Raw genomic sequence first — 72,089 nt, forward strand, 5'->3', positions numbered from 1 at the left:
CAAATGTCATTTCTTGCTGACTGTGAACCAGCAGGCATTTTACAGAAGTGAAGGCAGTGCCTTTTGTACCTCTGTACCGAATGATGCACTGCTGACTGTTGAGGCAGCATCAACAGTGTGGAAAGTTGAAAAGTGGATGAGGAGCAAGTATTGCTTCGCGTGGTTGCTTTGATTGGTAGCATTTCAAAAGCTCCAGAATGCACTGTTCCCTGACTGGGAATCGAACCCAGGCCATGGCGATAAACGCGCTGAACCCTAACCACTAGGGATACTGCAGGAAGCTTCCTGCCAGGAAGCACCGCAACACAATCTTTCCTCCTTGAAGCTTTGAAATTCAGATCACTTTCACACCAGGCAAACCTTTCGTACATGATGACATTTTTCAGGCGAGATCACAAAGGACATGTTCGCAAAAGCACAGCACCAAGTGCAGGTAGGCAGCCACTTGACATCTATCTCCTTCTGTGCTTTTCTCAGAGACAGAGACATACAGTCAGAGAGAAGCCGTCGGGGTATTGAATACTCACCACGATAATATCAAGGACAATGCAGAGGAAATGGTTCTGCAGTGCTTGAGACAAAGACTCAAACACACACAAAATACCCGTGTGTGCTCTCCTTGTGTGAGTATGTCTCAGATATCCATCTGTGTGTCATAGATTCATGGCGGCCTGCAACACAGCGGGAGGCCATTCGGCCAATCGTGCCAGTGCTGTCTCTTTGAAAGAGCAGTTGTGCATGGTCCCGCACCCCCGCTTTTTCTGCGTATACCTGTTATTTCATTTTCTCTGTCCTCTCTCCCTCCTCAGTGCCCCACATAAAAGGGAAAGAGAAGGAGAACTCTATACTAACGAGGAATTGGTGCAGCGAGTTGTTATTTAGTTCTTCATATGTCAGTACGTCTTTTATAATTATTTTAGTTTATATTTTTATGTTCAACTTTTCCAAGGAGCATTTTAAGGAGCTGCCCACAGGTTTAAAATTGAGGATGTTAAAAGTCCTCGTCATCGGGTAATTGAACCCTGGCCACCCGCGGGGATACTCACCACTATACTAATGAGGAATTGAGAGATACAGATGCTGGCAGAGCAAGAATCGACATGTGAGCAGAGGGACAAAGAGGCAGAGGGGACAGTAATACGAATAAGAGCAGAAGATGTAGGAGCAGGAGTAGGCCATCCGCCCCTCGAGCCTTCCCCGCCATTGAATATGGTCGTAGCTGATCAGATCTTCGAATCAACGCCACCTTCCCGCCCGCTCCCTGTAACTTTTGACTCCACTGCAGCTCAAATTTACGTCTATCTCCACATTGAATATAATCAATAACTCCGCCTCCAGAGCTCTCCGGGGTAGAGGATTCCAAAGCTTCACGACCCTCTGAGAGGAGAAATTCCTCCTCATCTCCGTTTTGAATGGGCGACCCCTTATCCTGAAGTTTTGCCCCCTTGTTCTAGATTCCCCCAGGAGGGGAAACATCCTCCCTGCGTCTACCCTGTGAAGCCCCTTCAGAATCATATACAGAGACAATGAGGGAGACAGAGACAAAGATAGACATAGAGAGCAAGGGCCTCAGTTTGACGCCTTACAGACTGGTCCGAGGGATAAGGTACTTCTGTTATGTTGAGAGTCTGGAGAAGTCGGGATTGTTTTGCTCAGAAGGTTAAGAGGACATTTAATAGTGGGTTTCAAATTTACAAGGGGTTTTGATAGAGGAAATATGGAGAAATGCTTTCCAGTGGCAGGAGGGATGGTAACTGTCTTGTTTTGCACACTTTGTAGAAAAATAATAAATTGCAGGACAACGGAGTACTTCAGTTTAAACTCTTTTAATGAAGCATCAGGTCTGTCTGACTCACAACAGTACAGCACCGTGTGGACAAGTTGGTGTCAGGACACTGGGACTTCCCATACAATAGCAGTCCTTACAGATGCCTGCAGGCCAACGACAACTCAGCATGTGATCACATGTGAATATAATAGGAATTCCTTACAGATGCCTGCGGGCCAATGATAAATCAATATGCAAATGTTTCATCCCCTTTCTTTCAAAAGAAAACTGTGATGCATTACTTTTGAACTTTTCTTCTACATAATGTTCTCAGTAGCATCAACATATAAGTAAACTCAACATTTAACTAACACTGAAAACATCTCAACGTGTCATAACGATGTACAAATTTTTTTTTCGGGCAGCTATCCGCCAACACGATTTGACAGTTCACAAGTCAAGGATAACTCTAGGCTTGACCTCTCGTCCCGACCTTGTGTGGTATGCAACTGAGCATGCTCCTGAATCGGTCAACAATTATGGTTCAGGTTTAGGTTCAGGTAAGTATAATGTGTTTTTATATTGCTCTGTTCATCACACTCTGTTGAACTGACCCTCTCATCGGAATGACGGTGTTGTTCCTTGGTGTCCAGGAGGTGCCTGCAATTGCAGCGGTACACCTGTCCTTCTGGGTTGCAGATATGATACGGTCGCTCAGTGTCAGCTGACTGGATGACGACTGCTGGCATCCAATAGTCATGCTCTTGGATTCTGATGGATTCTCCATTGTGCATTGGCGGCAGTAGTCTAGCTGACATGTCATAGTTCTCTTTTGGTGTTGCTGTATCTGTACACGTTTTGCATGCACTTGCTTGCAGCTAACAACCTGCCAGGGCCTGTCTGGGATACGGTGAGCTATCATGGGCTCTTTGACATTTGATGGGCGGCGTTCAAGACAAATGGAACATTTTCCGACAATGTCCTCAATGTGTTTGCACATTCCGGGCCAAAACATAATGTAACGTGCTCTTTGTTTGCATTTTTCCATGCCCATATGTCCAACATGAATTTTTGTCAACATCTCTTCTCTGAGACTGGTAGGGATGATGGTTTTCTCCCCTTTGAAAACGACTCCATTGATTTGTGACAGTTCATCTCTGTGGTTCCAGAATTCAGATATGCCCTGAGGTCATTTCCTCCTTTCCTCAGGCCATCCTTCATGTATGACTTTGCTCAGCAGTGTGAGTTGTGCATCTTTCTCTGTTGCTGCTCGGATCTCCTTCAGTTTTGAGTCACTCACAGTTAAGCTGTTGTAAACCATGTGCACCTGCACATCCATGCCTTCACTGAGGCTGCTTTCCTGGTAGCTAACAGACTTTCTGGAGAGCGTGTCTGCGACAGGAATGTCTTTGCCTTGACGGTGAATGATTGTGAAGTCATACTTCTGTAGCTGAAGGATCATTTTCTGTAGCCTTGGTGGGGCTGCGGCTCGTGGTTTCCTCATGATTGACTCGAGGGGCTTGTGGTCGGATTCCACAAGGACTTGTCGGCCATAGACATACTGATGGAAACGCTTACATCCGAACAGAATTGCATATAGCTCTTTCTCGAATTGAGCATTTCACTGTCTGTGAGGGATCTGGAAGCATAGCCGATGGGCTTTCCTTCTTGCAGTAATACTGTGCCTAGTCCGTACTTTGATGTGTCCACTTGTAGTCTGATCTCTTTGTTGCGGTCGAAGTAGGCAAGAACAGATCCTGGTTCTCTGGTGATTAGGTCTTTCATTTTCTGAAATGCTGTGTCATGCTGTTTGTCCCGCAGGAACTCAAAGGGTTGATTGAGCAACTGACGCATGGGTGCTTTGATTTCGGAGAGGCTCGGAGCAAACTTGGCTAAGTAGTTAATCGTGCCTAGTACTGTCTCTAGCTCTGCGCGGTGCTTTGGCGGCTTCATCTTCTTGATGGCAGAGATTTTCTCTGGATCCGACTTAAAGCTGATGTCGGAAATAACTGATCTTGGTGGATCCGATTATGCTTTTCTCCGGGTTGAGCCGGATGACTTTCTCCCATGATCTTTGTAGCATCGCACGGAGGTTCCTGTCATGTTCCTCTCTATTCCTGCCATAGATGAGGATGTAATCTAAAATTGTGACTACTCCATCGAGGCCTTCATAGGTTTCGTCGATCTTCCGGTGGAATTCATCCTGAGCTGAGATAAGACCAAATGGTAAACGCAGAAATCGGTAGCGTCCAAATGGTGTGTTGAACATTGTTAGCTTAGATGACTCTTCCATGAGCTTGATAGTCCAGTATCCTGATTGTGCGTCCATTATACTGAAGTAACGTGCTCCCACTAGCTTGGGTGTGATGTCATCTAGCGTTGGTAGAGGGTAGTGAGGGCGTTTGATAGCTTTGTTCGAATCTCTGGGGTCGAGGCAGACTCTGAGCTTTCCTATGCGTGGTTTGTCAACCATTACTTCCGCGTTGACCCACTCTGTCGGTTCTGTTTCCCGGACGATGATTTCTGTAATCTCCATGCTCTGCAGCTCCTCCTTCAGGCGACTACGTAGAGCAAGGCGTATCCTTCTCGTTGGGCAAACCACAGGGGTTGCGGCTGGGTCAAGGTGAATAGTGTATTCAGCAGGGAATAGTCCGATTCCTTTGAAAACGTCAGAAAACTCCTCCACGACTGTCTTCTTCTCAACTGGTGCTGTCAATGATAGCACTAGCTTGACGAGATCCATGTCTAAACATATCTTTAGACCTAGCACTGGAGGTGCTTATGTGTCATAAATGTAAATGTTCAACATCATGTCGCTTTCTTTGTACTTGCATTTCATCATGCATGTGCCTTTTACATTGAGCTGCTCACCCCGCTAGCCGGTCAGTTGCGTGAGGTGGGCTGTAGCTCAAAATCATCTTTCAAGCTGTGATACTCACTCAGAGGAACTACATTAACCTGAGATGTAGTGTCTAGTTTAAAAGTACACTCATTGCCCTGTTTTCCTATCTCAATATCGGCAAAAGCTTGCTCAGTCTATGAAATCTGTTTTTTCTGTGACACAAAATCAATAAACAGATCGTCTGCATTTGGCTCTCTATCTGGCATTTGGCTGTCACTCACTGTGTCTACCATTTTTCCAAAAACCGTCCTGCAAACTTTGGCAAAGTGATTCCGTTTACCACATTTAGTACATTGTCTTCCTTTGGCAGGGCAGTACTCCTTTTCTCCATGGCAGTTATTCCCACAATATCCACAGTTTTTGAAGCGTTTTATGTCTGTGTCGCTCATTTTTAGAACTCTCGCTGTTCTTTTAAAGAAGCATCAGGTCTGTCTGACTCACAACAGCACAGCACCGTGTGGACAAGATGGAGTCAGGACACTAGGTGTTCCCAAACAATAGCATTCCTTACAGATGCCTGCAGGCTAAAGACAACTCAGCATGTAATCACATGTGAATATAATAGGTATTCCTTACAGATGCCTGCGGGCCAATGATACATCAAGATGCAAGTTTTACAGTAACCAGAGGAAACCGAGTGAAGATAACCAGCAAAAGAAACAGAGGGGAGATGAGGTTAATTGTCTTACGCAGCAAGGGCTCAGGCCTAATGAATATCTTAATGCTCAGGATAAGTTATCACTGCCCACGGCCCAGGCACTCTCTCATTCCAGTCAAGGACACTTAGATAAGATTCAAGGGTTGCATTTTTCTCACTGGCAATGGATTGTTTGAAAGCCATGCTGTGAGATGCTAAGGCTGTTAGGGAGATGCAGTTCAAGAAGATGCCTGGAAGACTAATGATATGCTGACTGTTCTGTCATTGTGAGCTGGAGTTAAATGCGGGCATGTAAACATTTAGATTGTCTAGTTCCAAATGTAATTTCCTGCTGACTGCAGGCATTTTACAGAAGTGTATATTGTACCTCTGGACCGAATGATGTGCTTCTGGTTGTTGAGGCAGTCGCAGCGAAGTGGAAAGTTGAAAGTTTTCTCAGGAGCGAGCATTGCTTCACGGGGGTCTGCAGAAGGTGACCATTCAGCACAGCATTTCCGTAGTGGATTGGTCAGCACGGTCGCCAAACATGTGAAAATTTCCCGGTTCGAGACCGAGTGGAAACATTTTGAAATCATATTCAATTAAATAGTAGAAAAATGGAAAATTTCTCATTCTTGGTTCAATGTTTAAAGCCCTGTTACATTTGTTGTTTCTCTGTGCAGTCTTCTACACATTCAAAGTCTACAGTGTCTCTCAATCCCTCCCCTTTCCAGCCCTGATCTTGCAGAAAGCCCCTTTCAATGCTGCATATTCCGGCTGCTTTCAGTTGATTTGTGAGAGATTATTAAAGGATCCTGCAGCATTGCCTCGGTTCACAACAGCAGATCTAAGCCGCGTTTCTGCAAACTACTGGCCATGTTCTCCAGAATTCCAAGGTGTATAAGGAAATCAAGCATCAAAATCCCTTTCATTAGCCACAGGTGTTCAGACAATATTCTGAACGCAAAGCGTGTTAGTCCTTACCAATATTTCTTGTCCATTTCCCAGTGTTTCCCAATTCTGCCTGTCTCTCTGTTTCTGTTTATTCTGTGTGTGGCCACTTGTGCGTTGATTTTGAACGAATACCTGCGTTTTTGTCTGCTTGCTGCTTTAAACAAATGAGGGCATCAGGCGCTTCTGTGCGTGATTCTGGGGAATGATTGAAACAGGCCTTAGAGCAATGTCTGGTTCCTCTATCGCCATTCTCAATGTTAATGGAGCTGAGCACTTGAGTGCAAATGCCAAGGTTGAAGCGCATAAAGCCACCTTTAGCCAGAAGTGCAGAGGATGATCCATCTCGGCCTCTTCCTGAGGTCCCCACCATCACAGAAGCCATTCTCAAGCTAATTCGATTCACTCCATGTGATAGCAAGTAACGACGGAGCACACTGGAAAAAGCAAACACTAATGGGACCCTACATCATCCTGGCTGTGATGCTGAAGACTTGTGCTCCAGAATAAGCCACGTCTCTAGCCAAGCTGATCCAGTACAGCTACAGCACTGGCATCTGTCTGACAATGTGGAAAACAGCTCAGGTATGTCCTGTCCACAAAAAGCAGGATAAATCCAATCCGGTCAATTACTGCCCATTTAATCTACTGTCAATCATCAGCAAAGTGATGGAAGGTATCATCAACATTGCTATCAAGCAGTACTTATTCGGCAATAACCTGCTTACCAATGCTCAGCTTTGGTTCTGCCAGGACGACACAGCTCCAGACCTCATTACGGCCTTGGTCCAAACATGGAAAAAAGAGCTGAAATCCAGAGATCAATTTAGAATGACTTCCCTTGACATCAAGTCCGCACTTAACCGAGTGTGGCATCATGGAGCCCTCGTAAAATTGCAGTCAATGGGAGACGTGGGGGTTGTGGGGCTGTCGGGGGGAAACGCTCCACTGGCTGGAGCCATAACTAGCACTAGGGAAGATGGTTGTCGTTGATGGAGGTCAATCATCTCAGCCCCTGGATATCACTGCACGAGTTTCTCAGGGGAGTGTCCTCGGCCAAAGCATCTTCAGCTGCTTCATCAATGACATTCCCTCCTTCATAAGGTCAGAAGTGGGGATGTTCGCTGATGATTGCACAGAGTTCAGTTCCATTCGCAACTCCTCATATAATGAAAAATTCCATGCCCGCATTCAACAAGACATGTATGACATTCAGGCTTAGGCTGTTAGGTGGCAAGTTACATTTGTGCCACACAAGTGCCAGGCAATGACTGTCTCCAACAAGCGAGAGTCTAACCATCGCCCTTTGACATTCAATGGAACAAGCATCACTGAATCTCTGGCCATCAGCATTGCAACAATGCGATGCACCTTGATTATATCCAGCTACTTCAGTCGGTAGTGCGGTGCGATTTTTAATTTCAGTCACGTGGTTCGAGACCCACGTGAGACTTATGATTGATTTAAACTTTTAGGTTGCTTACACGGGAAAGCAACATTAATTAACTGATAACCTTCTTTTGCAGGACGAAGGTAATGCTAACTGAGGGAGAGTCATTGCTTCAATAATCTGTTAACTGTTAAACCGTATCCCATGTTAGACACTGAATTTAGAATCATTGAATCACAGCAATGGTTACAGCACAGTGGAGGCCATCCGGCTCATCGAGTCCATGCCGCCTCTCTGCAAGAACACTTCCGCTAGTCCCACTCCCCCGCCCTTTCCCCGTAGCCCTGCAATCTTTTATCCTTCAGTTAATTATCCAATTCCAATTTGGAAAGGCACGATTGAATCTGCGTTCACCATGCTTTCAGGCAGTGCATTCCAGATCCTAACCAATCGCTGCATAACTTTTTTTCCTCAAATACGCCTGTGGACCTTCTGCGAATCAGCTTAAATCTGTGTCCTCTGGTTCTCGACCCTTCCACAAATAGCATCAGCTTCTCTCTATCTACTCTGCCTAGAGCCCCCACGATTTTGAACACCTCTATCAACTCTCCTCACAATCTTCTCTGCTCCAAGGAGAACAAATCCAGCTTCTCCAGTCTATCCACGAAACTGAAGTCTGTCATCCCTAGAACCATTCTTGTAAATCTCTCCAGCACACTCTCTAACGCCTTCACATTCTTCCTAAAATGTTCTGCCCAGAATCCTCCCTCTGAGGCCTAACCAGGGATTTATAAAGGCTTTGCATTACCTCCTCGGTGGTGTACTCTATATCTCTATTAATAAAGCCAAGGATCCCGTATCATTTTTCACAGCCTTCTCAACTTGTCCTGCCATCGTCAAAGATAGATAAATACACCCGAGGTCTCTCTGTTCCTGCATCCCAATTAAAATTATTGCATTTAGTTTATATTTCCTCTCCTCATTCTTCCTCTCAAAATGGATCACTTCACACATCTCCGTGTTAAATTACACCTGCTATGTGTCTGACCATTTCACCACTCTATATATGTCCTCATGAGGTCTGTTACTTTCCGTTCTTCAGCAGTGTTTGAAATTATGCCTAGTATACCTAAGCCCAGGTCATTAATATATATCAAAATGAGCAGTGGTCCTAATACCGACCCCTGGGTGATACCACTGTACACTTCCCTCCAGTCTGAAAAACAGCCGTTCACCACTAGTTACAACTGACACCCACATTGTTATAAGCACCACACACATATACGCAACGACAAACAACTTGCATTTATATAGCGTCTTAAAAGTAGTAAAACATCACAACACGCTTCACAGGAGCGACTTTCAGACAGAGCTTGACACCGAGCCACATAAGGAGATATTAGAACAGATGACCAAAAGCTTCTTCAAAGTGGTAGAATTTAAGCAGCATTTTAAAGGTGGAAAGAGAGGCGGAGCCTTTTTGGGAGGTAATTCCAGAGGTTAGGGCTTGGCTCACAAACCCACGGCTTATATTTTTACACAGCCTTGATTTTAGATCTGAATATAGAAACATAGAGTCATAGAAACATAGAAGATAGGAGCAGGAGTAGGCCATTCTGCCCTTCAAGACTGCTCCGCCATTCAATGAGATCATGGCTGATCATCAAAATTCAGTACCGTGTCCCTGCTTTCTCCCCATATCCCTTGACCCCTTTAGCCTTAAGAAATATATCTAACGATTTCTTGAATATATTTAATTATTTGGTTGGAACTGCTTCCTCTGGTAGAGAATTCCACAGGTTCACCACTCTCCAGGTGAAGAGGTTCCTCCTAATCTCAGTCCTAAATGGCTTAAACCTCATTCTTAGAGTGTGACCTCTGGTTCTGGACTCCCCCGCCATCGAGAACAGCCTTCCTGCATCTAGTCTGTCTAGTCCTGTTAGAACTTTATAAGTTTCAATGTGATCCCCCCTCATTCTTCCAAACTCTAGCGAATATAATCCTAATCGACCCAATCACTCTTCATCCGTCATTCCTGCCATCCCAGGTATCAGCCTGGTGAATCTTTGCTGAACTCCTTCCATGGCAAGAACATACTTCCTCAGATAAGGCGACCAAAACTGCACACAATACTCAAGGTGTGGTCTCACGAAGGCCCTGTACAAGTGCAGCAAGACATCCTTGCTCCTGTACTCGAATTTTCTCGCTATGAAGGCCAGGATACCATTTGCCTTCTTAACCACCTGCTGTACCTACATGCTTACCTTCAGCGACTGGTGCACAAGGACACCCAGGTCTCGTTGCAATTACCCTTTTCCCAATCTATTGCCGTTCAGATAATAATCTGCTTTCCTGTTTTTGCCACCAAAGTGGATTAACTCGCATTTATCCACATTATACTGCATCTGCCATGATTCTGCCCAATCACCCAACCTTTCCAAATCATACTGGAGTTTCCCTGCATCCTCCTCACAGCACACATGCCCACCCAGCTTTGTGACGTCTGCAAACTTGGAGATATTATATCTAGTTCCCTCGTCTAGATCATTTATATATTTTGTGAATGGCTGGTTTCCTAGGACCGATCGCTGCAGTACCCCACTAGTCACTGCCTGCCACTCGGAAAAAGACACGTTTATTCGAACTCTTTGCTTCCTGTCTGTTAAACAGTTCTCTATCCAATCAATACCTTGCCCCCAATCCAATGTGCTTTAACGTTACATGCTACTCTCTTAGGCGAGACCTTATCGAAAGCCTTCCAAAAGTCCAAATGCACCATATCCACTGGTTCTCCCTTATATATTCTACCAGTTCCATCCTCAAAAATATCCTGTAAATTTGTCAAGCATGATTTACCTTTAGTAAATCCATGTTGACTTTGTCCGATCCTGTGACTGTTTTCCAAGTGCTCTGCTATTACATATTTTATAATTGCCTGTAGCACTTTCCCCACTACCGATGTCAGGCTAACTGGTCTATATTGCCCTGTTTTCTCTCAAATACCTTTATTAAAGAGTGGGGTAACATTAGCTACTCTCCAATCCATGGGAACTGTTCCAGAATCTATAGAATTTTGGAAGATGACCGGCAATGCGTCTACTATTTCTAAGACCACTTCTTTAAATGCAATGGGATGTAGATTATCAGGCCCTGGGGATTTATCGGCCCTCAATTCTGGCTATTTCCCTAACACCACTTCACTACAAATACTGATTTCATTCAGTTCCTCCCTCTCATTAGACCCTATCTTCCCCGACCTCTCTGGGAGGTTATTTGTGTCCTCCTTTGTGAAGACCTAATCAACGTATGTATTTCATTGGTCAGCCATTTCTTTGTTCCCCGTTAAAAATTCCCCTGATTCTGAATGCAAGGGACCTACGCACCACTTCACTAATCTTGTTGTCTTCACATATCTATAGATGCTTTTACAGTCAGCTTTTACCTTCCCTGCAAGCTTACTCTCATACTTTACTTTCCCCCACTTAATTAACCCCTTGGTCATCCTTTACTGACTCCAAAACTGCTCACAATCCTCTGGTTTTCTGCTTTATCTGGCCAATGTATATGTCAGCTCCTTGGATCTTATGCTATGCCTAATTCCCCTTGTTAGCCCCGGTTGAGCCATCTTTCCTGTTTGATTTTTATGCCAGAAAGGGATGAACAAATTCTGTAGTTCATCCATGTGATCTTTAAATGTTTGCCATTGCCAAACCACCATCAACCATTTAAGTAATGTTCCCCAATCCATCCTAGCCAACTCATGCCTCATACCATCGTAGATTCCTTTATTTAATTTCAGGACCTAGTGTCTGCGTCAACTACGTCATTCTCCATCTTATTAAATAATTCTATCATGTTATGATCGCTCTTCCCCAAGGGAATTCACACAACGAGATTGCTAATGAATCATTTCTCACTACATAATAACCATTAAAAGATGGCCTGATCTACATTTGGTTCTTCGACATATTGGTCCAGGAAACCATCCTGTATACACTCTAGGAATTCCTCCTGCACAGTATTCTTACTAATTTGGTTAGCCCAATCTATATGCAGATAAAAGTCACCCATGATAACTGTTGTGCCCTTATTGCACGATTCTCTAATTTCCTTTTTAATGCCATCCCCAACCTCACCACTATTGTTTTGGTGTCTGTATACCACTCCCACTAACGTTTTCTACCCCTTGGAATTTCGCAACTCTACCCATACAGATTCCACATCATCAGATGTAATATCCTTCCTTACTATTGTGTTAATCTCCTCTTTAACCAGCAACAATACCATATTTCCTTTTCCTTTTTGACTGTCATTTCTGAATATTGAATACCCCTGGATGTTGAGTTCCCAGCCTTGATCACCCTGGAGCCATGTCTCCGTAATCCCAATCATATCATACCTGTTTACATCTACTTGCACAGCTAATTCATGCACCTTATTATGAATGCTCCTCGCATTAAGACACAAAGCCTTAAGGCTTGTTTTTTTAACACTCTAATTCCTTTTAGAATTGTTTTTTACTGTAGCCCTGTTTGCTTTAAACCCTTGATTTCTCTGTCTGCCTCTTTTGCTTTTCTCCTTCCTCTCTGTTGCTTCTATCCGTGCTTTCCTTTCCTCTGTCTCCCAGCACTTGTTCCCAAACCCCTGCCATTATAGTTTAAACCCTCCCCCAGAGCATTAGCAAAAACTCCCCCTAGGACATCGGTCCCGATCCTGCCCAGATGCAATACCGTCCAGACTGTACTGGTCCTAGCTCCCCCAGAACCGGTTTCATTGTCTCAGGAATTTGAATCTCTCCCCCAAGCCCCATTCTTCTAGCCACATTCTCACCTGAAATATCCTTCTATTTCTACACTGACTAACTCGTGGCACTTGTAGCAATCTTACCCTTTAATTAACTTAAATTAAATTACATCAAATCAAAGACCACTAACTACGCTACAATTAAATGGTATTAGTTACTCAAGGGCCATTGTTTACTGGTATTCCCCGCTATACAACAGAGACGTTAGAAACTATAAACCACAAAATAAAGACTTTCTAAACCTTATACACTATTAAACGTAACTGTCAAACTATAGAGTAGTATAAATACTCACCTGGCCATACTCACCCAATCAGCTGCTTCTTCTTGACTGCATCACTTTTTGAATCATGACGTGGCTCTGGAACGCCACCGCTCGTCTGTGAGATTGGTTCACCTCTGAAAAAACCTGCGAAACTGAGTATAAATACTCACTGGCTGCAACAGAAACTGTGCCTCTGAAAAAACCCGCAAAACTGAGTATAAATACTCGCAATCTTTGTTTCCATCCCACAATTTGGGGGCCTATAGTAAAGACCCACAAATGTAACAGCTCATTTTCTGTTCCTTAACGCTACCAAAATAGATTCAGTCTTCGAATCTTTAGCATATCTTCCCTCTGTAAAATGTTATATTATTCTTGATAAATACTGCCAACAACTACGCCCCCTCCATCTTTTGCCCGAACCCATCCCTCCAGAATGCATTATAGCCAGGAATGTTTGGTCACGATTCCAGCACATGTTTTAGTCAGGTCTGTTCTACAGCCGCTATACCTTAAACCCATGTGGCAACGAGCGCCTGCAATTAAATGTACCTTACATAAGAACGTAAGAAGTAGGAGCAGGAGTAGGCCATCCGGCCCCTCGGGCCTGCTCCGCCATTCAATAGGATCATGGCTGATCCGAACCTAGGTACTATTATTTATCAGGCCTCTCTGCTGCTGCGTCCTGTGGGTGATTTTTGACAGCTTACTTTGTTCTTCTGTTTTGTTTGTCACTCTTTCTTGCCCCCTTTGACTTTGTGAAGCAGCAGGAGAAGGTGCTATCAATTACATCTCCAGCTTTTTTCAGTTCTGATGAAGGGTCTCAGACCTGAAACTTTAACTCTGTTTCTCTCTCCACGGATGCTGCCTGGCCTGATGAGTGATTCCAGTGTCTTATAGTGAATGATAGCAAAATACTGCAGATGTTGGAAATCCGAAATAACAACAGAAAATGCTGGAAAAACTCAGCAGGTCAGGCAACATCCGTGGACAGAAATTTGAGTTGACGTTTCGAATTGGACCCTTCTTCAAAACTGGAAAGAAAATAAACTAGATCGAAGGCAGGGCTGCGATCGGACAAAAGAATAAAAGAAACAAAAGAAGTAAAAGAGATTAGAAGCAGACGACATGGTAATGGGCTGGGATTAGGTGTAAAGTGTACTGGCAGGGCAAAAGATAGCTGCCAGGTGTGAGAGAGAAACAAAAGGAAAGGTGGGGGGCGAAAGGAGTGGAACAAATACAAGAGAAAATGAAATGGGGGCCGAGCTTATGATCTGAAATTGTTCAACTCGATATTAAGTCCGGAAGGCTGCAGACTGCCTAATCGGAAGATGAGGTGCTGAAACTCTAGTTTACGTTGAGCTTCCGTGGAACAATACAAGAGACCAAGGACGGTGAGGTCTGAGTGGGAATGGAGCGGTGAATTAAATTGACAGGCGACCGGAAGCTCGGGGTCACCCTTACGGACTGAACGGAGGTGTTCCGCAAAGCGGTCACCCAATCTGCGTTTGGTCTCCCCAATGTAGAGGAGACCGCATCGTGAATGATTGTCAATACCCAGAGATGGAGATAGAGAAGTCGAGGAAGAGAAAGGAAGAGTTATAGATGGACCATGTGAAGGTAAGGGAAGATTGGAAATTGGAAGCAAAGTGAATGAAATGTTCTAGTTCAGGGCGGGAGCAGAAAACGGCAATGATACTGCCAAAATAACAACAGAAAATGCTGGAAAATCTCAGCAGGTCAGGCAACATCCGTGGAGAGAAATGTGAATTGACGTTTCGGGTCGAACCCTTCTTCACAACTGGAGAGAAAAGAAAATAGATCGAAGCCAGGGCTGTGATCAGACAAAAGAAGTGAAAGAAACAAAAGATCTAGACGAGATGGTAATAGGCTGAGATTGGGAATGGAGCGGTGAATTAAAGTGACAGGCGACCGGAAGCTCGCGTCACCCTTATGGACTGAACGGAGGTGTTCTGCAAAGCGATCACACAATCTGCGTTTGGTCTCCCCAATGTAGAGGAAACCGCATCATGAGCAGCGAATACAGTATACTAGATTGCGGGAAGTAGAAGTAAATCGCTGTTTCACCTGGAAGAGGTGTTTGGGGCCCTGGACATTGGGACAGGTGTTACATCTCATCGGCTTGCATGGGAAGGTGCCAGGCGAAGGGGAAGGGCTGTTTGGGGTGATAGAGGAGTGGACTGGGGTGTCTCGGAGGGAGCGGTCCCTACAGAATGCTGAAAGGGGAGAGGAGGGATGATACGTTTGGTGGTGGGATCACTTTGGAGGTAGCGGAAATGCCAGAGGATGATCCGTTGAATGTGGAGGCTGGTGGGGTGAAAGGTGAGGACAAGGTGAACCATATCATGGTTCCGGGAGGGAGAGGCAGGGGTGAGGGCAGAATTGTGGGAGATAGAACTGACACGGTCGAGGATAGTGTCAACCATCGTAGAGGGGAATCCTCGGTTGTGGAAAAAGGAAGACAGGTCTGAAGCATTGGTGTGGAAGGTGGCATCGTCGGAGCAGATACGGCGGAGACAGAGAGACTGGGAGAATGGAATAGAGTCCTTACAGGAAGCAGGGTGGGAGGAAGTGTAGTCCAGGTAGCTGTGGGAGTCAGTGGGCTTGTTGTGAATATTGGTCGATAACCTATCCCCGGAGATGGGGATGGAGAAGTCGAGGAAGGGAAGGGAAGAGTCAGAGATGGAAATTGGAGGCACAGTAAATGAAATTGTCAAGTTCGGGGCGAGAGCAGGAAACGGCACCGCTACAGTCATCAATGTATCGGAAAAAGAGTTGAGGGAGGGGATACGAGTAGGACTGGAACAAAGATTGTTCCACATAGCCCACGAAAAGGCAGGCATAGCTAGGACCCATGCGGGTACCCATGGCAACATCTTTGATTTGGAGGAAATGAGTCGAGTTAAAGGAGAAGTTGTTCAATGTGAGAACTAGTTCAGCCAGGTGGAGGAGGGTGGTGGTGGATGGGGACTGGTCGAGCCTCTGTTCAAGGAAGAAGCGGAGCGCCCTCAGGCCATCCGGGTGGGGGATGGATGTGTAGAGGGATTGTACGTCCATGGTGAAAAGGAAGCGGTTGGGGCCAGGAAACTGGAAACTGTTAAAGTGGCGGAGGGCATCCGAAGAGTCACGGATGTAGGTGGGAAGAGACTGGATAAGGGGACAAAAGATAGAGTCAAGATAGGAAGAGATAATTTCTGTGGGGCAAGAACAGGATGAAACGATGGGTCTACCAGGGCTGTCCTGTTTGTGAATCTTGGGAAGGAGGTTGAAGCGGGCTGTGCGGGGTTGGGGAAATGTGAGGTTGGTGGCAGCGGGGGTAGATCTCCAGAGGACATGAGGTCAGTGACAGTCTTGGAAAAGGTGGTTTGATGTTTGGTAGTGGGGTCATGGTCCAGGTGGACGTAGGAGGATGTGTCAGAGAGTTGGCATTCAGCTTCCGCTAGGTAGAGGTCAGTACGCCAAACAAGAACAGCATCACCATTGTCAGCGGGTTTAATGACAATGTCAGGGTTGGATCTAAGAGAATGGAGTGATGCAAGTTCAGAGGGAGGTAGGTTGGAGTGAGTGAAGGGAGCAGAGAAATGGAGACGGCCGATGTCACGGCGGCAGTTAGCGATGAAAAGATCTAGAGAGGGTAAGAGGCCAGGGGGAGTGGTCCAGGTAGAACAGGAATTCTGCAAGCGGGAGAAAGGGATATTTTTGCGGGGGGAAAACTCCTCGCCAGAGAAGTGGGCAAGGAGATGAAGGCAGCAGAAAAAGAGCTCAACATCGTGCCGAGCTCGAAATTCATTGAGGTGGGAGCGTAAGCGAATGTAGCTCAGCCCTTTGCTGAGGACTAATCTGTTCCTTTTTACATACGTAAAGAAGATTTAACAGTCTGTTTTTATTTCGCTCACGAATTTACACTCATATTCTACTTTCGCTTTCTTTATCAATTCCTAGGTCCTCCTTTGCTGACTTCTAAAATCCTCCCAATCCGCAGGCTCACTGCTCTTTTTGACAGCATTATAAGCCTCTTCCTCTGATCTAATACTATTTTTAACTTCTCTGGTTATCCACGGTTCGACCACATTTCCTGTGGGTTTTATGTGCCTCAAAGGAATGTATATTTGTTGTAAACTATGTATTAATTCTTTAAAAGCTAGCCATTGCTAGTCTATCGTCATCACTTTAAAATTTACATCCCCAATCTAACATAAAATCGCACCTCCCATACCTGAGACCTGGTCCGGGGGGAGCAGCTCACCACAATATCAGGCACAGGGATCCCAGTTTAGACAATGTGTGAGTGAGTGTGTGAATGTCCCCGAGCACCGGCCCCACGACCCGGGGTAGAGTGACTCACCATAATATCAGGCCCAGGGAGCACAGTGTAGAGAGTGTGCGAGTGTGTGTAAATGTCCCCGATTATTGGCCCTGCGGCCAGGGGGAGAGTGGCTCACCATAATATCAGGCCCAGTGAGCACAGTGCAGACAGCGTGTGAGTGAGTGAGTGAATGTCCCCGATCTCCAGCCCCGTGGCCCGGGGGAGAGTGGCTCACCTCAATATCAGGCCCAGGGAACCCAGTGTAGAGAGTGTGTGAGTGAGTGTGTGAATGTCCCCGATCACAGGCCCCGTGGATCGGGGGAGAGCGGCTCACCACAATATCAGGCCCAGGGAGCCCAGTGCAGTCAGTGTGTGAGGGAGTGTGTGAATGACCCCGATCACCGGCCCCGCGGACCGGGGGAGAGCGGCTCACCACAATATCAGGCCCAGGGAGCACGGTGTAGAGAGTGTGTGAGTGAGTGTGTGAATCACCCCGATCACCGGCCCTGCGGACCGGGGGAGAACGGCTCACCACAACATCAGGCCCAGGGAGCCCAGTGCAGACAGTGTGTGAGTGAATGTGTGAATGACCCCGATCACCGGCCCTGCGGCCCGGGGGAGAGTGGCTCACCACAACATCAGGTCTAGGGAGCCCAGTGTAGACAGTGTGTGAGTGAGTGTGTGAATGTCCCCGATCACCGGCCCCGCGGACCGGGGAGAGTGGCTCACCACAATATCAGGCCCAGGGAGCCCAGTGCAGACAGTTTGTGAGTGAGTGTGTGAATCTCCCCAATCACTAGCCCCGCGGCCCTGGGGAGAGCGGCTCACCACAACATCAGGTCCAGGGAGCCCAGTGTAGACAGTGTGTGAGTGAGTGTGTGAATCACCCTGGTAACCAACATGACTGCACAGGGGAGAGCGGCTCTTCAGAACATCAGGCACAGGGAGCCGAGTGTAAACAGCGTGTGAGTGAATGAGGGAATGTCACTGATCACCGGTCCTGCAGCCCAGGGGAGCGTGGCTCACCACAGTATCAGGCCCAGGGAGCCAAGTGTAGAGAGTGTGTGAGTGAGTGTGTGAATGTCCCCGATCACCAGCCAGTCGGACGGCCCAGGGGAGAGCGGCTCACCAGAATATCAGGCCCAGTGAGCCCAGTGTATACAGTGTGTGAGTCAGTGTGTGAATGTCCCCGATCACCGGCCCTGCGGACCGGGGGAGAGCGGCTCACCACAATATCAGGCCCAGGGAGCTGGGTGCAGTCAGTGTGTGAGTGAGTGTGTGAATGACCCCGATCACCGGCCCTGCGGACCGGGGGAGAACGGCTCACCAGAATATCAGACCCAGTGAGCCCAGTGTATACAGTGTGTGAGTCAGTGTGTGAATGTCCCCGATCTCCAGCCACGCGGGTGGTCCAGGCGAGACCGGCTTGCCACAATATCAGGCCTAGGGCCCCCAGAGTAGGCAGTGTGTGAGTGAGTGCGTGAATGTCCCCGATCACCAGCCCAGTGGCCAGGGAACAGCGGCTCACCACAATATCAGACCCAGGGAACCCAGTGTAGACAGTGTGTGAGTGAGTGTGTGAATGTCCCCGATCACCAGCCCGGCCCGGGAGAGAGCGGCTCACCACAATATCAGGCCCAGGGAGCCCAGTGTAGAGAATGCGTGAGTGAGTGTGTGAATGTCCCCGATCAGCGGCCCACGGCCCGGGGGAGAGCGACTCGAAACAATATCAGGCCCAGGGAGCCCAGTGTAGAGAATGCGTGGGTGAGTGTGTGAATGTCCCCGATCAGCGGCCCACGGCCCGGGGGAGAGCGACTCGAAACAATATCAGACCCAGGGAGCCCAGTGTAGAGAGTGTGTGAGTGAGTGAGTGAATATCTGCGAACAGCGTCCCGGCCCGGGGGAGAGCGGCTCTCCACAATATCAGACCCAGGGAGCCCAGTGTAGAGAGTGTGTGACTGTGTGTGTGAATGTCCGCGAACACCGTCCCAGCCCGGGGGAGAGCGGCTCTCCACAATATCAGACCCAGGGAGCCCAGTGTAGAGAGTGTGTGACTGTGTGTGTGAATGTCCGCGAACACCGTCCCGGCCCGGGGGAGAGCGGCTCTCCACAATATCAGACCCAGGGAGCCCAGTGTAGAGATTGTGTGACTGTGTGTGTGAATGTCCGCGAACACCGTCCCAGCCCGGGGGAGAGCGGCTCTCCACAATATCAGACACAGGGAGCCCAGTTTAGACAGTGTGTGAGTGTGCATGTGAATGTCCCCGATCACCAGCCCCGTGGTCCGGGGGAGAGCGGCTCACCACAATCTCAGGCCCAGGAAGCCCAGTGCTGACAGTGTGTGAGTGAGTGTGTGAATGTCCCCGATCACCAGCCCCTCGGACAGGGGGAGAGCGTCTCACCACAATATCAGGCCCAGGGAGCCCACTGTAGAGAATGTGTGAGAGAGTGTGTGAATGCCCCCGATCACCAGCCCGGGGGAGCGCGGCTCACCACAATATCACGCCCAGGGAGTCCAGTGTAGACACTGTGTGAGTGGGTGTGTGAATGATGAGTGTGTGAATGTCCCTGATCACAGGCCCCACGACTCGAGGAATAGCGGCTCACCACAATATCAGGCCCAGTGAGCCCAGTGTAGAGAGTGTGTGAGTGAGTGTGTGAATGTCCCCGATCACCAGCCCCACTGCCCGGGGGAGAGCGGCTCTCCACAATATCAGGCCCAGGGAGCCCAGTGTACACAATGTGTGAGTGAGTGTGTGAATGTCCCCGATCACCAGCCACTCGGACGGCCCAGGGAAAGGCGGCTCACCAGAATATCAGACCCAGTGAGCCCAGTGTATACAGTATGTGAGTCAGTGTGTGAATGTCCCCGATCTCCAGCCCCGCGGGCGGTCCAGGGGAGACCGGCTCGCCAGAATATCAGGCCTAGGGACCCCAGAGTGGGCAGTGTGTGAGTGTGTGTGTGAATGTCCCCGATCACCGGCCCCGTGGCCAGGGAACAGCGGCTCACCACAATATCAGTCCCAGGGAACCCAGTGTCGACAGTGTGTGAGTGAGTTTGTGAATGTCCCCGAACACCAGCCCGGCCCGGGAGAGAGCGGCTCACCACAATATCAGGCCCAGGGAGCCCAGTGTAGATAGTGTGTGAGTGAGGGTGTGAATGTCCCCGATCACCGGCACCGTAACCGGGGTAGAGAGGCTCACCAGAATATCAGACCCAGGGAGCCCAGTGTAGAGAGTGTGTGAGTGAGTGAGTGAATATCTGCGAACACTGTCCCGGCCCAGGGGAGAGCGGCTCTCCACAATATCAGACCCAGGGAGCCCAGTGTAGAGATTGTGTGATTGTGTGTGTGAAGGTCCGCAAACACCATCCCAGCCCGGGGGAGAGCGGCTCTCCACAATATCAGACACAGGGAGCTCAGTTTAGATAGTGTGTGAGTGTGCATGTGAATGTCCCCGATCACCAGCCCCGTGGCCGGGGGAGAGCGGCTCACCACAATATCAGGCCCAGGGAGCCCAGCATAGACAGTGTGTGAGTGAGTGTGTGAATGTCCCCGATCACCGGCCCCTCGGCCAGGGGGAGAGCGTCTCACCACAATATCAGGCCCAGGGAGCCCACTGCAGAGAATGTGTGAGAGAGTGTGTGAATGTCCCCGATCACCAGCCCGGGGGAGAGCGGCTCACCACAATATCACGCCCAGGGAGCCCAGTGTAGACACTGTGTGAGTGGGTGTGTGAATGTCTGAGTGTGTGAATGTCCCTGATCACAGGCCCCACGACTCGAGGAATAGCGGATCACCACAATATCAGACCCAGTGAGCCCAGTGTAGAGAGTGTGTGAGTGAGTGTGTGAATGTCCCCGATCACCAGCCCCACTGCCCGGGGGAGAGCGGCTCACCACAATATCAGGCCCAGGGAGCCCAGTGTATACAGTGTGTGAGTGTGTGAATGTCCCCGAACACCAGCCCCGCGGGCGGTCCAGGGGAGACCGGCTCACCACAATATGAGACCCAGGGAGCCCAGTTTAGACAGTGTGTGAGTGAGTGTATGAATGTCCCCGATCACCAGCCCCGCGGCCCGGGGGAGTGCAGCTCACCACAATATCAGGCCCAGGGAGCCCAGTGTAGACAGTGTGTAAGTGAGTGTGTGAATGTACCCGATCGCCGGTCCCACGGCCCGGGGGAGAGCGGCTCACCACAGTTACAGACCCAGGCAGCCCAGTGTAGACAGTGTGTCAGTGAGTGTGTCAATGTCCCCGATCACTGGCCCCACGGCCCGGAGGTGGTCGGTTTACCAAAATATCAGGCCCAGGGAGCCCAGTGTAGACATTGTTTGAGTGAGTGTGTGAATGTCCCCGATCGCCGGTCCCGCTGGTGGCCCGATGGATAGCGGCTCACCACAATATCAGACCCAGTGATCCCAGTGTAGGCAGTGTGTGAGTGATCATGTGAATGTTCCCGATCACCGGTCCAGCGGGTGGCCCGGGGGATAGTGGCTCACCACAATATCAGACCCAGTGATCCCAGTGTAGACAGTGTGTGAGTGATCGTGTGAATGTTCCCGATCACCGGTCCAGCGGGTGGCCCGGGGGATAGTGGCTCACCACAATATCAGACCCAGTGATCCCAGTGTAGACAGTGTGTGAGTGATCATGTGAATGTTCCCGATCACCGGTCCAGCGGGTGGCCCGGGGGATAGTGGCTCACCACAATATCAGACCCAGTGATCCCAGTGTAGACAGTGTGTGAGTGATCATGTGAATGTTCCCGATCACCGGTCCAGCGGGTGGCCCGGGGGATAGTGGCTCACCACAATATCAGACCCATGGAACCCTGTGGAGACATTATGTGATTGAATGTCCCCGATCACCGGCCCCACGGGCGGGCCGGGGGAGAGCGGCTCGCCACAATATCCGACCCAGTGAGCCCAGTGTAGACAGTATGTGAGTGAGTGTGTGAATGTCCCCGATCACTGGCCCCGCGGGCGGGCCGGGGGAGAGCGGCTCACCACAATATCAAGCACAGTGAGCCCAATTAGTCAGTTTGTGAGTGAGTGTGTGAATGTCCCCAATCACCAGCCCTGCGACCCGGGGGAGAGCGGCTCACCACAATATCAGACCCAGTGAGCCCAGTGTAGAAAGTGTGTGAGTGAGTGAGTGAATGCCCCCGATCACCGGCCCCGGGGCCCGTGGGAGAGTGGCTCCCCACAATATCAGACACAGTGAGCCCAGTGTAGACAGTGTGTGAGTGAGTGTGTGACTGTCCCTGATCACCGGCCCCACGGGCGGCCCGGGGAAGAGTGGCTCACCACAATATCAGACACAGTGAGCCCAGTGTAGTCAGTTTGTGAGTGAGTGTGTGAATGTCCCTGATCACCGGTCCCACGGGCGGCCCGGGGAAGAGTGGCTCACCACAATATCAGACACAGTGAGCCCAGTGTAGTCAGTTTGTGAGTGAGTGTGTGTATCTCCCAAATCACCAGCCCTGCGACTCGGGGGAGAGCGGCTCACCACAATATCGCGCCCAGGGAGCCCAGTGTTGACATTGTGTCTGTGAGTGTGTGATTGTCCCCGATCACCAGCCCCGCGGCCCGGGGGAGTGCAGCTCACCACAATATCAGGCCCAGGGAGCCCAGTGTAGACAGTGTGTAAGTGAGTGTGTGACTGTCCCTGATCACCGGCCCCACGGGCGGCCCGGGGAAGAGTGGCTCACCACAATATCAGACACAGTGAGCCCAGTGTAGTCAGTTTGTGAGTGAGTGTGTGAATGTCCCTGATCACCGGTCCCACGGGCGGCCCGGGGAAGAGTGGCTCACCACAATATCAGACACAGTGAGCCCAGTGTAGTCAGTTTGTGAGTGAGTGTGTGTATCTCCCAAATCACCAGCCCTGCGACTCGGGGGAGAGCGGCTCACCACAATATCGCGCCCAGGGAGCCCAGTGTAGACTGTGTGAGTGAGTTTGTGAATGTTGCTGATCACTAGCCCGGCCCGGTCCAGCCCTAGGTGAGCAGCTCGCTCACAATAACAGGCCCAGGGAGCTCTCAGGCTGCAAATTCACCATTTATTCTCATCCTTTAATGAATTTTACAATCAGTGTAAAGGGATATTTCCCCACATTCTTCAACTGCTCTCTGAACTTAGTCTGGGTCACTGCATAAATCCCAGTGTTTGTGCAGCAACTCAGCAGCTGCAGCATCAAACCCATTTCGAGAACATAATATGATAGAAATACAGACCATAACCCCAAATCATACATCCGGTTCAATATACAAAACACCGTAAATGCTGCCCATAACAGGATGAAGTTGCCGGAGATAACAAGCAGTGAAATGATGGATTTTCTGCGACTCTCCATCTCTGGATCCCTGGGACTCCCCCCACTGCTGGGACCCCGGAGTCTCCTGCGGGCTCTGCTGGCCAGTAAAATGTGCCTGATAGTGACAGCGTTGAGCAGCAGAATCAGAACAAATGGGACCCCCGGGGTGAGAATATAATGAAGGAACTCGATTGCTCCCCAGACACGTGAAAACAAAACATCGGGTGGTACACCACAAAACCAGGGGTTGTTCCGAAGCCAATACTGATCTGTGAACATAAAATACCAGAAAATGTTCTTTGAACCGCTCAGCACAGTCACTGTTCCCAGAACCACAGCCGCCGTTTTCTCGGTGCAATATTTAGTTTTCAGCTTCTGGCTACAAATGGCCACAAATCGATCAAAGGTGAAAGTGACGGTGAACCAGACAGAACAGTCTGTGGCTGCATAAATCAGAACGGCGTGGATATTACACATGCGGAAGAACAGCACGAAATGAAACTTGTCCTTATAAACAATGGGAATCTGCCTCAATATCAGATCGAGGATAACGACCAGTAGATCCGCTGTGGCCATGGCCACCAGGTAGCGAGTGACACATTTGGAGAGACCGCACTTTCCCCGGGAAAGGATCACAATTGTCACCAAATTCACTGTGAGGAAGGGAAATAAACAGGAACATTATATATCAGGAAGGGAGCAAAAGCAGCAATTTGATGGTATTGGGGTGAAATCTGCAACTCACTAGCGCCACTCAAAGACATATTCTAATTATTTTACCTGTGGAGCTGACTACAAGGTATATTGCAATAATAATCGGGAATAATTGCGGAATAATAAATGAAATTGTGGTAAATACAAAATTAAAGTAACAGATTCTTAATCAATGAGAGATTAAGTGTTGGATCTACCTTTAACCATGCAGACAAGAGCACCATCCGAGGTACCAGGGGCACAAAGGACCAGAACCTCTCAGGAAGCCTTCGTGTCCTAGGATCAGTCAGCATTTGGAGCGATGCAATCCGCTTCTGTGCCCCTGTGTTATGGAAGTGGTAAGTCCTGCTTGGATTCCTGCTCCTTGTTAGAATATCCATTTTGCAGCAAAATACAGGAACTGCTACCTTGGCGTACAATAATTACAGGCAATTGTATTGAAAATGTATGGATGTAATATGACAATAATGTAATAAATATAATTGCACTGCAGTTATTAAGATAACTGGGTTGTAAGAAGTGTTAAAGATTGAGTTTTCTACACTTTTTTGAAATGCACAAATCGCAGCTCATTGAAAGGAAGATGTTCCAAATAACATTGCAAAGAATAGACACTGAATTAAAATAAATCGTTATCATTGGCCAGGTCATTTATATCGAAATCAGACGACCTGTCCCACAGGCAAAGTGCCGCCGAACGCTTTTGTAAAGTACCTGAAAACAAATGGAAGAGGTTTACCCTTCAACTATTCAGCTGTTGCTTTCCAACCATTGCAGTGAATATTAGACGAAAAAATATGAAAGGATTTTCTTATCCTCAGTACATCAGTAACAATCATTTGGGTTTGTTTATCCTGAAGGATAGCAGGAGGCAATACAGAATCACTTTGGGTCTCACTGACAGATCTACTGATCTTCCCCAGACGGGCATGGGATCAATTGTAAATTCTAAACAAAGTTTGGAAAGAAATGTTTTGAAATCTGACTGAATGAACATTCTGTGGAAATGGAAATTATCTTTGTAATCCTACTCTAACCTTCAGAAGCAGTGCCACTAATGCAGAACTGGAGAGGGTGTGAATGGAGACACTGACTGGAACTAAATGATTAGCGGATATTTCATACATTTAACGATGCGGATGTGATCTCCCATCATTTGTTCCTGAGACTCTGTGTAAGCCACCACACCGACCATTCGGTGAAAACAGCAGCAAATAAAAACAGAGACTGCTAGAAATACTCAGCAGGTCAGGCCGCATCTGTGGAGAGAGAAATAAAGTTAACGTTTCAGGCCGATGACATTTCGGCATTTGGTGAAAATCTTCTGAACCTGAGACAACATTCTGCTGAACTGTTACAAATGTAAATGTAAATGTTAAGCTGCTATTTCACCCATCCTTTGAGTGCCGTGGACAGAAAAGAGAGAACGAAATTTCTCTTCATGTGTTAAACTCAAACTGAGAACAAAAGATGAGAAAGTGACAGAAAAAAGGATGGAATAAAATACTAGAAAATATGCATTGCCCCAAACGTGTACTCTGATTTATACCATGCCAGGACATTGGGGTAAAAACATGAAGGATAAATAAAAGTTCCTGAATGGCAGTATCTTAGAGATGATCCCAGTGATGGAATGAAGTCACTGCCTACATGGCACTGCTCCGCCTCAATCCAGGAATTTCATTCCCAGGCTGCCTAGATTACACAGCTCCGCCTCAACCCTGGAATTTCATTCCCAGGCTGCCTAGATTACACAGCTCCGCCTCAACCCTGGAATTTCATTCCCAGGCTGCCTAGATTACACAGCTCCGCCTCAACCCTGGAATTTAATTCCCAGGCCGCTTGGATTATACTGCTCCCGCCAGAATCCAGGAATGTCATTCCCAGGGCTGGCTACATTCCACTGCCCCTGACTCGTTCCAGTAATGTAATTCCCAGGGCTGCATAGATTCCACTGCTCCCGCCTCAGTCCGGGAATATAATTCCCAGTGCCACCTAGATTCCACTGCTCCCGCCTCAGTCCAGGAATGTAATTCCCAGAGCCACCAAGATTACACTGCTCCTGCCTCAGTCTAGGAATTTCAATCCTAGCGCCGCCTAGATTCCACTGCTCCTGCCTCAGTCCAGGAATTTCAATCCCAGGCTGCCAAGATTCCACTGCTCACAACTCAATCCAGAAGTTTAATTCCCAGGGTTGCCTACTTTACACTGCTTCTGCGTCAGTCCAGGAATTTCATTACCAGGGCCGCCTAGAATCCAGTGCGCCCGCCTCGGTCAAGGAATTTCATTCCCAGTGCCGCCTTGATTCCTCTGCTCCCACCTCAGTCCAGGAATTCCACATCCAGTGCCGCCTAAATTCCTCTGCTTCCACCTCAATCCAGGAATTTCATTCCGAGGGCCGCCTAGATTATACTGATCCCGCCTCATTCCTGGAATTTCATTCACAACGCCGCCTAGCTTCCTCTGCTCCCGCCTCAATCCAGGAATTTCATTCCCAGGGCTGCCGAGTTTACATTGCTCCTGCCTCAGTCCAGGAATGTCATTCCCTGGGCCGCCTACATTCCACTGCTCCCGCCTGAGTCCAGGAATTTAATTCCCAGGTCCGCCTACATTCCACAGCTCCTTTCTCAGTCCAGGATTTTCATTCCCAGAGCCGGCAAGATTCCACTGCTCCTGCCTTAATCCAGGAATGTCCCTCACAGGGCCGCCTAGTTCCAACTGCTCCTTTCTCAGTCCAGGATTTTCATTCCCAGGGCCGCCAAGATTCCACTGTGCCAGCCTCAGTCCAGTAATGTCCCTCCGAAGGCTGACTAGATTCCACTTCTCCCGCCTCAGTCCAGGAATGTCCCTCCCAGGGCCGCCTAGATTCGACTGCTCCTTCCTCAGTCCAGGAATTTCAATCCCAGCGTCGTCTAGATTCCACTGCTCCCAAATCAATCCAGAAATTCATTCCCAGGGCCGCCTAGATTCCACTGCTCCCACCTCAGTTCAGGAAATGAATTCCCAGTGCCGCATAGATTCCACTGCTACTGCCTCAGTCCAGGAATTTCATTCCCAGGGCCGCCTGGATTTCACTGCTCCCGCCTGAATCCTGGAATTTCATTCCCAGAGCCGCCTAGATTCTACAGCTCCCCGCTCCGTCCAGGAATTTCATTTAATGGACCACCTAGATTCCACTGCTCCCACCTTAGTCCAGGAATTTCATTCTCAGGGCCGACTAGAATCCACTGCTCCTTCCTCAGTCCAGGAATTTCATTCCCAGGGCCGCCAAGATGCCACTGCTCCCGCCTGAGTCCAGGAATGTCCCTCCCAGGGCCGGATAGATTCCACTGCTCCTTCCTCAGTCCAGGAATTTCATTCCCTAGGCAGTCCACTGCTCCTTCCTCAGTTCAAAAGTTTCATTCCCAGGGCGGCCTAGATTACTTTGCTCCTGCCACAGTCCAGGAAAGTCATTACTAGGACTGCCTAGATTCAATTGGTTCCCCTATAGTCCAAGAATGTAATTCCCTGGGCCGCCTACATTCCACTGCTCCTTCCTCTGTCCAGGTATTTAATTCCCAGAGCCGTCTAGCTTCCACTGCTCCCGCCTCATTCCAAGAATTTCATTCACAAGGCCGCCTAGATTCCACTGCTCAAGCCTCATTCCAGGAAAGTCATTCCCTGGGCTGCCTACATTCCACTGCTCCCGTCTGAGTCCAAGAAATTCATTCCCAGGGCCGCCTTGGTTCCACTGCTCCCGCCTCATTCCAGGATATAATTCCCACAGCCACCAAGATTCCACTGCTCCCGCCTCAGTCCAGGAATTTCATTCCACGGGCTGCCTATTTTCCCCTGCTACCGCCTCAGCCCTGGAATGTCATTCCTAGGGCTGCCTAGATTACACTGCTCCTGCCTCAATCCAGGAATTTAATTCCCAGAGTCGCCAAATTCCACTGCTCCTTTCTCAGACCAGGAATGTGATTCCCAGAGATGCCTACTTTCCACTACTCCTTTCTCAGTCCAGGAATTTCATTCCCAGGGCCACCTAGTTTCCACTGCTCCCGCCTCAGTCCAGGAATTGAATTCGCTGGGCCACCTAGATTCCACTGTTCCCGCCTCATTCCAGTAATTCCATTCCCAGTGCCGCCTAGATTCCACTGCTCCCCCCTCAGTCCAGGAATTTCATTCCCAGTGCCGCCTAATTTACAGTGTTCCCGCCACAGTCCAGGTATTTAATTCCCATGCCACCTTGATCACACTGCTCCTGCCTCAGTCCAGGAATTTCATTCCCTGGGCCGCCAAGATTACACTGCTCCTGCCTCGGTCCAGGAATTTCATTCACAGGGGCGCCTAGATTCCACTGCTTCCGCCTCAGTCAAGGAATTTCATTCCCAGAGCTACCTAGATTACACTGCCCTGACGTCAGTCTAGTAATTACATTTCCAGGGCCACCTAGATTACACTGCTCCCGCCTCAGTCCAGTAATTTCATTCCCAGGGCATTCTGTTCACCTGAATCTACAACAAGAACAGCAAGATGTTTCTAAAGATTGAACTCACCCAACCAAACTTTTAATGGTGCTTTACAGAGGGGAAACATAAAGAAAACAATCAAAGGGTTGACTCCAAGCAATCAAAGGGATGTGCTTAAAATAGGAAACAATTCGGTAAATACCCTGTAACTTTTTCAATACTCAAGGAACCGCTCTGGAAACATTGAATTCTCGCAGTCATAATCACAGAACCATACCTATCAGTTAACAAATCCCGACTCCCCCTCACCATCCAAGGGTATGACAGCAGGACAGACCCACCAGAAGTGAGGCCAGAGGTGTACGCAATCTGGTGGGTGAGATACTGCGAGTCCTCAACATTGCCCAAGGACATAATGAAGTCCCATGGCTGCCATCCAGATATGGGCAGTTGTAAATTCCTGCTGATTACCACCTACCGACCTCCCTCAGCTGATGAATCGGCACATCTCCATGCTGAACCCCAGGTGATAGGAGCACCAAGAGCAGGAAGGACACAAAATATACTATGGTTTGGAAGGGGGTATACTTTAATGTTCATCACCGAGAGTGGCTCGGAAGAACTATCATTAACTGATCCCTGAAGAACACAGCTCCAAGACTGGGATTGTGGCTGGTGGTGGGAGAACCAACGTGATAGAACAGCCTGCATGACCTCGTCCTCACCAACCTACCTATCGCATATGTCTCTGTCCATGACGATATTGGTAGGACTGAACACTGCACAATATTTGTGGAGATTATGTCTCGCCTTCACCCTGAGGACACACTCCATCATATCATGTGTCACTACCATCGTGCTCAGTGGGATGAAATTGGACAGAGGCCAGCGATGAAATTATTTCAAATCTGTCATATCCAGCCGTGAATGGTAATGAAAATCTCTCCTTTTCAAATCCATATTCAAACGCCTGTTGAAAGTTTCTATTAACAAAGAAATACTGGCATTTATAGAGCGCCTTTCACAACCTTGGGATGTCCCAAAGCACTTTAAAGTCAATGAAGTTATTTCGAAGTGTATTCAGTGTTGTACTGTAGGAAATACGGCCGTTAGTTTGTGCACGTCAAGTTCCATAAACAGCAAAGTAATAATGACCAGACCATCTATTTTAGTGATGCTGTTTGAGATAAATAATGGCCAGAACACTGAAGAAAACTCCACAGCTCTTCTTCAAACATCCACCTGAGAGACAGCAGATTATGCCTCGGTTTAACGTCGCATCAGAAAGATGGCTCCTCCGCCAACACAGCGCTCCCCCAGTACTGCACCGCCGACAATGTAGAGCTCCCCAGTACTGCAAATCCGAGAATGCAGCGCTCCCTCAGTACTGACACTCCAACAATGTAGTGCTCCCCCAGTACTGGCCCTCCGACAATGTAGCGCTCCCTCAGTACTGCACCGCCGACAATGTAGAGCTCCCCCAGTACTGCAAAGCCGACAATCTAGCGCTCCCCCAGGACTGCACCTCCGACAATGTAGTGCTCCCCCAGTACTGGCCCTCCGACAGTGCCGCGCTCCCTCAGTACTGCACCTCCAAGAGTGCAGCGCTCCCTCACTACTTCCCTCGGACATAGTGGCGCTCCCTCAATACTGCCCTTCTGACAGTGCAGCGTTCCCTCGGTACTGCCCCTCCAACAGTGCAGTGCTCCCTCAGTACTGCCATTCGGACAGTGCAGCGCTCCCTCAGTACTGCCCCTCCGACAGTGCATCCCTCCCTCAGTACTGCCCCTCAGGCAGTGCAGCGCTCCATCAGTACTGCCCCTCCGACAGTGCAGCCCTCCCTCTGCACTGAGATTCCGACAGTACGGCACTTCAGCAGTACTGCCAATCCGACAGTGCAGCCCTCCCTCAGTACTGCCCCTCAGACAGTGCAGCGCTCCATCAGTACTGCCCCTCCAACAGTGCAGCCCTCCCTCTGCACTGACACTCCGACAGTACGGCACTTCAGCAGTACTGCCAATCTGACAGTGCAGCGTTCCCTCGGTACTGACCCTCCAACAGTGCAGTGCGCCCACAGTACTGACCCTCCGACATTGCAGCGCTCCCTCAGTACAGACCCTCTGACAGTGGACTGCTTCCTCAGTACCCTCTCTCCGACAGTGCAGTGCTCCCTCAGTACTGCCCCTCTGGCCGTGCAGCACCCTCTAAATACTGCACTGAAGTGTTAGCTAGATTGCTGTACTCACATCGCTGGAGTGGAACTTGAACACAGGACCTTCTCACTCAGAAGCGAGCATGCTACGACCGGACCCTATTGAATCTGCTTCCACCAGCCTTTCTGAGAGTTAGTTCCAGATCATAAAAACTCACTGCGTGAACAAAGCTCCTCCTTTTAATACTGGCAAGTCAGCCAGTGGAAACAATTTCTCCTTATTTACGGGAGCAATCTTCTTCTTAGGCAGTCTCTCAGAACCGAGGATGACTTGCTTCCACAGTAAAAATGAGTTCTCAGGTGAATGATGAGTCCAATGCGGGACCTACAGTCTCTGTCACAGGTGGGGCAGATGGTGTTTGAATGGGCGGGTTGGTGGGATGCTTGGGTTGACGTGCGCTCCTTCCGCTGTTAGCACGTGGCTTCAGCTTGCTCTCTGCAAAGAGACTCGAGGTGTTCGATGCCTTCCCGGATTCGTCTCATCCACTTTGTGTGGCCTTGGGCCAGGGTTTCCCAGGTGTCGGTGGGGATGTTGCACTTTTTCAAGGAGGCTCTGATGGTGTCCTTGAAGCGTTTCCTCTGCCTACCTCGGGTACACTTGCCGTGTCGGAGCTCCGAGTAGAGGGTATTCATACACTTATCACTTAAATACTTCTATTCAATCTCCCCCTAACCTTCGCTGCTCTAAGAAGAACAGTCCCAGTCTCTCCACATAACTACAATCCCTCATTTCTGCTGTTATTATGGTAAATTATCTCCAATCAAGCAGGAGAAGATGACCACTTCCAACCAGAGATCATCTAACCTCCTTCACTTGCCAGTCAATGGCATTTCCAGCACCCAATCCTCCACCATCAAAATTGTAGGGGTCGCTAACGATCAGAAAATCATCTGGGCCAGCTACATAAATGCCGTCGTTACTACAGTAGGTCAGAATCGGGTATTCTGAGGAGAATAACTCACCTCCTGCATCCTGCAAATATCTCCAACACCTACAAGGCACAAATCAAAGGTGTGATAGATTACTCTCTGTAGACGTGGTGTAAATTAGCAGAGTGTTTGATGGAATAAAGACTCACTGGGCACCTGGTTGTACATAAAGCAAGGCTTTAATCGACTTGTAACAAAACATGGAGGTTTGTTTAGTAGTCACTAGTTTCCTGTTTCCAGATTGTCTCTGGTCAAGTGGGGCCTACGCCCGAGTATTTATACTCCTCGGTCGGCACCCTCAGCTGTCCGTTCAGTAGTGCTTCCTGAGTTACTTCTTGTCGAAGTTGTGATTTATGACAGTGTTTATGTTACTGAACTGGTAATCCAGAGGACAGGACTGATAATCCCACCACACCAGCTGGGGAATTTAATTTCACATAATACATTTGAAATAATATATATTATCAGTAATGGAAGATTGTTGTGAAAGCCTAGGAAAGGAAGCCTGCCATCTTTACCTGGGCTGCCCATATGTGGTTCACTCTTAACTGCCCTCTGAAATGGCCGAGCAAGCCATTCCGCTGTACCAAAGTCAGCACCGTGGACGTACATTCGCCATAAGGACTGCAGCAGTTCCAGAAGCCGGTTCCACGCCACCTTCTCCAGGATTAGGGATCCCAAGAATTAGGGATTGGCTTGCCTGGCCAGCAATGCCAACATTCCATGAATAAATTAAAAAAGGCAGAGGAACTACATGTGGGTAAGAACCCAATTGTCATTAATACTGAGAAATGTTTAACAAGGGATTCGAAATTTTTATTAAACATTTGACAATAAAACACATTAAAACTAAGACTTCCCAAAAAAAGCATGTTGTAAGGGGTCATAAACAGGACAAGATTAGAACTTGTCAACGAACATTAATGATCTAACAATCTGTAAGGAGAGATATGGGGGGGAAAAATTTCGGATCCGAAATCGTGTGTTTTGAGCCTCTGCCCGAGAGGATTTTCTAGGCACTTGTGTTTTCAGCGTTTTTTCTCCTTCAAAAGACTATGTCCCTGGTCCTGTTTCATTTAGAAGCCTGTGTGATCCGTAGTTTCTTTTTAAACAGCCCGAGAAACTGGTCCTGTCTCTTCACAAAGCATGTGTGACTGGTCCTGTCTCTTTAAAAAGCCTGTGCGACTGGTCCTGTCTCTTTAAAGCCTGTGTGACTGGTCCTGTCTCTTTATAAAGCCTGTGTGACTGGTCCTGTCTCTTTAAAAAGCCTGTGTGACTGGTCCTGTCTCTTTAAAGCCTGTGTGACTGGTCCTGTCTCTTTCGAAAGCCTGTGTGACTGGTCCTGTCTCTTTACAAAGTCTGTGTGACTGGTCCTGTCTCTTTACAAAGTCTGTGTGACTGGTCCTGTCTCTTCACAAAGCATGTGTGACTCGTCCTGCCTCTTTAAAAAGCCTGTTTTACTGGTCCTGTCACTTTAAGAAGCATGTGGGACTGAACTTGTCCCTTTCAAAAGCCTGAGTGACTGAAACTCACATCTTAAAAAGCATGTATGACTGGTCCAGTCTCTTTCTAAAGCCTGTGCGAATGATCCATTCTCTACCAAAAGCATGTGTGACTGGTCATGTCCATTTAAATAGGCTGTGTGATTGGTCCAGTCACTTTAAGACGCCTGCATGATTGGCAGACCGCATTACGGCACTGCAGCTGCGATTGGATATATACTGGACCATTCGTGATGCTGAGGACGTCATGGAGTTTACGTTTAAGCAGTTGCTTACACCGCAGGCAAAGGTTGGACATGCAGAAAGGGAAGCGGTGACCAACAGACAGAATAGTAGGCACAGGCAGGTAGTGCAGGAGTCTCCTGTGGACATCCCCCTCTCAAACAGATATACCAGTTTGAATATTGTTGAGTGAGATGGCTTATCAGAGTAAGGCAGCAGCAGCCAAATTCTTGGCGCCAAGGGTGGCTCTGCTGCACAGGACGGGAGGAAAAAGCGGGGTAGAGCTATAGTAATAGGGGATTCAATTGTAAGGGGAATAGATAGGCGTTTCTGCGGCTGCAAACGAGAATCCAGGATGTTGTGTTGCCTCCCTGGTGCAAGGGTCAAACATGTCTCAGAGCGGCTGCAGAACATTTTGAAAGGGGAGGGTGAACAGCCAGTTGTCGTTGTGCATATAGGTACCAAAGATAGAGGTAAAAAACGGGATGAGGTCCTTAAACCAGAAGATAGGAAGTTAGGAGGTATATTAAAAAAATAGTACTCAAAGAGGGTAATCACAGGATTGCTCCCAGTGCCACGTGCTAGTCAGAGTAGAAATAGAAGGATATTTCAGATGAATACGAGGCTAGAGGACATGTGCAAGGGTGAGGGATTCAAATTCCTGGGACATTGGAACCGGTTCTGGGGGAGGTGGGACCACTTCAAACCGGACGGTTTGCAACTGAGCAGGGCCGGGACTGATGTCCTAGGGGGAGTGTTTGCTAGTGCTCTGTGGGAGGGTTGAAACTAAAATGGCAGAGGGTTGGGAACCTGCGCAGGGAGACAGAGGAATGGGAAACTAGGATAAAAGCAAAAGGTAGAAAGCACAAAAACAAAAGTGGCAGTCAGAAAAATCATCGGTTTAACTCCAACATGGCCGCAGTAAATAATAATTCTAGTAAGTGTAAGAGCGTAAAAAAAACAAGCCTGAAGGCTTTGTGTCTTAATGCGAGGAGCTTTCGTAATAAGGTGGATGAATTAGCTGCGCAAATAAAGGAAAACAAAAATGATTTGATTGGGATAACAGAAACATGGCTCCAGAGTGGCCAAGGCTGGGAATACAACATCCAGGGGTATTCAATATTCAGGAAACATAGGAAAAAGGAAAATGAGGTGTGGTTGCATTGCTGGTTAAAGAATGGATTAACACAATTGAAAGGAAGCATATTAGCTCTGATGATGTGGAATATGCATGGGTAGAACTGAGAAATACCAAAGGGCAGAAAGCGTTAGTAGGAGTGTTATATAGACCTCAAAACAGTAATGCGGAGGTTGGGGATGGCGTTAACAGGGAAATTAGAGAAGCGTGCAACAAGGGCACAGCAGTCATCATGGGTGACTTTAATCTACATATAGATGGGGCTAACCAAATTAGTAACAATACCGTGGAGGAGGAATTCCTGGAGTGTATACGGGATGGTTTCCTGGACCAACACATCGAGGAACCAACCAGAGATCAGGCCATCTTAGACTGGGTATTATGCAACGAGAATGGATTAATTAGCAATGTTGTTGTACGAGGCCCCTTGGGTCGGAGTGATCATAATATGATAGAAGTCTTTATTAAGATGGAGAATGAAGTAGTTGACTCAGAGACTAGGTTCTTGAATTTAAGTAAAGGAAACTACGATGGTATGAGGCGCGGGTTGGGTAGGATTGATTGGGAAATGTCACTCAAATGGTTGACGGTGGATAGGCAATCGCAAACATTCAAAGACCGTATGGATGAACTACAGAATTTTTTCATCCCAGATTGGCATAAAAATAAAGCAAAAACGGTGACTCAACCGTGGCTAACAAGGCAAATTAGGGATAGTATAAGATCCAAGGATAGGACATATAAATTGGCCAGAAAAAGCAGAAAACCTGAGGATTGGGAGCAGTTTAGGATTCAACAAAGGAAGACAAAGGGATTAATTAAGAAAGGGAAAAGAGAATATGAGAGTAAGCTTTCAGGGAACATAAAAACTGGCTGTAAAAGCTTTTATAGATATGTGAAGTGAAAAAGATTGGTGAAGTCAAGCGTAGGTCCCCTGCAGTCAGAATCAGGAGAATTTATAATGGGGAACAAAGAAATAGCAGACCAATTAAATACATTTTTTGGTTCTGGCTTCATAAAGGAGGACACAAATAACCTCCCAGAGATGTCGGGAAACAGAGGGTCTGATGAAAGCGAGGAACTGAAAGAAATCAGTATTTGTAGGGAAATGGTGTTAGGGAAATTGACGGGAGAGAAGGCCGATAAATCCCCAGGGCCTGATAATCTACATTCTAGTGTACTTAAGGAGGTGGCCTTAGAAATAATAGATGCATTGCTGATCATCTTCCAACATTCGATGGAATCTGAAACAGTACCCATGGATTGGAGGGTAGCCAATTTTACCCCACTATTCAAAAAAGTTGTTGGAGAGAAAACGGGAAATTACAGACCGGTAAGCCTGACATCGGTAGGGGGAAATGCTAGAGCCTTTCATAAAAGAAGTAATATCAGGGCACTTGGAAAGCAGTGACAGGATCGGACAAAGTCAACATGGATTTAAGAAGGTAAATCGTGCTTGACTAATCTACTGGAATTTTTTGAGGATGTAACTGGTAAAATAGTTAAGGGAGACCCAGTGGATGTGGTGTATTTGGACTTTAAGAAAGCTTTGGATAATGTCCCGCATAATAGATTAGCGTGTAAAGTTAAGGCCCATGGGATTGGGGGCAACGTATTGAAATGAATAGAGAACTGGTTGGCCGACAAAAAGCAGAGTTGGAATAAACGGCTCTTTTTCTGAGTGGCAGGCAGTGACTAGTGGGGTACTGCAGGGACCGGACGTCGGTCCCCAGCTATTCACAATATATATTAATGATCTGGACGAGGGAACTAGATGTAATATCTCCAAGTTTCCAGACGACACAAAGCTGGCTGGGCGTGTGTGCTGTGAGGAGGATGCTGAGAAACTCCAGTGTGATTTGGGCAGGTTGACTGATTGGGCAGAAGCATGGCAGATGCACTATAATGTGGATAAATGTAAGGCTATCCACTTTGGTGACAAAAACAGGAAGGCATATTATTGTCTGAATGGCAATATATTGGGAGAAGGGGGTGTGCAACGAGACCTTGGTGTCCTTGTTCACCAGTCGCTGAAGTTAAGCATGCAGGTGCAGCAGGCGGTTAAGAAGGCAAATGGTATGTTAGACTTCGTAGCGAGAGGGATTGAGTACAGGAACAAGGATCTCTTGCTGCAGTTGTACAGGGCCTTGGTGAGACCACACCTTGAGTATTGTGTGCAGTTTTGGTTGCCATATCTGAGGAAGGATGTTCTTGCCATGGAAGGAGTTCAGCGAAGATTCATTAGGCTGATACCTGGGATGGCAGGAATGACTTATGAGGAGAGATTGGGTCGATTGGGCTTATACTCGCTGGAGTTTAGAAGAATGAGAGGGGACCTCATTAAAACTTATAAAATGCTGACAGGGCTGGACAGACTAGATGCAGGAAGGATGTTCCCGATGGTCGGGGAGTCCAGAACAAGGGGTCACAGTCTAAGGATAAGGGGTAAGCCATTTAGGACAGAAATGAGGAGGAATTTCTTCACCCAGAAACATAGAAACATAGAAGATAGGAGCAGGAGTAGGCCATTCAAGCTCCTCGAGCCTGCTCCGCCATTCAATGAGGTCATGGCTGAACATCCACATTCAGTACCCAGTCCCTGCCTTCTCCCCATATCCCTTGATCCCTTTTGCCTTAAGAAGTATATCCAACTACTTCTTGAATATATTTAATGAACTGGCCTCCACCGCCCTCTGTGTCAGAGATTTCCACATGTTCACCACTCTGTGGGTGAAGAAATTCCTGCTCATCTCAGTCCCAAATGGCTAACTGTTCCTGTATCTTTAATAAGCCTGTGTGATTGGTAATCTCTGCTTACTAAGTCTGTGTGACTGGTCCTGTCTTTAAAGTCCTTTGTAACTGGTCCGGTCTCTTTACAAAGGCTCTGTGACTGCTCGTGTCTTTTTAAGCAGCCGGTGTGATTAGTTGTATATCGTTAAAAAGCCAGTGTGCCTGGTCCTGTCTCTTTAAAAAGCCTTTGTGACAGGGTCTGTCTCTATAAAAGCCTTTGTGACTGGGTCTGTCTCTATAATAGCCTTTGTGACTGAGTCTGCCTCTTTAAAAAGCCTTTGTGACAGGGTCTGTCTCTATAAAAGCCTTTGTGACTGGGTCTGTCTCTTTAAAAAGCCTTTGTGACAGGGTCTGTCTCTATAAAAGCCTTTGTGACTGGGTCTGTCTCTATAATAGCCTTTGTGACTGGGTCTGCCTCTTTAAAAAGCCTTTGTGACAGGGTCTGTCTCTATAAAAGCCTTTGTGACTGGGTCTGTCTCTATAAAAGCCTTTGTGACAGGGTCTGCCTCTTTAAAAAGCCTTTGTGACTGGGTCTGTCTCTATAAAAGCCTTTGTGACTGGGTCTGTCTCTATAAAAGCCTTTGTGACAGGGTCTGTCTCTATAAAAGCCTTTGTGACTGGACCTGTCCCTATAAAAGCCTTGTGACAGGGTCTGTCTCTATAAAAGCCTTTGTGACTGGGTCTGTCTGTATAAAAGCCTTTGTGACTGGGTCTGTCTCTATAAAAGCCTTGGTGACTGGGTCAGTCTCTATAAAAGCCTTTGTGACAGGGTCTGTCTCTATAAAAGCCTTTGTGACTGGGTCTGTCTCTATAAAAGCCTTTGTGACTGGGCCTGTCCCTATAAAAGCCTTTGTGACTGGGTCTTTCTCTATAATAGCCTTTGTGACTGGGTCTGTCTCTATAAAAGCCTTTGTGACAGGGTCTGTCTCTATAAAAGCCTTTGTGACTGGGTCTGTCTCTATAAAAGCCTTTGTGACTGGGTCTGTCTCTATAAAAGCCTTTGTGACTGGGTCTGTCTCTATAAAAACCTTTGTGAAAGGATCTGTCTCTATAAAAGCCTTTGTGACAGGGTCTGTCTCTATATAAGCCTTGGTGACTGGGTCTGTCTCTATAAAAGCCTTTGTGACTGGGTCTGTCCCTATAAAAGCCTTTGTGACTGAGTCTGTCTCTATAAAAGCCTTTGTGACTGGGTCTGTCTCTATAAAAGCCTTTGTGACAGGGTCTGTCTCTATAAAAGCCTTGTGACTGGGTCTGTCTCTATAAAAGCCTTTGTGACTGGGTCTGTCTCTATAAAAAACGCTTGTGACAGGATCTGTCTCTATAAAAGCCTTTGTGACAGGGTCTGTCTCTATAAAAGCCTTGATGACTGGGCCTGTCTCTATAAAGCCTTTGTGACTGGGTCAGTCTCTATAAAAGCCTTTGTGACTGGGTCTGTCTCTATAAAAGCCTTTGTGACAGGATCTGTCTCTACCAAAGCCTTTTTGACAGGGTCTGTCTCTATAAAAGCCTTTGCGACAGGGTCTGTCTCTATAAAAGCCTTTGTGACTGGGTCTGTCTCTATAAAATACTTTGTGACTGTGTCTGTCTCTATAAAAGCCTTTGTGACTGGGTCTGTCTCTATAAAAGCCTTTGTGACAGGTTCTGTCTCTATAAAAGCCTTTGTGACTGGGTCTGTCTCTATAAAAGCCTTTGTGACAGATCTGTCTCTATAAAAGCCTTTGTGACTGGGTCTGTCTCTATAAAAGCCTTTGTGACTGGGTCTGTCTCTATAAAAGCCTTTGTGACAGGGTCTGTCTCTATAAAAGCCTTTGTGACAGGGTCTGTCTCTATAAAAGCCTTTGTGACTGGGTCTGTCTCTATAAAAGCCTTTGTGACTGGGCGTGTCTCTATAAAAACCTTTGTGACTGGGTCTGTCTCTATAAAAGCCTTTGTGACTGGGTCTGTCTCTATAAAAGCCTTGTGACTGGGTCTGTCTCTATAAAAGCCTTTGTGACAGGGTCTGTCTCTATAAAGCCTTTGTGACAGGGTCTGTCTCTATAAAAGCCTTTGTGACTGGGTCTGTCTCTATAAAAGCCTTTGTGACAGCGTCTGTCTCGATAAAAGCCTTTGTGACTGGCGTGTCTCTATAAAAGCCTTTGTGACTGGGTCTGTCTCTATAAAAGCCTTTGTGACAGGGTCTGTCTCTATAAAGCCTTTGTGACTGGGTCTGTCTCTATAAAAACCTTTGTGACAGGGTCTGTCTCTATAAAAGCCTTTGTGACAGGGTCTTTCTCTATAAAAGCCTTTGTGTCTGGTGATGTCTCTATAAAGGCCTGTGTGACTGGTCTTTTGTCTTTAACAATCCTGTGTGACTGGACTTGTGTCTATAAACCGCCTGTCTGACTGGCCCTGTCTCATTAAAAAGGCTGTGTGACTGGTTCTGTCTCTAAAAAACTCCAGTGTGACTGGCCCTGTCTCCATTATAAGCCTGACTGACTCGACCTGTTTCTTTAAAAAGCGTGAGTGACTGGTTCTCTTTCTTTCAAAAGCATGTCTGACTGGTCCTCTCCCTTTAAAATGCCTATGAGAATGAGCGTTTCTCTAGCAAAAACACGTGTGACAAGCCATGTATCTTTATAAAGCCGGTATGACTGGTCCTGTATCTTGAAAAGCCTGTGTGACAGGCCCTGTCTCCTTAAACGCTTCTATGCCTGTTCCTGTATCTTTTAACATTCGGTGCGATTGATCCTATCTCTTTAAAAACACGATGTGACCGGTCCTGTCTCTTTAAAAAGCCTGTGCGACTGGTCCTGTCTTGTTAAAAAGCATGTGTTAAAGGTACTGTCTCTTTATAAAGCCACTGTGACTGGTGCTGTCTCTCTCAAAAGCAAGTGCGACTCGTCCTGTCTCATTACAAAGCCTGTGAGACTGTTCCTGTCTCTTTAAAAAGCCTGTGTGACTAGTCGTGCCTCTCTAGAAAGCCTGCGTGCCAATCATGTCCGATTAAAAATCCGGTGTGTCAGGTCCTGTCCCTTTAAATAGCCTGCGTGACATTTCCCGTCTCTTTAAAAGGCATGTATGACTGGTCATGCCTTTTTAAAAAGCCTGTGTGTCTGGTCCTTAGCCGTTCAGCACCTGATCTGTCTGGACCACATAAAGCTCTATCGGGCCCAGCTCTCGTCTGCCAAAATTGCTCACTATTCCAGAATCATTCTGGAATGAAATGATGAACCCCGGCTCCTATTCTCTGCTGCCAACCGTCTTCTCAAACCCCTCTCACTGTCTCCTCCGGCCACACCTCCGATAACATGTGCGGCGGTCATGGACTTCTTTGTTTCTAAGATTGAGACTATCCGTTCAGCTGCCTCTGCCACTTCCCTTTCTTCCCCACCCCACTGGGCCAAACTTCATCTAACGTTGCCCCCTTCCCTAGCGCTGAACTCAGATCTTTCTGCAGCTTCTGTCCGATCTCCCCTCATGATCTGTCTGCGCTCATCCTGACGATGAGAACCATTTTCCCTCGACCATTTTCCCACCAAACTGCTGATAATGCAAATCCCTTTTCTGGCTCCCATGTTAGCTGATGTTGTTAACGGTTCTCTCTCCTCGGGTACTCTCCCCCTCTCCCTCAAATCTGATCGTCATCACCCCTCTCTTCAAAAAAAACCTTGATGCCTCCGTCCCTGCAAACTACCGCCCCATCTGCAATCTCCCTTTCCTCTACAAAGTCCTTGAACGTGTTGTCGCCTCCCAAATTCATGCCCATCTTTCCCGCAATTCCATGTTTGAATCCCTCCAATCAGATTTCCGCCCTTTCCACATTACCGAAATGGCTCTCATCAAAGTCACAAATTACAACCATTGTGACTGTGACGAAGGTAAAATTTCCCTCCTCGCCATTCTTGACTTGTCTGCAGCATTTGACACGATTGACCACTCCATGTTTCTGGAAAGCATCTTCACCGTCGTCCGGCTGGGTGGGACTGCACTCGCCTGCTTCCATTCTTATCCATCTAATCGTAGCCAGAGAATCACCTGCAATGGCTTCTCTTCCCGCCCCCGTATCGTTTCCTCTGACGTTCCCCTTGGAACTATCATTGGCCCCCTCCTATTTCTGATCTGCATGGTGCCCCTTGAAAACACAGCGTCAGTTTCCACATGTACGCTGACGACACCCAGATCTACCTCACTAACTTTTCTCTCTACCCCTCCACGGAGTCTAAATTATCAGACGGTGTGTACAACATACAGTTTTGGATGAGCAAATACTTTCTCCAGTTAAATATTGGGGATAATGAAGCTATCGTTTTTGGTCCTTGCCACGAACTCCGTTCCCTAGCCATTGACTCCAGCCCTCTCCCTAACATCAGTCTGAGGCTGAACCACCCTGCTCGCAACCTTGGTGTCATATTTGACCCTGAAATGATCTTCCGACCACATATCAGCGGTACAACAAAGACCGGCTACTTCCACCTCCATAACATTGCCCGTCTCCGCCCTTGCCTCAGCTCATTCGCTGATGAAACTTTCATCCATTCCTTTGTTTGCTCCAGACTTGACTATTCCAACACACTCCTGGCTGGACTGCCACATTCCACCCTACGTAAACCTGAGGTCATCCAAAACTCGTCTGTTCATTTCCTAACTCGCACCAAGCCCCTTTCGCCCATCACCCCTGTGCTCGCTGACCTACATTGGCTCCCGGTTAAGCAGCGTCTGGATTTCAAAATTCTCCTCCTTATTTTCAAATCCTTCCTTGGCCTTGCCCCTTCCTATCTCTGCAATTTCCTTCAGGCCCAAAACCCCTTGAGATATCTGCACTCCTCTAATTTCGCCCTCTTGAGCATCCCTGATAATAATCGCTTAACCTTTGGTGGTCGTGCATTCTGTTGCCCAGGCCATAAGCTCTGGAATTCCCTCGGGAAACCTCTGCACCTCTCTTCCTTCCTTAAGACGCTCCTTAAATCCTACCTCTTTCACCAAGCTTTTGGTCACCTGCCCTCATTTAACCTTATGCGGTTCACAGTCAAATTTGTTGTCTTAAAATACTACTTTGCAGCGCCTAGGGGCATTTTACTACGTTAAAGGTGCTATAACCATGCAAATTGTTGTTGCTGTTGTTGTCCTGTCTCTTTAAAACGCCTGTGTGACTGAGCCTGACTCATTGAATATCCGGTGTGACAGGTACTGCCTCTTTCATGTACATGTTCGTCTGGTTCTCTCTCATTAAAATAACCTGTGTGACTGGTCCATTCTCTATAAAAACCTTGTGTGACTGTCCTGTCTTGTTACTAAACCTGTGTGACTGGTCCTGTTTGTTTAAAAAGCCTATGTGACAGGTCCTGACTCTTTAAAAAGCCTGCCTGACTGGTCCAGTCTCTTTAAACAGCCGGTGTGTTTGATCCTATCTCTTTAATGAGACAGTGTGTCTTTTCCTGTCTCTTTAAAAGGCATATGTGACTGGTAACATCTTTTTTTTAAATATGGTGTGACAGGTCCTGTCTCTTTAACAAGCCTGTGCGACTGGTCCTGTCTCGTTAAGAAGCATGTGTTACAGGTCCTGTCTCTTTAATAATCCAGTGTGACTGGTCCTGTCTCTTTAATAAGCCTGTGTGACTGGTGCTGTCTCTTTAATAAGCCTGTGTGATTGTTCCTGTCTCTTTAATAAGCCTGTGTGACTTGTCAAGTATCGTTAAAAAGACTGTGTGACTGGTCTTGTCTCTTTACTAAGCCTGTGTGACAGGTCATTTCTGATTAAAACGCCTATGTAACTGGTCCTTTCTGATTATAATCCTGTGTGACTGGACGTTTCGGTTTAATAATCCTGTGTGGCTGGTCCTGTCAGTTAAAAAAGCTCGGGTGACTGTTCCTGTCTCTTTATAAAGCTTGTGTCACTGGCCCTGACTCTCTAAAATACCAGTGTAGCAGCTTCTGTCTCCTTAAAAGGACAGTGTGCCTGGTCCTGTCTCGTTCAAAAGCACTTGCGACTGGGCCTGTATCATTTAATAGCCGCTGTGACTGGTCCTGTCACTTTAAAAAGCATGTTTCACTGGTCCTGTCTCTTTAAAACGCGGGTGTGTCAGGTCCCGACTCTATAAAATGACGATGTTACACTTTCTATGTATTTCAAAAGCCTGTGTGACTGGTCTTGTCTCTGGAAATCGCTGGTGTGACGGGTGCTGTCTCCATAAAGAGCCTGTCTGACTGGGCATGTCTATTGTAATAGCAAGTGTCATAGATCCTGTCCCTTTAATAAGCCTGTGTGATTAGTCCTGTCTCCTTAAATAGACAGTGTGACTTCTCCTGTCTCTTGGAAAAGGCTGCGTGACAGGTCCAGACTGATTAAAGAGCCTGTGTGAAAAGTCCTGTCTCTACAAAAATCATGTGTGATTGACCTGTCACTTTAAATAGCCAGTTTGACTTTTCCTGTCTCTTTTAAAAGAACGTGTGCCTGGTCCTCCCTCTTGAAAAAGCATGTTTCACTGGCCCTGTCACTTTAAGCTGATAAATGTGAAGTTATCCGCTTTGGTAAAAAAAACAGAAAGGCAGAGTATTTCCTAAATGGTGAAAGACTGGGAAATTCAGATGCTCAACGGGATCAGGGTGTTCTTGTACCTGAGTCACTGAAAGTGAATGCTCAGGTGCAATAAGCCATTAGGAAGGCAAAGATATGCTGGCATTCTTTACAAGAGGATTGGAGTACAGGAGTAACGAAGTCTTACTCCAGTTATATAGGGCCTTGGTGAGACCACACCTGGAGTACTGTGTACAATTTTGGTCTCCTTACCTAAGGAAGGATATACTTGCCACAGAGGGAGTGCAACGAAGGTTCAGGAGATTGAATCCTGGGATGGTGGGACATTCGTATGAGAAGAGATTGAGTAAACTCGGCCTATATTCTCTTGAATTCAGAAGAATGAGAGGGGATCGCATTGAAGCATACAAAACTATTACGGGGCTTGATAGGGTGGATGCTGGGAGAATGTGTCACTTAGCTGGGGAGTCTAGAACCAGGGGCCACAGCCTCAGGATAAAGGGTAGGCCATTCAGGACTGAGATGAGAAGACATGTCTTCAAACAGAGGGTGATGAATCTTTGGAATTCTCTGTCTCAGAGGGCTGTGGAGGCTCAGTCATTGGGTATATTACAAACAGAAGTCGATACATTTCTGATTAGTTGTTATATCAAGGGATATGGCATTAGGGCCGGTGAATGGACTTGAGGCAGAAGATTAGCCATGAACACATTGAATGGCAGAGCAGGCTCGAAGAGCCGAATGTCCTACTTCTGCTACCATTTCTTATGTTCTTATGTTTAAAAAGCCTGTGTGTCCGGTCCTGTCTCCTTAAAACGTGGCTGTGTCAAGTCCTGTCTTTATAAAATGACGCTGTGACTGTTTCTATCGGTTTCAGAGCCAGTTTATCAGCTTTTGTCTCTTTGAAACGCCTGTGTGACTGATCCTGTCTCTTTAAAAAGGCTGTGTGAATGGTGCTGTCTCCAGAAAAAGCCTGACTCGGCCTGTCTCTTTCAATCGCTCGGATTGACATGTCCTGACTAGTTAAGAAGCCAGTGTGACTGTTCCTGTCTCTTTCAATCGCACGTATTGACATGTCCTGACTGGTGAAGAAGCCGGTGTGACAGGTCTTGTCTCTTTTAAAAGCCGGTGTGGCTCTTCCTGTCTCTTTAATACGCATATGTGACTGGTACTGAGCTACAAGAAATCAGCATTTGTAGGGAAATGGTGTTAGGGAAATTGACGGGATTGAAGGTCGATAAATCCCCAGGGCCTGATAACCTACATCCTAGGGTACTTAAGGAAGATGCCCTAGAAATAGTAGATGCATTGCTGGTCATCTTCCAACATTTGATAGAATCTGGAAAAGTACCCATGGATTGGAGATTAGATAATGTTACTCCACTATTCAAAAATGATGGTAGAGAGAAAACGGCGAATTACAGACCTGTCAGCCTGACATCGGTAGTGGGGAAAATGCTAGAGTCCTTTATAAAAGATGTAATAGCAGAACACTTGGGAAACGGTGACAGGATCGGACAAAGTCAACATGGATTTACAAAGGGTAAATCGTGCTTGACTAATCTACTGGATATTTTTGAGGATGTAGTTGGTAGAATAGATAAGGGAGAACCAGTGGATGTGGTGTATTTGGACTTTCAGAAGGCTTTCGATAAGGTCCCGCATAAGAGATTAGCGTGTAAAGTTAAGGCACACGGGATTGGGGGCAAGTTATTGACTTGGATAGAGAACTGGTTGGCAGACAGAAAGCAAAGTGTTGGAATAAACAGGCCTTTTTCTGAGTGGCAGGCAGTGACTAGTGGGGTACCGCAGGGATCGGTCCTAGGACCCCAGCTATTCACAATATATATTAATGAAATAGACGAGGGAATTAGATGTAATATCGCCAAGTTTGCAGACGATACAAAGCTGGCTGTGCCTGTCGGCTGTGAGGAGGATGCCGAGAAACTCCAGTATGAATTCGACAGGTTGGGTGATTGGGCAGAAGTATGGCAGATGCAATATAACGTGGATAAATGCAAGGTTATCCACTTTGGTGTCAAAAACTGGAAGGCAGATTATTATCTGAATGGCAATAGATTGGGAGAAGGGGAAGTGAAACGAGACCTGGGTGTCCTTGTGCACCAGTCGCTGAAGGTAAGCATGCAGGTGCAGCAGGCGGTTAAGAAGGCAAATGGAAGGTTGGCTTTCGTAGCGAGAGGGTTCGTGTACAGGAACAAGGATGTCTTGCTACAGTTGTACAGGGCCTTGGTGAAACCACACCTTGAGTATTGTGTGCAGGTTTGGTCGCCTTATCAGAAAAGGATGTTCTTGCCATGGAGGGAGTGCAGCGAAGATTCACCAGGCTGATACGTGGAATGACAGGAATGACGTATGAGGAGAGATGCGTTCGATTGGGCTTATACCCGTTGGAGTTTAGATGAATGAGAGGGGATCTGACTGAAACTTATAAAATTCTGGCGGGACTGGGCAGACTAGATGCAGAGAGGATGTTCCCGATGGTCGGTGATTCCAGAACCAGGGGTCACAGTCTAAGGATAAGGGGTAAGCCATTTAGGACTGAGATGAGGAGGAATTTCTTCACCCAGAGAGTGGTGAACCTGTGGAATTCTCCACCACAGAAGGCAGCAGAGGCCAATTCATTAAATATATTCAAGAAAGAGTTGGATATATTTCTTAAGGCTAAAGGGATCAAGGGGTATGGGGAGAAAGCAGGGAACGGGTACTGAATTTGGATGATCAGCCATGATCTCATTGAATGGCGAAGCAGGCTCGAGGGGCTGAATGGCCTACTCCTGCTCCTATCTTCCATGTTTCTATGTTTCTATGTCCTGCCTTTAAAAAACCTGTGTGACTGGTCCTGTCACTTTACAAAGCCTGTGTGACTGTTCATGTCTCATTCAAATGTGTGTGACTGGTCCTGTCACTTTACAAAGCCAGTGTGACTGTTTCTGTCTCTTTGAAATGTCTGTGTGACATGTCCTGACTCTTCAAAAACTTGTGTCTGGACTTGTCTCCTTAGAATGCCTGTGCGATTGGTCCTGTCTCTTTCAAAAACCTATGTGTTTGGTTCTGTCTCTTTGAAGGCCTTTGTGCCTAGACTTGTCTCCTTAAAATGCCTGTGTGTCTGGTTTTCTCTCTTTAAAAAGCCTGTGTGACTGGTCCCGTCTCTTTAAAAAGCCTGTGTGACAGGTGCTGTCTCTTTAGAAGGCCTGTGTGACTTGTTCTGTCTCTTTAAAAGGCCTGTGTGACTGGTCCTGTCTCTTTATAAAGCCTGTTTGACTGGTCCTGTCTCTTTAAAAGGCCTTTGTGCCTCGACTTGTTTCCTTAAAATGCCTGTGTGTCTTGTCCTGTCTCTTTAAAAAGCCGGTGTGACTGTTCCTGTCTATTTCAAAAGCCTGTGTGACTGGTCCTATTTCTTTAAAAAACCTATGTGTATGGTCCTGTCTCTTTATAAAGCCAGTGTGATTGGTCCTGTCACTTTAATAAGCCTGTGTGATTGGGTCTGTCTCTTTAATAACCCTGTGTGACTGGTCCTGCCTCTTTCAATAGACTGTGTGACTGGTCCTGTCTCTTTAATTAGCCTGTGTGACTGTTCCTGTCAGATGAAAAAGCCTGTGTGACTGGTTCTGTCTCTTAAATAAGTCCGTGTAACTTGTCCTGTCACTTTAATAAGCCTGTGTGTATGGTTCTGTCTCTTTAATAAGCCTGTGTGACGGGTCCTGTGTCTTTCAATCGACTGTTTGATTTTCCTGTCTCTTTAAAAGGCCTGTGTGACTGTTCCTGTCAGATGAAAAAGCCCGCATGACTGGTTCTGTCTCTTTAAAAAACCTGTGTGTCTTGTTGTTTATCTTTTAAAAACCCTGTCTTACTACTCGTGTCTCTTTAAAAAGCCCTTTTAACTGGTTCTGTCTCTTTATAAAGCACGTGTGTCTTTTTCTGTCTCTTCAAAGAGCCTGTGTGACATGTCCTGTCCTCTTTTAAAGGCCTGTGTGACTGATTCTGTGCCAATGGCTGTGGTTCTGCACTCTTGATTAGGTGTTCATTGCCTGCTAAACACTTAACCCCTTGGCCTCTCAAGAACATAAGAAAACATAAGTAGGGGCAGGAGTAGGCCATTTGGCCGTTCGAGCCTGCTCCACCATTCAATAATATCATAGGTGATCTTCTGCTTCATCTCCACTTTCCTGCACTATCCACATATCCCTTGATTCCCTTAATATTCAAAAACCTATCGATTTTTGCCTTGAATATACTCAATGACAGAGCCTCCACAGCCCTCTGGGGTAGAGAATTCCACAGATTCACCACTCTTGGTGTGAAGAAATGTCTCCTCATTTCAGCCCTAAATGGCCGACCTCTTATTCTTAGACGATGAACCCTGGCACTAGACTCCCAGTCAGGGGGAACGTCCTCCCTGCATCTACCCTGTCAGGTCATGTAAATATTTTGTATGTTTCAAAGAGATCACCTTTCATTCTGCTAAACTCTTGATAATGTGGGGCTAGCCTACTCAATCTCTCCTCATAGGACAATCCCCCCATTCCAGGAACCACTCTGGCGCACCTTCATTGCACTCCTTCGATGGCAACTGTATCCTTCCTTAGGAAAGGAGACCAATACTGTACACATTTACCCCCTTGCCTCTCTTAACATCTGGGATACTCTTCCTCTGGGCCTCGTGAATTATCTACTTTCAAAGTTGGTAAACACCTTAACATTTCCTCTCTCACTATATTTATCTAAGCTAATATTACACACTCCTCCTTAAGTACAATTTTTTGCATCATCCCTCTCTTCTCTGAAGACAGGCACAAATTATTTATTAAGAGTCATATCCACGTCATCCAGCTCCACACACAGCTTACCATTTTGGTCTCTAATAAGCCCTATTATTTCCTTAATTATCCTCTTGCGCTTTATGTACTTATAAAACATATTTTGGATTACCTTGATTTGACTTGCCAATATTTTTTAATGCCCTGTCTTTGCTTTCCCAATTTACTTTTTAACTTCACCCCTGCACTTTCTATACTCCTCCAGGTTTTCTGAAGTATTGAACTCTCGGTATCTGTTAAAAGCTTAACTTTTTTCCCTTATCCTACACGGTATGTTCCTTGACATTCAGATGGTTTAAAATTTGGCTGTTCCACCCTTTTTAGGTGTGGGAACATATTTGCTCTGAACCCTCACTATCTCCTCCTTGAAAGCTTCTCACTGCTCTGAAACCGATTTCCCTTCAAGCAGCTGTTCCAAGTCCATTTTTGCTAAATCATATCTCAGCTTACTACAATTGGTCTTTCCCACCTGGAGACATTATACTCTATCATTGTCCTTTTCCATAAGGGGAGATTAAATATGGATGTTTAAAAGCAATATGTATTTCGAGAAAGTAGGTAAGTCTGTTTCTAGTGGCAAAATGTTGGGCAAGCAGAGGACTCAGATTTATGGTATTTGTCAAAAGAACCAGACGAGAGATGGAGCATTTTCTTTATGCAGTGGGTTGTTGTGTTCTGGAATGCTCTGTCTGAGAACGTGGTGGATGCAGATTCAATAGTAACTTTAGACAGGGAATTGGATAATAAGTTGAAGGGGAATTTTTACAGGGCTCTGGCTAAAGAGTAGGACTAATTAGAGAGCACTTTCAAAGAGATGGCACAGACACGATGAACGGAATGGGCTCCATCTGTGCTGTATCACTGTATGATTCTATGTGCAAGAGACAGACAGAGAAGAGGGATAGAGAGAGAGAGAGAAAATAGAAAGTAAAATAGAGACAGACGGACTGGGAGAGGTACAGTGGGAAATACATTAACTTGAAAAGGGGAATTGGATAAATATATAAGGGGAGCAATTTGCAGGACTTTTGGAAAAGCGCCGGGGAATGGGACTAACTGGACGGGTGAGGACATGGAGGGATTTGAACACAAAGATGAGAATATTAAAATCGAGGTGTTGCCGGATCGGGAGCCAATGTAGGTCAGTGAGTACAGAGGTGATGGGTGAACGGGTCTTGTGCGAGTTAGGATATGGGCAGCAGAGTTTTGGATGAGCTCTAGTTTATGGAGGCTTGTAACTGGGAGGCCGGCCAGGGGCGCATTGTATTTTTCGAGTCTGGATTTAACAAAGGCACAGATGGGGGTTTATGCAGTGGAAGGGCTGAGGCAGGGTGTAGATGGGAGATATTATGGAGGGGGTAGTAGGCAGTCCTGGTGATTCACAGTATATGAGGTCGGAGATCAGCTCACATTCAAATAGAACGACGAGGTTGTGACCAGTCTGGTTCAGCCTCAGACATTGGCCAGGGTGGAGGACTGAGTCAATAGATAATGGATTTTGTGATGAGGACCGAAGACAATGGCTTTGGTCTTCCCAAGATGTAAATGACAAACACAGTAATCCAGTGAAAAGTGGTTTACAAATCTAATTGCTAAATATAGAAATATAACAGGGATACCAATACCAGCAAAGAGGGGAGAGTAAATGACAAGAACAGTAATACAGTTAGGAAAGGTTTGCAGAGTTAATAGTTGGATACGGAGACTTACCAGGACCAACAACAGCAGCAAGGAGGGGCGAGGAATTGACAAGAACAGTAATATAGTAAAACCTCGTTAATAGAATAGCTAGATAGAGAAACTTACCAGGAACACCAACAGCAGCAAGGACGAGATAGTAAAAGCATTGAATAGTCAAAAGTGCGTAATAGATCCGCTCTTCCAATGTGAGATAATCAGAATATTCATAAAGATAATCAAACACCCAGGATATACTCCTGTCCATTATTGTAACATTCCTATCCACTGTTGTTAGATCCCAATCCATTGTTGCAACAGTCCAATCTACTGTTCTCAGATTCCGACTCCCTCTCTGTGGAGAAGTGCGCTGAGTCCTGTCAGTGCCAGAGGTGATGCTCTCACTGACACTATGGGATAACACATGAAAGGAGCCCCTTATTAATAGAAGAGGGAAACCCTGCACTGATACAATAATGTCCATTGACACTGACATTAATTACAGTCGCTGAACAAACAGCTTCAATTAACCCGTGGAGTCTGACATTAATTTCAGTCATTGAACAAACAGTTTCAGGTAACCCGTGGAGACTGACATTAATTACATTCAATGAACAAACAGCTTCAGTTAACCCCTTTCATACATAAGAGCATAAGAGCAAGATAACTAGGAGCAGGAGCAGGCCATTTGGCGCATCGAGCCTGTCCCACCATTTACTAAGATCATGGCTGATCTGATCTTGGCCTCGACGTCAATTTCCCGGCTGCTCCCCATAACTCTTGACTCCCCTGTAGGTCAAATTTATGTCCATCTCCGCCTTGAAAATATTCAATGGCACCAACTCATCAGCCCTCTGGGGTGGAGAATTCCAAAGATTCACGACCCTCTGAGTGAAGAATTTCCTCCTCATCTCAGCTTTAAATGGGCGACCCCTTATCCTGAAACTCTGCCCCCTAGTGCTAGATTAACACACATGGGGAAATATCCTCCCTGCATCTGCCCTTTCCAGCCCCATCCGAATCTTATATGTTTCAATAAGATCACCTCTCATTCTTCTGAACTCCAATGAATATAGGCCCAACCTGCTCAACCTTGCTTCATAAGACAACCGCTTCATCTCAGCAATTAACCTCGTTAACATTCTCTGATCTGCTTCCAATACAAGTGTATCACTCCTTAAATCAGGAGGCCAAAACTGTACGCAGTACACAAGGTGCGGTCTCACCAACGCCCTGTACAGTTGTGCAACACTTCCCAAGTTTATACTCCATCCCGCTTTCAATAAAAGCCAACATTCCATTTGTCTTTCTAAGCACTTGCTGTACCTGCACGCCAAGTTTTTGTGATTCATGTGCAAGGACCACCAGAACCCTCTGTACATCAGCATTTAGAAACTTGAAGCGTGAACGTAAAAAAATGCAATTACAATGGTATGAAGACAGAGAAAAAACATTGCCGGGTGTGCAGAAGGAATTTTTTAAGAACAGGATTGGCCAATGGAAACACTGTCTCTGAGTTTAATTCTCAGGAATTTGAGGCGTGTGGAATAGAAAGCATTTGAGTTTAAATTGCTCCTCTCTACAGCACAGGCTAGATACAGTGTACAACTCCATATACACAGCCCCGTCAAACACACCCAGGGCAGGTACAGCACAGGTTGGTTATAAAGTAAAGCTCTCTGTGCACTGTCCCATTAAACAATCCCATGGCCGGTAAAGCATAGGTTAGAGATAGAGTAAAGGTCCATCAACAGTGTCGGAGCAGACACTCCAATGGCTGGTAAAGCACAGGTTAGATACAGAGTAAAGCTCCATCAAACATTCCCAGGGCAGGTACAGCACAGGTTAGATACAGAGTAAAGATCCGTCTACACTGTCCCATAAAACACTCCCAGGGCAGTTACAGCACGGGTTAGATACACTGTAAATCTGCCTCCACACATCCCATCAAACACTCCCAGGGCAGGTACTGCACGGGTTAGATACAGAATAAAGCTCCCTCTACACTGTCCCATCAAACACTCCCAGGGCATGTAGAGCACGGTTAGACACAGAGTAAAGTTCCCTCTACAGTGTCACATCAAACACTCCCAGGGCAGGTATAGCACGGATTATATACAGAGTTAAGCTCCCTCCACACTGTCCGACCCAACACTCACTGGGGAGGCACACCACGGTTTAGATACAGACTAAAGCTCCATCTTCATTCTCCCATCAATCACTCACAGAGCAGGGTCAGAACGGTTTTTAGCAGAGTAAAGCTCATTCGACACTGTCACATCAAACACTGCCAGGACAGGTACAGCACAGCTTAGATACAGAGTAAAGCTCCCTTTACACTGCCCCATCAACAATTCCAGGGCTGGAACAGCACGGATTACATACAGAGTAAATCTCCATCTCGGCTGCCCCATCAAAAACACCCAGGGCAGATACAGCACCGGTTAGATACAGAGTAAAACTTCCTCTACACTGTCCCATCAAACACTCCCAGGGCAGGTACAGCACGGGTTAGATACAGAGTAAAGCTCCCTCTACACTCTACCATCAAACACTCACAGGGCAGGGACAGGAAGGGTTAGATACGGTATAAAGCTCCTTCTACACTGTCCCATCAAACATTGCCAGTTCACGTACAGAAGTGTTAGATACAGAGTACAGCTCCCGCATCATTGTCCCGTCAAAAATTCCAATGGCAGGTACAGCACGGGTTAGATAGAGAGTAAAACTCCCTCAACACTGTCCCAGCAAACAATTCCAGGCCGGGTACAGAAGGGGTAAGATGCAGTTTAAAGCTCCTTCTGCACTTTTCCATCAAGCACACCCAGGGCAGGTACAGCACGGCTTAGATACAGAGTAAAGCTCCATTTACAATGCCACATCAAACAATTCCAGGGCAGGTACAGCACGGATTAGATACAGAGTAAAGCTCCAGCTAGTTTGCCCCATCACAAACATCCAGGGCAGATACAGCACGGGTTAGATACAGTGTAAACATCCTTCTACAGTGACCCATCAAAAAGTCCCAGTGCAGATACAGCTCGGGTCAGATTCAAAGTAAAGTTCCCTCTACACTGTCCCATCAAACACTTCCAGAGCAGGTACAGCACAGGTCAGCTACAGAGTAAAGCTCCCTCTAAACTGCACCATCAAACAGACCCAGGACAGTTGCAGCACAGGTTAGATATAGAGAAAAGCTCCCTTACACTGTCCCGTCAAACACTCCCATGACCAGATCAGCACACATTAGATACAGAGTAAAACTCGCTCTGCTCTGTCCCATCAAACACTCAAAAGGCATTTGAAGCACAGGTTGGATACAGAGTAAAGCTCCCTGTAAACTGTCCCATCAAACAGTCTCATGAACGGTAAAGCATAGGTTAGAGACAGAGTAAAGCTCCGTCTACACTGTCACATTAGAGACTCCAATGGCCAGTACAGCTCAGGGTAGATGCAGAGCAAAGTTCCCTCTGCACTTTCCCATCAAACACTCCCAGGGCAGTGGAAGCACGGGTTGATACAGTGTAAAGCTCCCTCAACACTGTCCCATCAAACAATCCCAGGCCAGGTACAGAAATGGTATGATACAGATTAAAGCTCCCTCTGCACTTTTCCATCAAACACACCCAGGGCAGGTGCAGCACGGCTTAGATACAAAATAAGGCTCCCTTTACCCTGCCCCATCAAACACTCCCATGCAGGTACAGCACGGGTTAGATACAGAGTAAAGCTCCCTCTGCACTGTCCCAGCAAACAGTCCCAGGGCAGGTACAGCACGTGTTAGATATAAAGTAAAGCTCTGTCTACACTGTCCCATTAAACAAACCCAGGGCAGGTACAGCACGGACTAGCTGCAGAGTAAATCCGACTCTGCACTGTCCCATCAAACACGCCCAGGGCAGGTAGAGCACGGTTTAGATACAGAGTGATGGTCCGTCTACACTGTCCCATAAAACACTCCCAGGGCTGATACAGCTCGGTCTAATACAGTTTAAATCTGCCTCTACACAGCCCATCAAACACTCCCAGGGCAGATACAGCACGGGTTAGATAGAGAGTAAAGCTCCCTCTACACTGTCCCATCAAACACTCCCAGGGCAGGTAGAGCACGGTTTAGATACAGAGTAAAGCTCCCTCTACAGTGTCCCATCAAACTATCCCAGGGCAGGTAGAGCACGGGTTACATACAGAGTTAAGCGCCCTCAACACTGTCCGATCCAACACTCACTGGGGAGGCACACCACGGGTTAGATACAGACTAAAGCTCCATCTACACTCTCCCATCAAACACTCCCAGGGCAGGTAGTGAACGGCTTACATAGAGAGAAAAGCACCCTCAACATTGTCCCATCAAACAATCCCACGCCAGGTACAGAATTGGTAAGATACAGATTAAAGCTCCCTCTGCACTTTTCCATCAAACACACACAGGGCAGGTACAGCACGGCTTAGATACAGAGTAAAACTCCCTTTACACTGCCTCATCAAACAATTCCAGGGCTGGAACAGCACGGATTAGATACAGAGTAAATCTCCAACTAGGCTGCCCCATCAAAAACACAGAATGCAGATACAGCACCAGTTAGGTACAGCGTAAAACTCCCACTACACTGTCCCATCAAACACTCCCAGGGCAGGTAGAGCAAAGGTTAGCTATAGAGTAACGCTCCCTTTACAGTGTACCATTAAACACTCCCAGGGCTTGTCCAGTAGGGGTTACATAGGGAGTAATGCACCCTCTACACTGTCCGATCAAACACTCCCAGGGCAGGTACAGCACGGGTTAGATACAGAGTAAAGCTCCCTCTACACTGCCCCATCAAACACTCCCAGGGCAGGTACAGCGTGGGTTAGATACAGAGTAAACGTCCCTCTACATGTCCCATCAAACACTCCCAGGGCAGGTGCAGCACGGGTTATGTACAGAGTAAAGCTCCTTCTACACTGTCCAATCAAACACTCCCAGGGCAGGTTCAGCATGGGTTAGATACAGAGTAAAGTTATCTCTGCACTGTCCCATCTCACGCTCCCAGGGCATGTACAGCACGGGTTAGATACAGAATACATCTCGCTCTACCCTGTCCCATCAAACACTCCCAGGACAGGTACAGTACAGGTTAGATGCAGAGGGAAGCTCCCTCTACACTGTCCCACTAAACACTCCCAGGGCATCTGCAGCAGGGGTTAGATCCAGAGTAAAGTTCCATCTACATGGTCCCATGAAACCCTCACAGAGCAGAAACAGCACGGGATAGATATGGAGTAAAGCTGCATTTACACTGTCTATTCAAAACTCCCATGGCCGGTCCAGCACGTGTTAGATACAGAGTACAGCTCCCTCAACACTGTCCCATCAATAATTCCAAGGGCAGGTACAGCACGGGTTATATACAGAGTAAAGTTCCCTCTGCACTGTTCCATCAATCAATCCCAGGGCAGGTAAAGCACGGTTTGATGCAGTGTAAAATTCCATCTAGACTGCCCCATCAAACATACCCGGGGCAGACACCGCACGGGTTAGATACAGAGTAAATCTCCATCTGCCCTGTACCATCAAACATTTCCAGAGCAGGTACAGCACAGGTCATCTATAGGGTAATGCTCCCTCTACACTGTCCCATCAAGCACTCCAAAGGCAGGTACAGCACAGGTTAGATACAGAGTAAATCTCTCTCTACGCTGTCTCATCAAACTCTCCCAGGGCAGGTACAGCACGGTTTAGATACAGAGTAAAGCTCCCTCTACACTGTCCCATCAAACACTCCCAGGACAGGTACAACACGGGTTAGATACAGAGTAAATCTCCATCTACACGGTCCTATCAGAAACTACCAACGCAAGATCAGCACGGGTTAGATACGGAGTAAAGCTCCATGTACACTGTCCCATTAAACACTCCCAGGGCAGGTAAAGCACGAGTTAGGTACAGAGTAAATCTCCCTCTACCCTGTACCACCAAACAATCCCAGAGCTGGTACAGCTCAGGTCAGCTACAGAGTAAAGGTCCCTCTGCACTGTCCCATCAAACACTCCCAGGCCAGGTACAGCACGGCTTAGATGCTGAGTAAAGCTCCCTCAACACTTTCGCATCAAATTTTCCCAGGGCAGGTATAGCACAAGTTAGATAGAGTGTAAGGCTGCATCTACATTTTCCTACCAAACATTCCATGTGCAGGTACACCACATGTTAGATCCAGAGAAAGCTCCATCTACATTGTCACATCAAACACTCCCATGGCAGCGACAGTACAGGTTCTCTGCAGAGTAAAGCTCCCTCTAAACTGTCCCTTCAAACACCCTCAGGACAGGTGCAGCTCGGGTTAGAGACTAAATAAATTTCCCTCTGCACTGTCCCATCAAACATTCCCAGGGCAGGTAGAGCACGGGTTACAAACAGAGTAAATCTCCCTGTACACTGTCTCATCAAACACTCCCAGGGCCAGTACAGCATTGGTTAGATACAGAGTAAAGATTCCTCTCCACTGTCCCAACAAAAACTCTCAGGGCATGTACAGCACGTTGAAATACAGATTTAATCTTGCTCTACGCTGTCCCATCAAACAGTCCCAGGGCAGGTATAGCACGGGCTAGAAACATAGAAACAGAGAAGATAGGAGCAGGAGTAGGCCATTCGGCCCCTCGAGCCTGCTCCGCCATTCAATGAGATCATGCCTGATCATCCAAATTCAGTACCCTGTCCTTACCTGCTCCCCATATCCCTTGACCCCTTTAGACTTAAGAAATATATCTAACTCCTTCTTGAATATATTTAATGAATTGGCCTCCACTGCCTTCTGTGGGAGAATTCCACAGGTTCCCCACTCTGGCTGAAAAAGTTCCTCCTCATCAGTCCGAAATGGTTCACCCCTTATTTTAGACTGTGAACCCTGGTTCTGGACTCCCAGCCATCGGGAAAATCCTTACTGCATCTAGTCTGCCTAGTCCTGTTAGAATTTTATAAGTTTAAATGAGATCCCGTCTCATTCTTCTAAACTCCAGCGAATATAAGTCCAATCGAACCAATCTCTCCTCATCCGTCATTCCTGCCATCCCAGGTATCAGTCTGGGGCATCGTCGCTGCACTCCTTCCATGGCAAGAATATCCTTCCTCAGATAAGGCGACCAAAACTGCACACAATACACAATATGTGATCTCACCAAGACCCCGTATAACTGCAGCAAAACATCCTTGCTCCTGTACTCGAAGCCTCTCGCTATGAAGGACAACATACCATTTGCCTTCTTAACCGCCTGCTGCACCTGGATGCTTAACTTCAGCGACTGGTGCACAAGGACACCCAGATCTCTTTGCACTTCCCCTTCTCCCAATCTATTGCCGTTCAGATAATAATCTGCCTTCCTGTTTTCCAACCGAAGTGGCTAACCTCGCATTTATTCACATTATACTGCACCTGCCATGCTTCTGCCCTATCACCCAACTTGTCCAAAACATACTGGAGTTTCTCGACATCCTCCCCACAGCACACACGCCCATCCAGCTTTGCAAACTTGGAGCTAAGAAATCTAGCACCCTCGTCTAGATCATTAATATATATTGTGAACTGCTGGGGTCCTAGGACCGATCTAGTCACTGCCTGCCACTCGGAAAAAGACCCGATTATTCCAACACTTTGCTTCCTGTCTGCCAACCAGTTCTCGATCCTAGTCAGTACCGTGCCCCCAATCCCATGTGTCTTAAACTAATCTCTTATGCGGGACCTTATCGAAAGCCTTCTGAAAGTCCAAATAGACCACATCCACTGGTACTCCCTGATCTATTTGACCAGTTACATCCTCAAAAAATTCCAGTAGATTAGTCAAGCACGATTTACATTTTGTAAATCCATGTTGACTTTGACCGCACTGTTTTCCAAGTGCGCTGCTATTACATCTTTTATAATGGACTCTAGCATTTTCCCCACTACCGATGTCAGGCTTACCGGTCTATAATTCCCCGTTTTCTCTCTCCCAACTTTTAGCTACCCTCCAATCTATGTGAACTGTTCCAGAGTCTATCGAATTTTGGAAGATGAGCAGCAATGCATCTACTATTTCTATGGCCACTTCCTTAAGTACCCTAGGATGTAGATTATCAGGCCCTGGGGATTTATCGGCCTTCAATCCCGGCAATTTCCCTAACACCATTTCCCTACAAATACTGATTTCTTTCAGTTCATCTCTCTCATTAGACCCTATGTTCCCCGACATCTCTGGGAGGTTATTTGTGTCCTCCTTTGTGAAGACAGAACCAACGTATGTATTGAATTGGTCTGCCATTTCGTTGTTCCCCATTGTAAATTCCCCTGATTCTGACTCCAAGGGACCGACACTTGACTTCACCAATCTTTTTCTCTTCACATATCTATAAAAGCTTTAACAAAAGTTTTTATGTTCCCTGCAAACATTCTGTCAATCTCTATTTTCCCCCTGTTAATTAATTCTTTTGTCGCCCTTTGCTGAACACTAAACTGCTCCCAGTCCTCACGTTTACTGCTTTTTCTGGCCAATTTATATGTCCTCTCCTTGGATCTTATGCTATCCCTAATTTCCCTTGTTATCCACGGTTGAGTCACCTTTTTGGTTTTATTTTTATGCCAAACTGGGATGAACAAATTCTGTAGTTCATCCATGCGATCTTTGAATGTTTGCCATTGCCTACCCACCGTCCACGGTTTGAGTAACATTCCCCAATCAATCCTACCCAACTCGCCCCTCATAACATCGTAGTTTCCTTTATTTAATTTCAGGACCATAGTCTCTGAGTCAACTACTTCATTCTCCATCTTAATGAAGAATTGGATCATATTATGATCGCTTCGACCAAAGAGGCCTTGCACAACAAGATTGCTAATTAATCAATTCTCATTACATAATACCCAGTCTAAGATGGCCTGACCTCTAGTTGGTTCCTCGACATATTGGTCCAGGAAACCATCCCGTATACACTCCAGGAATTCCTCCTCCACAGTATTGTTACTAATTTGGTTAGCCCAATCTATATGTATATTAAAGTCAGCCTTGAGAAGTGCTGTGCCCTTATTGCACGTGTCTCTAATTTCCCGTTTAATGCCATCCCCATCCTTCGCATTACTGTTTGGTGGTCTGCATACCACTCCCTCTAACGTTTTCTGTCCCTTGGTATTTCTCAGTTCTACCCATACAAATTTCACTTCATCAGAGCTAATATCCTACTTACAATTGTGTTAATCCCCTCTTTAACCAGAAATGCTACCCACCTCCTTTTCCATTTTGCCTATCTTTTCTGAATATTGAATACCCCTCGGTGTTCAGTCCCCAGCCTTGGTCACCCTGGAGCAATGTTTCCGTAATCCCAATCATATCGGGCCAGAAATTGCTGAACGGGGCTTGCAGCCCCGTTTTTGCACTTACCCCGCGCTCCTGCCGATCAGCTCCAGGGACGCCTGCACTTGCTGAAACAGAAAGAAGAATCCCGGGCAGCGTATGACGTCACGCCGCCCAGGAGTGCAGCCAGCGCGAAGCCATGAGCGTGCAGTGCAAGTGAGACACGCCCCTTGAGGTCTCAGTTTCACTGGACACGCCCCCAATGTTTGTCTCAAGCTGCTAAGCATTTTTATATGCAAAGCAGCTGTTTAAATAGGTTTTTGGAAGTTTATTGAAGATTTTGGTAACTTTTATAAACTTTTTAAAATGTTTACATTATTTTGAGCAATCTGAAGTAGCTTTAAAGAGCATTAAAGCAATTTAAAGACTTTTAAAAGCCCTAAAAGATTTTTTTTAATTCCATTTATTTATTTAGCAATGTCGTCGTCATACGTGTCTTCACACTGTTCCCTTTGGGGAACTGTATGAAGTGGTGGAAGGATTTATGGCCATGATTAACGCTCATTCCGTGACCGTAACCATCTTTGAACCAGCCATTAGGGCGGTTAGTCCTATGGCGGGAGGGTTTTACGGGCTCACACAAGCTATACAAGGGGGGGGCCACCCACACCCACAGACGCAAATATCCCACTGGATGTCAACCCAGAATTTAGAGCCGGAGCTCCGACTCCACTTGCCGGGACTGTCTGGAGCGGAGTTCGAAACCCTACCCTGATCTGGCCCAGCGGCGGGGATCCTACCGCTATGACAAAGGCCCAACCCGATTAGCAACGTGAAATGGCAGCATAGGGCTCCAGTCACGGGGAGGGAAAAGGCGCAGGAAACGTATGGGTGTCACCTTTTGTGCGGAGTGGGCCTTTTGCGTAGCAGTAAGCATCCCCGCCGCTGGGCCAGAAGGAGTACGGTTTTGAAACCCACTCCAGACAGTCCCGGCAAGTGGAATCAGAGCTGCAACTTTAAATTCTGGGTGGACATCCAGCGGGATAATTGCATCCGTGGGTGTTGGTGCCCCCCCCCCTCAGATGGGTTGTGGGAGCCCGTAAAACCCTCCCGCCATAGGACTAACCACCCTAATGGCTGGTTCAAAGATGGATATGGTCACGGAATGAGCGTTAATCACGGCCATAAATCCTTCCACCACTTCATACAGTTCCCCAAAGGGAACAGTGTGAGGATACATACGATGATGACCACTTGCGCAATGCAGCTCCTTGGACCCTCAGTCACAGATGCGAGGGGGCAAGTCGTGCAATTGTTAAATTTTTCACTTTATTGACATGTAAAATGTTGGCCCAGTAATTCCCTTCCAAATGCGCGAGTACGGTCTGGGTACTTACGCATCTGGCTGGATGAAATGCCGGTTTTCAGCATGCACAGTGCATGTGGGGAAAACCGGCATTTCCTGTCCTCTGAACGAAGGGGTTCCGAGGCAGAACGTGTGCGACTGCACAGGCAGCGCGTGCGCAGTATAATTCGCCGCTTTCATTAATGCTTTCAGTGAGGTCAAGTCATTACAACTTACACATGAAAAAAGCATGTGTACAGTTGCTCCAGAGGCTGCGGAGGAAGATATTTATTATCGTGGAGCTTCTGAAAGTATGTATGTCTGTATATATTCCTTTGCGTGTTATGTATATATTCCTTTACTTATGTGTATGAATGTATTATTTAATTATGACTTTCAGAGAAAGTAACTTATTGGAAAATCATAATCAAAAACATACATTCATACACATTAGTAAAGGAATATAAAACATACATACATATACGTAAAGGAATATATGTGGACATACATACATAACTCATTCTCACATTCCATTCACACAGCCACAATTGCTCCTTCTACCTACCGTTCTGAAAACCCTTTGAAAAAAAAAAATTTTAACTTTAAAACTTACTTAAAATTTCTTAAAATAACTTCTCTCCCTTTCCCAAACAAAAATATTGCATTTCAGAAGCTCCACGATAAAATATATCTTCCTCCGCAGCCAATGAACAACTTTACACTTGCTTTTTTCAAGTGTAACTTCTAAGGACTTACCCTCACTGAATCCATCATTGAAATCCACAAAGTTCACAGCGCAAGCGCTGCCTGTGCAGTCGCACGCGCTGTGAATAGACCTCGGGTATGGAAATGCCGGCGTTCCCCGCATGCGCTGTTCCTGCTGAACGCCAGCATTTCCAACGGCCAGATGCGTGAGTACCCCGACCGTACTCACACTTCTGGCTGCGAATTTCTGGCCCATCATATCCGTTTACCTCTATTTGCACAGCTAACTCATCCACCTTATTACGAATGCTCCTCGCATTAAGACACAAAGCCTTCAGGCTTGTTTTTTTTAACTATCTTAGACCTTTTAGAATTAATGTTTGCTGTGGCCTTTTTTCATTTAAACCTTGATTGCTCTGACTTACACTTTTGCTTTTCTCCTTTCTGTTTTTTGCTTCTATCCTTGTTTCGCTTTCCTCTGTCTACCTACACAGGTTCCCAAGACCCTACCATTTTAGTTTATACCCTCCCCCACAGCACAAGCCAACACTTCCCCTTGGACATCAGTCCCGGTCCCGCCCAGGTGCAAACCGTTCGTTTTGTACTGATCCCACCTCCCCCTGAACAGGTTCCAATCTCCCAGGAATTTGAATCCCTGCACTTTACACAATTCCTCTAGCCACGTATTCATCTGAAATATCCTTCTATTTCTACTCTGACTGGCACGTGGCACTGGTAGCAATCCTGAGATTACCACATTTGAGGTCCTGTTTTAAATTTACCTCCTAACCCCCTATATTCGGCTTTTAGGACCTCATCCCGGTTTTTACCTGTGTCGTTGGTACCTATATGCAGCACGACAACTGACTGTTCACCCTCCCCTTCCAAAATGCTCTGTAGCCACTCCGAGACGTCCTTGACCCTTGCACCAGGGAGGCAACATAACATCCTGGAATCTCGTTTGCAGCAGCAGAAACGCTGATCTATTCCCCTTACAATAGAATCCCCTATCATTATAGCTCTCCCACTATTTTTCCTCCTGAACTGTGCAACAGAAACACCCATGGTGCAAGGAAGTTGGCTGCTGCTTCCTCCTCCTGATAAGACATCCTCCGCAACAATAGCCAAAGCAGTTTATCTGTCTGAGAGGGGGATGGCCACAGGGAACACCTGCACTTCATGCCTGCGCCTACTACTCTGCTTGGTGGTCAACCATTCTCCTCCTGCCTGTGCAGCCTTTACCTGTGGTGTGACCAACACCCGAAGCATGCTATCCACGATGTCCGCAGCATCGAGAATGATCCAGTGTGTATGCATTCGCAGCTCCAGCGCCGCAAGGTGGTCTGTTCGTAGCTGCAGCTGGATACACTTCCCGCACTCATGGTCCTCAGGGACACAGAAAGTGTAACGGATTTCCCACATAGTGCAGGAGGACAATAATAGGGCGCTGAGCTGTCCTTCCATGAGATACCCTTTAATTAATTCAGATTAAATTAAGTCAATACAATCCCACCAATTACACTACATTTAAATGATATACTAAAGGGCCCTTGTTTACCTGCAGTCCCCGCTACACCACAGACATCCTATAAACTATAAAGCCCAAAATTTAAATTTTGAAGAAAAAAAAAGAGATACATTCTCACCAACCAATCACTTACCTGCTTTCTGGTGACGTCACACTTTGATTAATTTTACTTTCCTCTCCCGCTCTCGGAGCTCTGAGATTGGTAAACCTGCCTGCTCCTCAGGATCGCCTTAAGTAACCGCCGCCGCTCCTCACATGTCCGCCTCCTCTCATGTAACAGAAATAGATGGAGAGAAAACCTCACTCTAAACTGTCCCATAAAACACTCCCAGGGTAGGTACAGAATGGGTTAGATACAGGGTAAAGCTCCCTCAACACTGTCCCATCAAACACTCCCAGGGCAGGTAGAGCACGGGTTAGATACAGAGTAAATCTCACTCTACACTGTCCCATCAAACAATCCCAGGGCAGGTACAGCACGGGTTAGATACAGAGTAAAGCTCCCACTACACTGTCCCATCAAACATTCCCAGGGCAGGTACAGCACGGGTTAGAAACAGAGTAAAGCTCCCTCTACACTGTCCTGCCAAACACTCCCAGGGCAGGTACAGCACGGGTTAGATACAGAGTAAAGCTCCTTCTACACTGTCCCATCAAACACTCCCAGGGCAGGTAGAGCACGGGTTAGATACAGAGTAAATCTCACTCTACACTGTCCCATCAAACAATCCCAGGGCAGGTACAGCACGGGTTAGATACAGAATAAAGCTCCCACTACACTGTCCCATCAAACATTCCCAGGGCAGGTACAGCACGGGTTAGATACAGAGTAAATCTCACTCTACACTGTCCCATCAAACAATCCCAGGGCAGGTACAGCACGGGTTAGATACAGAGTAAATCTCACTCTACACTGTCCCATCAAACAATCCCAGGGCAGGTACAGCACGGGTTAGATACAGAATGAAGCTCCCACTACACTGTCCCATCAAACATTCCCAGTGCAGGTACAGCACGGGTTAGAAACAGAGTAAAGCTCCCTCTACAATGTCCCGCCAAACACTCCCAGGGCAGCTACAGCATGGGTTAGATACAGAGTAAAGCTCCCTCTACACTGTCCCATCAAACACTTCCGGGGCAGGTACAGCACTGGTTAGATACAGAGTAAAGCTCCCTCTAAACTGTCCCCATCAAACACTCCCAGGGTAGAGACAGCACGGGTTAGATACACAGTAAAACACACTCTACACTGTCGCATCAAACACTCCCAGGGCAGGGACAGCACGGGTTAGGTACAGATTAAATCTCCCTCTACACTGTCCCATCAAATACATCCAGGGCAGGTAGTTGACTGCTTAGACACAGAGTAAATCTCCCTCAACACTGCCCCATAAAACACTCCTATGAAAGGTTCAGCATGGGTTTGATACAGTGTAAAGCTCTCTCTACACTGCCCCATCAAACACTCCAAAGGCAGGTACAGCACGGGTTAGATACAGAGTAAATCTCCCTCTACACTGTCCCCATCAAACACTCCCTGGGGAGGGACAGCACGGGGTAGATACAGAGTAAAACTCATTCTACACTGTCCCATCAAACACTCCCAGGGGAGATACAGCACGGGTTGGATACAGAGTAAAGCTCCCTCTACACTGTCCCCATCAAACAATCCCAGGGCAGGTACGGCACAGGTTAGATACAGAGAAAATCTCACTCTACACAGTCACATCAAACACTCCCAGGGCAGGGACAGCATGGGTTAGATACCGAGTAAAATTCCCTCGACAATTTCTCATCAAACACGGACAGGGAAATCCAACTCGGGGTTTGATACAGAGTAAAGCTGTTCCACAATAAATTCTCAGGACAGGTACAGCACGGATCAGATACATGGTAAAGCTCCCTCTACACTGTCCCATCAAACACTACCAGGGCAGGTACAGCACGGGTTAGATACAGAGTAAAGCTCCCTCTACACTGTCCCCATCAACCACTCCCAGTGCAGGTACAGAACGGGTTACATACAGAGTAAAGCTCCCTCTACGTTGTCGCATCGAACACTCCCGGGGCAGGTACAGAACTGGTTATATACAGAGTAAAGCTCCCTCTACACTGTCCCATCAAACACTCCGAGGGCAGTTACAGCACGGGTTAGATACAGAGTAAAACTCAATCTACACTGTCCCATCAAACACTCCCAGGGCTGGTACAGCACGGGTTAGATACAGAGTAAATCTCCCTCTACACTGTCTCATCAAACGCTCCCAGTGCAGGTACAGCACAGTTAAGATACAGAGTAAATCTCCCTCTGCACGGTCCGATCAAAAACTCCCCTGGCAGGTACAGAACGTGATAGATACAGAGTAAAGCTCCCTCAAATCTGTCCCAGCAAAAATTCCAAGGGCATGTAAAGCACGGGTTAGATACAGTGTAATGCCCCCTCTACACTGTCCCCATCAAAAACTCACAGGGCAGGTACAGCACGGTTAGAAACAGAGTAAAGCTCTCTCTACACTGTATCATCAAACTCTCCCAGGGCAGGTACAGCACAGGTTAGATACAGGGTAAAGCTCCCTCTACACTGTCCCATCAAACAATCCTAGTGCAGGTACAGCACGCGTTAGATACAGAGTAAAGCTCCCTCTACACTGTACCATCAAACACTCCTAGGGCAGCTACAGCACGGGTTAGATACAGAGAAAAGCTACCTCTAAATGGTCCCATCAAACACTCCCAGGGAATGTACAGCAAGGGTCAGATACAGGGTAAAGCTACCACTGCACTGTACCATCAAACACTCCCAGGGCAGTGACAGCACAGGTTAAATAAAAAGTAAAGCTCCCTAAGCACTGTCGCAAAAAACACTCCCATGGCCGGTACAGTACGAGTAAGATACAGAGTAAAGCATCTCCACACTGTCCCATCAAACACTCCCAGGGCAGGGACAGAATGGGTTAGATACAAGGTAAAGCTCCCTCTAAACTGTCCCATCAATCACTCCCAGGGCATGTGCAGCACGGGTCATATACAGAGTAAAGCTCAATCTACTCTGTCCCATCAAACACTCCATAGGCAGGTACAGCACGGGTCATATACAGAGTAAAGCTCCATCTACAATGTCCCATCAAACACTCCCCGGGCAGGTACAGCACGGGTTACATGCAGAGTAAAGCTCCCTCGACACAATCTCATCAAACACTCGCAGGGCAGGTACAGCACGGGTTTGATACCGAGTAAAATTCCCTCGAAAATTTCTCATCAAATACTGGCGGGGATATCCAACTCGGGGTTTGATACAGAGTAAAGCTGTCCCATCCTATATATTCAGGACAGGTACAGCACGGGTTAGATACAAGGTAAAGCTCCCACTACACTATCCCATCAAATACTCCCAGTGCAGGTACAGAACGGGTTACATACAGAGTAATGCTCCCTCTACATTGTTGCATCGAACACTCCCGGTGCAGGTACAGCACTGGTTATATACAGAGTAAAGCTCCCTCTACACTGTCCCATCAAACACTCCCAGGGCAGTTACAGCACGGGTTAGATACAGAGTAAAACTCAATCTACACTGTCCCATCAAACACTCCCAGGGCTGGTACAGCACCGGTTAGATACAGAGTAAAGCTCACTCTAAACTGTCCCATCATGCACTCCCAGGGCTGGTACAGCACGTGTTAGATACAGAGTAAATCTCCCTCTACACGGTCCGAGCAAAAACTCCCCGGGCAGGTACAGCACGTGTTAGATACAGAGTAAAGCTCCCTCAAACCTGTCCCATCAAAAATTCCGAGGGCAGGTAAAGCACGGGTTAGATACAGTGTAATGCCCCCTCTACACTGTCCCCATCAAAAACTCACAGGGCAGGTACAGCACGGTGAGATACAGATTAAAGCTCCCTCTACACTGTCCCGTCAAACACTCCCAGAGCAGGTACAGTACGGGTTAGATACAGAGTAAAGCTCTCTCTACACTGTACCATCAAACACTCCCAGGGCAGGTACAGCACGGGTTAGATACAGAGTAAAGCTCCCTCTACACTGTACCATCAAACTCTCCCAGGGCAGGTACAGCACTGGTTAGATACAGAGTAAAGCTCGCTCTACACTGTATCATCAAACTCTCCCAGGGCAGGTACAGCACGGGTTAGATACAGAGTAAAGCTCCCTCTACACTGTATCATCAAACTCTCCCAGGGCAGGTACAGCACGGGTTAGATACAGAGTAAAGATCCCTCTACACTGTATCATCAAACTCTCCCAGAGCAGGTACAGCACGGGTTAGATACAGAGTAAAGATCCCTCTACACTGTATCATCAAACACTCCCAAGGCAGGTACAGTACGAGGAAGATACAGAGTAAAGCACCTCCACACTTTCCCATCAAACACTCCCAGGGCAGGGAGAGAATGAGTTAGATACAAAGTAAGGCTCCCTCTAAACTTTCCCATCAAACACTCCCAGGGCATGTACAGTATGGATCACATACAGAGAAAAGCTCCATCTACTCTGTCCCATCAAACACTCCAAAGGCAGGTACAGCATGGGTTAGATGCAGAGTAAAGCTCCCTCGACACAATCTCATCAAACACTCGCAGGGCAGGTACAGCACGGGTTTGATACCGAGTAAAATTCCCTCGACATTTTCTCATCAAACACTGACAGGGAAATCCAACTCGGGGTTTGATACAGAGTAAAGCTGTCCCATCCTACATACTCAGGACAGGTACATCACGGGTTAGATACATGGTAAAGCTCCCTCTACACTGCCCCATCAATCACTCCCAGAGCAGGGACAGCACGGGATAGATACATAGTAAAGTACCCTCTACACTGTCCCATTAAACACTACTAGGTCAGTACAACACATGTTCTATACAGAGTAAAGCTCCCTCTACACTGTCCCATCAAACACTCCCAGGGCAGTTACAGCACGGGTTAGATACAGAGTAAAACTCAATCTACACTGCCCCATCAAACACTCCCAGGGCTGGTACAGCACGGGTTAGATACAGAGCAAAGCTCACTCTAAACTGCCCCATCATGCACTCCCAGGGCTGGTACAGCACGTGTTAGATACAGAGTAAATCTCCCTCTACACGGTCCGATCAAAAACTCCCCGGGCAGGTACAGCACGTGTTAGATACAGAGTAAAGCTCCCTCAAATCTGTCCCATCAAAAATTCCGAGGGCAGGCAAAGCACGGGTTAGATACAGTGTAATGCCCCCTCTACACTGTCCCCATCAAAAACTCACAGGGCAGGTACAGCACGGTTAGATACAGATTAAAGCTCACTCTACACTGTCCCGTCAAGCACTCCCAGGGCAGGTACAGCACGGGTAAGATACAGAGTAAAGCTCTCTCTACACTGTATCATCAAACTCTCCCAGGGCAGCTACAGCACGGGTTAGATACAGAGTAAAGCTCCCTCTACACTGTCCCATCAAACACTCCCAGGGCTGGTACAGCACGGGTTAGATACAGAGTAAAGCTAGCTCTAAACGGTCCCATCAAACACTCCCAGGGCATGTACAGCAAGGGTCAGATACAGAGTAAAGCTACCACTGCACTCCCAGGGCATGTACAGCACGGGTTAGATACAGAGTAAAGCTCCCTAAGCACTGTCGCAAAAAACACTCCCATGGCAGTTACAGTACGAGTAAGATACAGAGTAAAGCCTCTCCACACTGTCCAATCAAACACTCCCAGGGCAGGGACAGAATGGGTTAGATAAAAAGTAAAGCTCCCTCTAAACTGTCCCAGGACATATACATCACGGGTCATATACAGAGAAAAGCTCCATCTACTCTGTCCCATCAAACACTCCAAAGGCAGGTACAGCACGGGTTAGATACAGAGTAAATCTCCCTCGACACAATCTCATCAAAAACTCGCAGGGCAGGTACAGCACGGGTTAGATACCGAGTAAAATACCCTCGACACATTCTCATCAAACACTGACAGGGAAATCCAACTCGGGTTTTGATACAGAGTAAAGCTGTCCCATCTTACATTCTCAGGACAGGTACAGCACGGGTTAGATACAGAGTAAATCTCCCTCGACACAATCTCATCAAATACTCCCAGGGAAGGTGCAGCACTGGTTAGATACAGAGTAAAGCTCCCTTACACTGTCACAACAAACACTCCCATGGCAGGTACAGTACGAGTAAGATACAGAGTAAAGCATCTCCACACTGTCCCATCAAACACTCCCAGGGCAGGGACAAAATAGGTTAGATACAAAGTAAAGCTCCCTCTAAACTGTCCCATCAAACACTCCCAGGGCAGGTACAGCACGGCTCATATACAGAGTAAAGCTCAATCTACTCTGTCCCATCAAACACTCCAAAGGCAGGTACAGCACGGGTTAGATACAGAGTAAAGCTCCCTCTTCACTGACCCATCAAACACTCCCAGGGCAGGTACAGCACGGGTTAGATACAGAGTAAAGCTCCCTCGACACAATCTCATCAAACACTCGCAGGGCAGGTACAGCACGGGTTAGATACCGAGTAAAATTCCCTCGACACATTCTCATCAAACACTGACAGGGAAATCCAACTCGGGGTTTGATGCAGAGCAAAGCTGTCCCATCCTACATTCTCAGGACAGGTACAGCACGGGTTAGATACAGACTAAATCTCCCTCCACACTGTCCCATCAAACACTCCCAGGGCAGGTGCAGCACTGGTTAGATACAGAGTAAAGCTCCCTAACACTGTCGCAACAAACACTCCCAGGGCAGGTACAGTACGAGTAAGTTACAGAGTAAAGCATCTCCACACTGTCCCATCAAACACTCCCAGGGCAGGGACAGAATGGGTTAGATACAAAGTAAAGCTCCCTCTAAACTGTCCCATCAAACACTCCCAGGGCATGTACAGCACGGGTCATATACAGAGAAAAGCGTCATCTACTCTGTCCCATCAAACACTCCAAAGGCAGGTACAGCACGGGTTAGATACAGAGTATAGCTCCCTCGACACAATCTCATCCAACACTCGCAGGGCAGGTGCAGCAGCTGTTAGATGCCGAGTAAAATTCCCTCCACACTTTCTCATCAAACACTGACAAGGAAATCCAACTCGGGGTTTGATACAGAGTAAAGCTATCCCATCCTACATTCTCAGGACAGGTACAGCACGGGTTAGATACAGAGTAAAGCTCCCTCTACACTGTCCCATCAAGTACTCCCAGGGTAGATGCAGCACTGGTTAGATACAGAGTAAAGCTCCCTCTACAATGCCGCATCAAACACTCCGAGGGCAGGTACAGCACCGGTTAGATAAAGAGTGAAGCTCCATCTACATTGTGCTATCTAATAATCCCAGGACAGGTACAGCAAATGTTAGATACAGAGTAAATCTCCCTCTACACTGTCTCATCAAACACTCCCAGGGCAGGTAGAGCATGGGGTAGATACAATTGGAACTAGGAGCTTTAAAAGTTTACAAGCCCACATTAAACTGTAGCTCACAGTGTCAGTGCACTCACGGTTATTATCAGTCTTCCATTTATTTTTTGCGGACTGCATGTCCCTAACAAACAATTCCCAGTCAGAGAAAAATGAGTTTTGGGGCGGTTGAAATGCCACCAATCAATGCACCCGCGCCAAGCAATGCTTGCTCCTGATCAACCTTTCAACTTTCCACACCACTTCTGCCCCAACAGGTAAAAAATTCACTTCCTTGCCTTCTGTAAAATGCCTTTTGTTTCAAAGTCAGCAGGAAATGACATCTGGAAGGAGACAATCTAAATGTTTACATGCCCACATTTAACTGCAGCTCACAGTGTCAGAACAGTCACGGTTATTATCAGTCTTCCATGTAGTTTCTTGCCGACTGCATCTTCCTAACAAAATTAGCTTATCACAGCACGGCTATCAATCAATTCATTGCCAGTGTGAAAAATGCAACATTTGAAAATTAGGAACGTGTGCAAATTGGAATGAGTGAGTGCCTGGGCCTTGATAACTTATCCTGAGCAGTAAGATCTTCATTCGGCCTGAGCCCTTGCTGCTTAAGACAATTCTCCCCAAACTGATTATTTTGCTGGTTATCTTCAATCGGTGTCCTCTGGTTACCGTCACTCTTGCCACTGCCAATCGTTTGTCCTTATTTCAGAATCACAGAATCTACATTGCAGATAGAGGCCATTTCAGCCCATCGAGCCTGCACCGACACATATCCCACCCTATCCCTGTAACCCCACGTACTTAATCCCCTAACACTAAGGGTCAATTTATCATAGCCAAATCAACCTAACCTGCATTACTTTGGACTGTGGGAGGAAACCGGAGCACCCGGAGGAAATCCACGCAGACACAGGGAGAATGTGCAAATTCCACACAAACAGTCGCCCGAGGCCAGATTTGAATCTGGGTTCCTAGCGCTGTGAGGCAACAGTGCTAACCACTATGCCACCGTGCCCCCCATCAACACGCCCTATAATTTTGTAAGCTTCTATTTACTTTCCTCTTATCCTTCTGAGGAAAACTGTCCGAGGCTCTAAACATAACTGAAGTCACTTATCTCTCAGACCACTCTGTAAGACGTTAAACTGCGGCTCTCGCTCTGTATGTCCGTCTTTGTCTCTGTCTCCCTCTTTGTCTCTGTATATGATTCTGAGGGGGCTTGATAGGGTAGGTGGAGGGAGGATGTTTCCCCAACTGGGGGAATCTAGAACTGGGGGCATATTTTCAGGAACAGGGGTCGCCCATTTCAAGCGGAGATGAGGAGGAATTTCTTCTCTCAGAGTGTCGTGAATCTTTGGAATCCTCTATCCCAGAGAGCCGTGGAGGCGGAGTTATTGAATATATTCAAGGTGGAGATAGACATATATTTGAGCTACAGTGG

This window comes from Somniosus microcephalus, unplaced genomic scaffold, assembly GCF_052327205.1.
Source record: "Somniosus microcephalus isolate GS21.2 unplaced genomic scaffold, FLI_Smic_1.0 unresolved_chr6, whole genome shotgun sequence".
NCBI classification, from domain to species: domain Eukaryota; kingdom Metazoa; phylum Chordata; class Chondrichthyes; order Squaliformes; family Somniosidae; genus Somniosus; species Somniosus microcephalus.